Source organism: Alosa pseudoharengus, unplaced genomic scaffold (genome assembly GCF_046254945.1).
Source record: "Alosa pseudoharengus isolate Yale_2024_CS ecotype anadromous, Long Island Sound unplaced genomic scaffold, YU_APseudo_1.1 YU_APseudo_1.1_scf_14, whole genome shotgun sequence".
Lineage (NCBI taxonomy): Eukaryota > Metazoa > Chordata > Actinopteri > Clupeiformes > Clupeidae > Alosa > Alosa pseudoharengus.
The window spans coordinates 4835161-4906552 of NW_027468609.1; the positions used below are offsets into that span (position 1 = coordinate 4835161).

General features: G+C 42.5%; 5 protein-coding genes across 5 annotated transcripts in view; 2 read left to right on the forward strand and 3 right to left on the reverse strand.

Moving 5' to 3' along the window:
- Positions 1–13029, reverse strand: part of wdr7 (WD repeat domain 7) — a 68598-nt gene extending 55569 nt beyond the window's left edge. The window contains exons 1-9 of the mRNA XM_076284951.1: positions 12698–13029; positions 9385–9556; positions 9162–9268; positions 8565–8643; positions 8260–8434; positions 7598–7674; positions 7067–7186; positions 1917–2062; positions 1187–1289 (exon numbers count right to left, since the gene is read on the reverse strand). Coding sequence (XP_076141066.1) covers positions 1187–1289; positions 1917–2062; positions 7067–7186; positions 7598–7674; positions 8260–8434; positions 8565–8643; positions 9162–9268; positions 9385–9556; positions 12698–12729 — 1011 coding nt within the window. The 5' untranslated portion in view covers positions 12730–13029. The remainder of the gene's footprint in view (positions 1–1186; positions 1290–1916; positions 2063–7066; positions 7187–7597; positions 7675–8259; positions 8435–8564; positions 8644–9161; positions 9269–9384; positions 9557–12697) is intronic.
- A 6790-nt stretch (positions 13030–19819) lies between these two features.
- On the reverse strand, positions 19820–41581 carry atp8b1 (ATPase phospholipid transporting 8B1). Its single transcript, XM_076283512.1, has 28 exons — positions 41404–41581; positions 33024–33194; positions 32809–32906; positions 31651–31764; positions 31398–31496; positions 31123–31184; positions 30389–30461; positions 30120–30190; positions 29310–29392; positions 28712–28870; positions 27839–27927; positions 27419–27609; positions 27089–27297; positions 26819–26862; positions 26498–26654; positions 26028–26216; positions 25794–25906; positions 25069–25233; positions 23992–24103; positions 23722–23797; positions 23476–23599; positions 23004–23289; positions 22585–22808; positions 22315–22398; positions 21951–22196; positions 21587–21725; positions 21348–21478; positions 19820–21069 (listed from the first exon to the last, which is right to left on the reverse strand). Exons 2-28 carry the CDS (start codon positions 33172–33174, stop codon positions 20839–20841), a joined length of 3720 nt encoding a protein of 1239 aa, XP_076139627.1. The 5' UTR covers positions 33175–33194; positions 41404–41581; the 3' UTR covers positions 19820–20838.
- A 9614-nt stretch (positions 41582–51195) lies between these two features.
- On the forward strand, positions 51196–62595 carry taf1c (TATA-box binding protein associated factor, RNA polymerase I subunit C). The gene is made up of 15 exons (XM_076283513.1): positions 51196–51586; positions 52331–52436; positions 52528–52586; positions 52683–52778; positions 52893–52948; positions 53315–53562; positions 53907–54035; positions 54163–54280; positions 56720–56791; positions 57498–57633; positions 57749–57877; positions 58123–58300; positions 58558–58695; positions 58839–60219; positions 62487–62595. The coding sequence occupies exons 1-14, from the start codon at positions 51440–51442 to the stop codon at positions 60191–60193; spliced, it is 2967 nt and encodes a 988-aa protein (XP_076139628.1). The 5' UTR covers positions 51196–51439; the 3' UTR covers positions 60194–60219; positions 62487–62595.
- Positions 60935–65459, reverse strand: ccng2 (cyclin G2). Its single transcript, XM_076283514.1, has 8 exons — positions 65379–65459; positions 64384–64527; positions 64146–64283; positions 63630–63880; positions 63268–63346; positions 63080–63178; positions 62469–62671; positions 60935–61871 (listed from the first exon to the last, which is right to left on the reverse strand). The coding sequence occupies exons 2-8, from the start codon at positions 64486–64488 to the stop codon at positions 61745–61747; spliced, it is 1002 nt and encodes a 333-aa protein (XP_076139629.1). The 5' UTR covers positions 64489–64527; positions 65379–65459; the 3' UTR covers positions 60935–61744.
- Positions 65460–66531: 1072 nt separating this feature from the next.
- ccni (cyclin I) overlaps positions 66532–71392 on the forward strand; it is a 7716-nt gene continuing 2855 nt past the window's right edge. Inside the window, exons 1-4 of the mRNA XM_076283515.1 lie at positions 66532–66769; positions 67698–67854; positions 68661–68795; positions 69546–69620. Of these exons, the coding sequence (XP_076139630.1) occupies positions 67741–67854; positions 68661–68795; positions 69546–69620 (324 nt within the window). The 5' untranslated portion in view covers positions 66532–66769; positions 67698–67740. The remainder of the gene's footprint in view (positions 66770–67697; positions 67855–68660; positions 68796–69545; positions 69621–71392) is intronic.

Sequence of the window (71392 nt, forward strand, 5' to 3'; positions counted from 1 at the left end):
CACAGAAAACAGGTACACACAGCAAATTAACACACATGTACACAAAGCCTGCACACTACACTCGGTGAAGTCATATATAGAGAACACACAGCAGCAAAACAAGACTAAAACACAAAATCACAGACAACAGAAGCCACTTGGGAGACTCTGCAGAACTGACACACTCACACAGATCTGAGCAAAACAGTTGCTGTGACAGAGGATCAGCTATTGGGATTGCTCATGTTACACTGATCATGTTAATAATGTTAAAAAAACTGTACTGAAATGACAAATTAATAGGCCTTTAAACATAAGTTCTCATTTAAAGGTGCAGTCAGGGATCGTACGCAGCGATCATCTCCTCACAACCTGCTAGCTGCCCATTGCCTGAGTGCACTGGAAAAAAATTTAAATAAAAAATAACTGGTCTCTGTTGGAGGCCAAGACTCCAAAAACTGGAAACAAGCAAAGTGGGGGCAGCATGTCCCCCAAACAAAAATAAAACCCTATGTGGAGTTTCTCCTGGAATACTGAAGGGAGGGGTGAGCTAACTCCCTGGTGTGTTTCGTTTGGTTCTTGGTTTTGAAAATATCATCTAATAATTAATTTAAATATAAATATAAATCTAAACAAATATGACTTCCTGCACAATCGCTGACTGCACCTTTAAACATATGGACTCAAGGTGTTAAGTAGTAATGTCAGTGATAAGAGCATTGTGGAGATTGAGGAGGAGGAGCTGCTGCTGTTAAGTTGGGAGGAGAGGAGTTGAGAAGTGATGAGGGGAGGGGAGAGGAGAGGAGAGGAGAAGTGATGAGGGGAAAAGAGAGGAGAGGAGGGGAGAGGAGGGGAAAAGAGAGGAGAGGAGAGGAGAAGTGATGAGGGGAGGGGAGGGGAGAGGAGAGGAGGGGAGAGGAGGGGAAAAGAGAGGAGAGGAGAAGAGGGGAAAAGAGAGGAGAGGAGAAGAGAAGTGATGAGGGGAGGGGAGGGGAGAGGAGAGGAGGGGAGAGGAGGGGAAAAGAGAGGAGAGGAGAGGAGAAGTGATGAGGGGAAAAGAGAGGAGAGGAGGGGAGAGGAGAGGAGAGGAGAGCAGAGGAGGGGAGAACAGAGAAGAGGAGAGGAGATAAGAACAGAGGAGAGGAGAGGAGAGAGAGGAGAACAGAGGAGAGGAGAACAGCAGAGTGGAGAACAGAGGAGGAGGGACCTGTTTGTCGGCGCGATCTGCAATGCTGTAGACCAGAGGGGGAATGGAGCCCTCTGCTGTCTTTCCTACGTCACTGCGGAAATGCTCGCTGGCGGGCAGGCAGCTGGAGAAAACAACAACACACACACACACACACACACACACACACACACACACAGAAAAAAACACCACAAGACAAAACATCCATACAGAAAAATAAAAGGAACAATAGGAATCCACACAAAGAGAAAGAAAACACACAGGTAGACAGACACACATGTAGACACAAACACATATGTAGACACAAACACACATGTAGACACAAACACATGTAGACACAAACACACAAGTAGACAGCAGACAGGAGACACACACACACACACAGCAGTCACACAGATCACACACACACACACACACACATACAGCAGTCACACAGATCACACACACACACACAGTCACACAGATCACCCACACACACACACACAGCAGTCACACAGAGCAGACAGGAGACACACACACACACAGCAGTCACACAGAGCAGACAGGAGACACAAGGATACACACACAGAGAGGGGGACAGAGGCAAAGACATGAGACTTTACAAGTTGCACAGCTTTGGTGTTACTTACTAAGGTTTGGTTTACTTCCTAATGTCTTACATTTATGAGAAAATATTCAATTAGTACCGATAATGCATTTTCAGAACATTTAACACGCACACACACACACACGCACACACACACACACATACCTGGCAGGCAGCTTGTAAATGTAGCTGCAGCCGTCCTCAGACCAGATGATGACTTTATCAGCAGCGATGAAGTCTCCTCCAGTCCAGGCTTGGTCATTCTCACTGGGCACGGAGCACAGCAGAGAGTAGTCTCCCGCATCAAACACCTGACACACAAGTCACACACCTCAGCAAACACATACTGCATACATTTCTCATACACACCACAATATCAACGTCAAGTTGTTATCTCTCCCTACATAATATCAGTCCAGACTCAAGACAGCCAGCAAATGTGACTATACGTGTCTGATAACATGGGAAGGGTGCCTACAGAGACACGCCAGTGTCTGTTTACCTCAAAAACTGTAAAGAAACTGTAGAAAAGAAACTATTTCTACAGACAATTTCTAAAGACAGAGAGAGAAAGTAAAACTGAAACTACTAAGGCTGTTGAAAAGGGGAATTTTGTGAAGATGACTAAGCGTAAACAGAGACTTTCTAATGTGGAGACACAGCACTCAAAAAATCCTCCATAGAAATGCATGGGGCTAGTTTGTAACGCCAATATGGCCGTTGTCTACACATATCACACCCCTTCCTCGGCAAAATGTCGACATGTGAATACATTGAGCCAATCATGTGATGTGATGTGAATACATTGAGCCAATCGTATGGTGTGTTGTGAAGACAACACCAATCATGTGTTGTGATCTCGCCTCTAGAGCAAGATTGGTGTCGTGAAGCCTTGCGCACACGCATTTCTGCCGAAATGGATGCCCGACGAGTGCCCAAAAAGCGGACTTGCCTAAAAGGACTTTGGCGTAAACCAGTGGTTCTCAAAGTGTGAGGCGACCCCCACTACCTGTCATGTCTCTGGAGAATAGAGACATGGCAGGTGGGGTGCGAGAAACAGGAGGAAATGTGTGTTTTTGTGCCTATCTTTAATAATGCCTTTTTTGACAAAGAAATAATAGATTCAAAACAAAATAGCTACACACAAACATAAGAGTCATAAACAGACCGACACTAACTAAACTAAAACTAAAATAAAAGAACTAAAATAACATCTGATTCAGCGGACCGAGACGGGAAATGTAACGTGGTCAGGTGGAGCCTCAGTGGAAGCACTGGTGTGAAGTGATGAGGGCACTGGTGTGAAGTGATGAGGGCACTGGTGTGAAGTGATGAGGGCACTGGTGTGAAGTGATGAGGGCACTGGTGTGAATTGATGAGGGCACTGGTGTGAAGTGATGAGGGCACTGGTGTGAAGGCACTGGTGTGAATTGACCAGGGCACTGGTGTGAAGTGATGAGGGCACTGGTGTGAAGTGATGAGGGCACTGGTGTGAAGTGATGAGGGCACTGGTGTGAAGGCACTGGTGTGAAGTGGTGAGGGCACTGGTGTGAAGTGGTGAGGGCACTGGTGTGAAGTGATGAGGGCACTGGTGTGAAGTGATGAGGGCACTGGTGTGAAGTGATGAGGGCACTGGTGTGAAGTCATGAGGGCACTGGTGTGAAGGCACTGGTGTGAATTGATGAGGGCACTGGTGTGAAGTGATGAGGGCACTGGTGTGAAGTGATGAGGGCACTGGTGTGAAGTGATGAGGGTGAAGTGATGAGGGCACTGGTGTGAAGTGATGAGGGTGAAGTGATGAGGGCACTGGTGTGAAGTGGTGAGGGTAAGTGATGAGGGTGAAGTGATGAGGGCACTGGTGTGAAGTGATGAGGGCACTGGTGTGAAGTGATGAGGGCACTGGTGTGAAGGCACTGGTGTGAAGTGATGAGGGCACTGGTGTGAAGTGGTGTGAAGTGATGAGGGCACTGGTGTGAAGTGATGAGGGCACTGGTGTGAAGTCATGAGGGCACTGGTGTGAAGTGATGAGGGCACTGGTGTGAAGTGGTGTGAAGTGATGAGGGCACTGGTGTGAAGTGATGAGGGCACTGGTGTGAAGTGATGAGGGCACTGGTGTGAAGTGGTGAGGGTAAGTGATGAGGGTGAAGTGGTGAGGGTGAAGTGATGAGGGCACTGGTGTGAAGTGATGAGGGCACTGGTGTGAAGTGGTGTGAAGTGATGAGGGCACTGGTGTGAAGTGATGAGGGCACTGGTGTGAAGTCATGAGGGCACTGGTGTGAAGTGATGAGGGCACTGGTGTGAAGTGGTGTGAAGTGATGAGGGCACTGGTGTGAAGTGATGAGGGCACTGGTGTGAAGTGATGAGGGCACTGGTGTGAAGTGGTGAGGGTAAGTGATGAGGGTGAAGTGGTGAGGGTGAAGTGATGAGGGCACTGGTGTGAAGTGATGAGGGCACTGGTGTGAAGTGATGAGGGCACTGGTGTGAAGTGGTGAGGGCACTGGTGTGAAGTGATGAGGGCACTGGTGTGAAGTGGTGAGGGTGAAGTGATGAGGGTGAAGTGGTGAGGGTGAAGTGATGAGGGCACTGGTGTGAAGTGGTGAGGGTGAAGTGATGAGGGTGAAGTGGTGAGGGTGAAGTGGTGAGGGTGAAGTGATGAGGGCACTGGTGTGAAGTGGTGAGGGTGAAGTGATGAGGGTGAAGTGGTGAGGGTGAAGTGATGAGGGCACTGGTGTGAAGTGGTGAGGGTGAAGTGATGAGGGTGAAGTGGTGAGGGTGAAGTGATGAGGGCACTGGTGTGAAGTCATGAGGGCACTGGTGTGAAGTGATGAGGGCACTGGTGTGAAGTGGTGTGAAGTGATGAGGGCACTGGTGTGAAGTGATGAGGGCACTGGTGTGAAGTGGTGTGAAGTGATGAGGGCACTGGTGTGAAGTGATGAGGGCACTGGTGTGAAGTGATGAGGGCACTGGTGTGAAGTGGTGTGAAGTGATGAGGGCACTGGTGTGAAGTGATGAGGGCACTGGTGTGAAGTGGTGTGAAGTGATGAGGGCACTGGTGTGAAGGCACTGGTGTGAAGTGATGAGGGCACTGGTGTGAAGTCATGAGGGCACTGGTGTGAAGTGATGAGGGCACTGGTGTGAAGTGATGAGGGTGAAGTGATGAGGGCACTGGTGTGAAGTGATGAGGGCACTGGTGTGAAGTGGTGTGAAGTGATGAGGGCACTGGTGTGAAGTGATGAGGGCACTGGTGTGAAGTGATGAGGGCACTGGTGTGAAGGCACTGGTGTGAAGTGATGAGGGCACTGGTGTGAAGTGATGAGGGCACTGGTGTGAAGTGATGAGGGCACTGGTGTGAAGTGATGAGGGCACTGGTGTGAAGGCACTGGTGTGAAGTGATGAGGGCACTGGTGTGAAGTGGTGAGGGCACTGGTGTGAAGGCACTGGTGTGAAGTGATGAGGGCACTGGTGTGAAGTGGTGAGGGCACTGGTGTGAAGGCACTGGTGTGAAGTGATGAGGGCACTGGTGTGAAGTGATGAGGGCACTGGTGTGAAGTGATGAGGGCACTGGTGTGAAGGCACTGGTGTGAAGTGATGAGGGCACTGGTGTGAAGTGATGTGGGCACTGGTGTGAAGTGATGAGGACACTGGTGTGAAGTGATGAGGGTGAAGTGATGAGGGCACTGGTGTGAAGTGATGAGGGTGAAGTGATGAGGGCACTGGTGTGAAGTGATGAGGGCACTGGTGTGAAGTGGTGAGGGTAAGTGATGAGGGTGAAGTGATGAGGGCACTGGTGTGAAGTGATGAGGGCACTGGTGTGAAGTGATGAGGGCACTGGTGTGAAGGCACTGGTGTGAAGTGATGAGGGCACTGGTGTGAAGGCACTGGTGTGAAGTGATGAGGGCACTGGTGTGAAGGCACTGGTGTGAAGTGATGAGGGCACTGGTGTGAAGTGATGAGGGCACTGGTGTGAAGTGATGAGGGTGAAGTGATGAGGGCACTGGTGTGAAGTGATGAGGGTGAAGTGATGAGGGCACTGGTGTGAAGTGATGAGGGCACTGGTGTGAAGTGATGAGGGCACTGGTGTGAAGTGGTGAGGGTGAAGTGATGAGGGTGAAGTGGTGAGGGTGAAGTGATGAGGGCACTGGTGTGAAGTGATGAGGGCACTGGTGTGAAGTGATGAGGGCACTGGTGTGAAGGTACTGGTGTGAAGTGATGAGGGCACTGGTGTGAAGGCACTGGTGTGAAGTGGTGAGGGCACTGGTGTGAAGTGATGAGGGCACTTGTGTGAAGTGATGAGGGCACTGGTGTGAAGTGATGAGGGCACTGGTGTGAAGGCACTGGTGTGAAGTGATGAGGGCACTGGTGTGAAGTGATGAGGGCACTGGTGTGAAGTGATGAGGGTGAAGTGATGAGGGCACTGGTGTGAAGTGATGAGGGTGAAGTGATGAGGGCACTGGTGTGAAGTGGTGAGGGTAAGTGATGAGGGTGAAGTGATGAGGGCACTGGTGTGAAGTGATGAGGGCACTGGTGTGAAGTGATGAGGGCACTGGTGTGAAGGCACTGGTGTGAAGTGATGAGGGCACTGGTGTGAAGTGGTGTGAAGTGATGAGGGCACTGGTGTGAAGTGATGAGGGCACTGGTGTGAAGTCATGAGGGCACTGGTGTGAAGTGATGAGGGCACTGGTGTGAAGTGGTGTGAAGTGATGAGGGCACTGGTGTGAAGTGATGAGGGCACTGGTGTGAAGTGATGAGGGCACTGGTGTGAAGTGGTGAGGGTAAGTGATGAGGGTGAAGTGGTGAGGGTGAAGTGATGAGGGCACTGGTGTGAAGTGATGAGGGCACTGGTGTGAAGTGATGAGGGCACTGGTGTGAAGTGGTGAGGGCACTGGTGTGAAGTGATGAGGGCACTGGTGTGAAGTGGTGAGGGTGAAGTGATGAGGGTGAAGTGGTGAGGGTGAAGTGATGAGGGCACTGGTGTGAAGTGGTGAGGGTGAAGTGATGAGGGTGAAGTGGTGAGGGTGAAGTGGTGAGGGTGAAGTGATGAGGGCACTGGTGTGAAGTGGTGAGGGTGAAGTGATGAGGGTGAAGTGGTGAGGGTGAAGTGATGAGGGCACTGGTGTGAAGTGGTGAGGGTGAAGTGATGAGGGTGAAGTGGTGAGGGTGAAGTGATGAGGGCACTGGTGTGAAGTGGTGAGGGTGAAGTGATGAGGGTGAAGTGGTGAGGGTGAAGTGATGAGGGCACTGGTGTGAAGTGGTGAGGGTGAAGTGATGAGGGTGAAGTGGTGAGGGTGAAGTGATGAGGGCCAGGTCGTACTCACCCTCCAGTACTTGGAACAGACCACCAGCAGAGAGAGCTGGGTGAACGCGCAGAAGGAGATGCTCTGGCAGCTCTGGCAGTAGATGGGCTTGGACTCCTCCTCAAACACTGGGTCCAGATCCTGCACAGCACACCACACAGACACAGACACAGGCAAAGGGACGGTGAGGACAGGGAAACGTAGCCAGGGCAACAACAACAACAACAAGAACACGTTACATTTATATATATATCGCTTTTCTCATGGAAGCCACCAGTGTGTAGCACCCGCCTGGGTGATGCACGGCAGCCATTATGCGCCAGAACGCTCACCACACACCAGCTTGAGGTGGAGAGTGAGGGAGTGAATGAGCCAATTACAGTGGGGGATGATTAGGGGGCCAGATTGAATGAACCAGGTTGGAAATTTAGCCAGGACACCCGGGAATCCCCTACTCTGTGATAAGTGCCAGGGGTTCAGGCCTTAGGGAGAAGTTAGGTGGGCGGAGGAGGGTGTGAGGGGGCAGGAGTGTTGGGGATCATGCTGCCATACCTGCATCCTGCTCACGTCGGCCGTTATGATCCACACCTTCAGTATGCCAGTAACAGACACAGCTACCACTGTGTCCTCTGTAAGTAGAAACGACAGATTATAAGAAGGAAGAAACAGAAAGACAAGCACACAGAGTCAACAGACACAGATGTGGGTAGACGTAGCACAGATATACAGGAGAGAGGAACAAAAAGATCCGCAGTTTGGTGCTCAGAAATCCAACACTGATCAGAATCGCATATAATGTTATATACTGTATACAAGAGTAGTATAGATGAATATGCATGTAGAAAAGCATACTGTATGACTGTATTGATATTGTTGACAATGGTTTCGTGCTAAGAATGAATACTATGTCTGTCAGATACAAATTAGTATACTGTAGGTGATTATTTTTTCATAATAATCATCAAAACGTAAAAGGAAAATACAGTGTGAGACATGTATAAAAAAATGAGTTTGCATATTGGGCATGTGTTGTGCATAAGGAAGTCATGCACAAAGATGCATCTGCTATAACGTGCGGATAAGCAGGGCGCTGGGGAGCGCTAGCTGCTGTGTGTGCAGTGACCCGTCTCAGGCAGCCCTACGAGATCAGACCGTAAGGGGCTTATCCCATCTGGCCTGGCGGGCCGCCGGCCGCAGCTGCCGGCGTGGCTGACCTTGTGTGCGGTGCGAGCGGATGATGCTCATGGAGCTAATCCAGTCGGGCGAGATCTTGGACACCAGCGAGTAGAGCACCTCCAGACTGGTGGCGTCCACCACCAGGATCTCAGGGTAGTGGCCGTGGCACAGCAGACGGGCCTCGCGCTGGGTGCCGATGGTGAACTGGTAGAACTGGACAGGGACAAGACAGAGGCTCTTTAATGCCCTGAGAGAACTGAGAACCTCTCCATGATAATCTATCTGACTGTTCTGATTCTGGAACACTTCAAGTTCATTGTGATAGTGAAGCTTGGGCTCCTACCTGGATGCCAGTGTGAGCACAGGCCAGCTTGGTGAACTCAATGCAGCGGCCATCATTGACATCCCACAGGCACATCTCACTGCACAGACAAACATAGGTCATCAGTCAAGGACTAATCCAGTGGCATTTAGCTGATACGGATGCTGATACTGGGTGGAAGTACACCTTTAACCTCTCTCTGTCTCTCTCTGTCTTCCCAGACTTCTCTCTGTCTCTCTGGGAATCACAGAGTAACTCACAATGCTTTCCCCACACTAACGATAATATCACGGTTCAGCAAGTCTGCAATACTACGATACATTGCAAAAGACAAATCTTCGATACATCACAATATCTGTTTACATAAAGAAGAAAAAAAGGCCAAAAATCACTTTATTTCACAACAGATTTGAAACAGTATACAAATGCACATTTCAGTGTTTATGCTTCTGTTTATGCATGAATTTAATATCTTTCTAAAATATTGATATTTGGCTGCAGTATACTGATAATGTAATGCAAAAGGAAGTTATACAATTTATTGCCGTATTGGTATTTTGTCCCTCCCCTAATCTTCCCTAACAAACACACACACACACACACACACACTATACTCACCCACTCTCCGATGCGCTGACTAGGTACTGCTTGTCGCTGGCAACGCTGGCTTTAGACAAACAGGTGATGGAAGCAGTGTGTCCAAACAAGAGGGCACGTGGACTTATCTAAGAGAGATAAAGAAAGAGGAAGAGATCAATAAAGAACACAGTTTATGGTCTTCATCTACAACTACAGCAGCATTTACAGTTGGCAACATAGACTGCAGGTGGCGGAGACTTACCTCCAGCTCAGGTGTCATATCCCAGATGCAGATTTGTCCATCGTGGCAGCCCGTGATGATGGTGGCAAAATCATCCATCACCAGCAGACTGGAGATGCAGTGTGTGGGTGCGCGGCGGCCCCATAGCACTATGGGTAATACCAGGCTGTTTCCTGCCATGTTCTCTTGTGAACTAGAAGAGTGAAGAGAAAAACATAACAACTCAACAACGCCAAAAATAACTCTGACTTTAAGTTATCCTAATGATTCATCCTTCCATCAGAAGTACTGAAACAGCATAAAATGTCCATCTTGTGAAGTATTTTTTGTGCCTTTTAGATTTACACATATAGACAATTACAGTCAGAACTCTTATAATGAGGGAGTCCAGCAGAAGAAGAAAAAACATTAAAAGGTATGTATGATTAAAGGTACACTACACAAGATTTTTACCTTAATATAACCTCTACAAAGCCAATTTGGCAGGGAAACGAACTTGTAATAGGGGAAATGTAAGCAATGCAACTTCAAGAATCTTTGACCCAAAGACATCTCGCGACAATCGAGAAACATTACCTTTTCAGTAGATATGCCTATAGCTAGAAGGAGCTCTAGAGTCGCCAAAAATACTGGAAACTGCATAGTATACCTTTAAAGAGTAACTTCGAGGTGCCGGCAGCGATTCTGCATGACATCACATTCACTGATATTTCAACCAAACACCAACAAAACACCCGAGAGCAAACTCACAAATCCCTCCCCAAACTCCCCTTCCATTTACCCAAACTCCCATCCGCCCCTTTCAGTTGGACAGTTTTATGTTTGGGGGACAGGCTTGCTCCACTTAGTTTTCTTCCAGTTCATGGAGCCATGGCTATGTACTAAGATCCGTTTTTTTTACAGTGTACTCACAAAATGGAGCGCTAGAATATCATGAGGAGATATTCGCTTAATGTGGCAGAAAATGTTACAGGTTACAAATCCCTTAGAAACGCTGACAGTAACTTTAAAGAGAATCCTAAAGGCCACCTGATGCTGCAAGTTTTCATTAAAGCTTCAAAAGCTTTCACTACAGTGTCAGTAGTACAGTGAGAAGTGCCTAATTAAAGCCCTTTACAGTTTATCGATGACTTCCAGATATCCCTTTACTGGCCAGTGAGATAACCTACCCATATCAGAAAATAGACTTGTCATTTCGAACGAAAGAGGAACAACTGTTGAATTACGGCACAACTAGGCAAAGCTCAGATCAATCGCCACACAGCTACCAGGACAATCTCTTCTAATGCCCTCTAAAACTGGGAGAGTGAGTGATCAATAGCATGGAATAACACTCCTGTCCAATCAGAATATAGCTAAATGGATGGCTATGGTGTGAAACAGAACCAATAGCCTATCCCATACAAGACTAGAGACCTATTCATAAGACTAAATTGAAGTATGGTGGACACAAACATATTCCCTATGCCTTATGAAGTCTCGGACCACAGAATGTTTTATCATTAGGAACAGATATTGAGAGAAGGGTCACACGTTTCTGGAGAATTTCTAAAAAAAAGATTCAGACTACAACTAGAACTACGACTGAGACAACAGAAAGAAATGCTAGAAAGCTTTCACTTCCAGCCCACAAGAGCGATACACTCACAGCCCATACATTTAACAGATTAAAGCCATCCAACTCTATGCATTATATAATAGTCTATGGCAATTGATTACATTGTTGAAAAGAATGGTGCATTAGTCATATTGAGCTGTTTCCAGGGGCAATATTCCAATAAAATCAGAAACTACATTTTGCATGGCAGTGGAGTCCGTTTATATTTCAGAGAAATGCTACAAATATGACCTGGATTCTTCTAAACAGGCCTATAACCTAACCAGTGAATGTAGCTTGCAAGACTTGTGAAAGACTTTAGAACTGATAAACCAATCTATTCACCTGACCTACAATGTTCTTCTAAAAAGGGCTAAACAAACAAACAAAAAAAAACTAAATAAAAATAATGGTGTCTTCACACATAGACTATATTACTATATATACACTAATATATGACTATCCTATCCGAGCTAAAAGCTTACAAAAACACCAAAGACAGTCGTAAGAGAAGACAGAGTAAGGAAATGTTGGCAATGCATGTAGCTTACAACACCTCCTCACAACAAGCCTTCTCAACAGAAGGCGAAACATTATGACTCACATTCAGCATGACTGACTTCTCCAAACAGAAAAAACACAGCAAAACTTCCAATTGCTTTGGAATCCCACTTTGTAAGAGGAAGCATCTTCATGATGTTTACCCGCAATGTGATCATAACCCTTCAATATCCTACCTGACTGCCTTGTGCCTTTTCACAGAAAACTGCAACCTGCGAAACATCGCCTTCATCTTCACAACGTGTACAAGCCTCATCACAAAAATTGCTTTACACACCAAATCCAAGACTGAAAGACTGAAATAAATGCTTAACGTTCAGACTGTAGGATTCCTCACAGCCGTTTACTATGGCACGACTGCACTACACTGCCAACAAGCAAAGTGGCAGACCCATCGTATTGATCATCTTTTCAGGAAAATCAATCAGCACACTTCTACAGGCAGGGTAAACAGGGGCATAAGAGAAAATAACAATAACATACCCTGTGATGGTTGAAACTGTAAATGGTCATCACTTCAGTTAGCCTATGTTGTTTTATGGACGACTAGTCCATGATAGACACTGATGTGGCAAATCAGCCAGACACAGAACAGTCATGATGAACAATCTGCTTTTGAATTGCAATCCAACCGGGGTCAGGATCTTGATTGCCACAACATCAATGGGAAGGTATTGCACCAGACTGGCAAATGCAGGCTACAACTCACTTCCAGTCAGGACAAAAAAATGGACATGAAGAGAAGTTGAAAGGTTCAACTCGTGACAGCTAATAGCACAAGTGGTGTGATCATAGACAGGATCAGAGGCTTATCTTTAGGGCTCTGGACAGGGTGTGATGTGGATAGTCAATCATATGAATAATGAAATCATAGTTATTCTAGACTGGAGCTGAGAGTGCATCAGTGACAGGAAGGTGACTGTTACAATGAAGGTACAATAGTCGGATCTAAAACCTACCCTCCACACACCCAAGGGTTTACAGATCTCACTGTGCGCACTCCTGTCGAATATCGGCGGTTGACTATTCAATTGCACAGGTAGCACACGTCTAAGTTACAGTCGTAACAGTAGGCTATTTGTTTAGCCTACTAGCTATCAATATAGGTGGATATCTAACCTAATGTCACTCCCAAACAGTTAAGTAAGATTCCTACTGCTCCTGTGTTCATTTTACCTGGGTCTCGTGAGGAGCGTGATAACTGTCATGCAGTTATCATGTCATTGTTGAAACGTAAACGTGTAGTTTATGGACATAATTTTCCCTTGCTCGTAGACAATTACCTAGCATTGATAATAAACATTTGCGCTAAACTAGCTGCATGACATATCAATATAGGTGGATATCTAACCTAATGTCACTCCCAAACAGTTAAGTAAGATTCCTACTGCTCCTGTGTTCATTTTACCTGGGTCTCGTGAGGAGCGTGATAACTGTCATGCAGTTATCATGTCATTGTTGAAACGTAAACGTGTAGTTTATGGACATCATTTTCCCTTGCTCGTAGACAATTAGACTACCTAGCATTGATAATAAACATTTACGCTAAACTAGCTTGCTACCTGACACCGAAACCTGAAAGCAGCTTTCTACACCTGCCTGCCTACAAGCAAGAGAGAAATAGCAGAAAGGCTCACTGTTAGCTGTTCTGATAACGCTCTGGCTTAACAACATGCGGTCAGACACATGAGTATAAAACGTATGGGGTGCAAACGAGCCGTTACATTAATAGCGAGGCATATCATTTCACTGTTAACGTTAGCTATCTATCTACACTTAGCTAAGTGCAGCTATCTGGATTGGTAGCTTTCACTGTATGCTCTTACCTTAGCTACCTTCAAAATAATGCGATGTCGCAGCTTCCGGGTTAGTCATTTATTCAATCAAAATACATGCAAAGACATATGTAACTTACCAGCGACTACTTCTAATTGAACATTTCCTAGATGTACCAGTCTTTTAGGAAAATATCGATAGCCTGAAAGGCGTAACAATTCTATTTTCTTATGTTAATTGCCCTCTGCAGCCTCCACGGTCAGCTGATCAGAGGACGGCTTTGCGAGGTGACGTAGCAGTCTGTGACACAGCACGTAAACGTCAAATGACGTTTCCCTATACATGTTTATGTAGCCTACATATGTTTCATGAAATCTGGCTCGTCAGGCTATGTTTTTTTGTCTTTATGGCCTAATGTTGAATCTATCATGGTACCATCGTGATTTTTAACTTGTACTAAGTTTGTTGATGTACCCATCCGGTAACACACTAATTATTCTAAAATTAAGTAAAATAAAAAGGCAAATATTTATCCTTCAAAAAAATTACGTATTTCTGGGGTGATCAATTTGATGCATGAGTGCATTTTGTTAGTGTAAATGAGTTTTCTACAGAAAGTCCTGAAAAGTCTTGTGGGATATAGGCATAAAAGGGATATGCCTTTAACCCTTAGAACCCGATTGACGCAAAGTGCGTCAAAAAACACACCCTTTCTTCTCTGTTACATTGCTCCGGAACGGTTCATCGCAGCGAGATGAAACCTTTATTGCACGACAGAGCAGAAGTGGGGCTTTCCAACGAGACTAAACACTTGTCTGTACGATCAAGTATAAAATTTAAAAAAATCATGAAATTAAATCAAATTGCATCATATTTACAGTCTATACTTCTCTGCGTTCACCTGCACACACATTACTCTAGTTTGAATTACTCGCGAACCCGTGATCGCATCGATATGGCAAGCATATCAGATGAAAGAGGGGGCACAGGGCTATCCATTGGTACCATGTTTATCGATCCTTCTGGCTTATAAAACCAGACGAAGTGACTGCAAAATAATACCGTCATGTACACAAACCAACGCTGCACACTCATTACTCTCGTTTGAATTACTCGCGGACCCGTGATCGCATAGATATGCCACGCATGTCAAATGAAAGAGGAGACTCGGAGCTATCATTTGATACCAAGTACATCCTTCTGGGTTATAAAACAGACGAAGTGACAGCAAAATAATAACTTCATATAGCTGGACTTACCCCACGTTTTTGTCTGTTCTTGTAGCAAAGCATGTTTATAATCCAATGCTATCATGTGTTTCTCTATGGCAAAGCATGTTCATATTCCGGTTTTGAGATCCTAGCAAATTCCTGCATGGCATCCAATTCAAGGCTCACATTGCATCCCAATTTGTTCAACAAATAAACACCTTTTTTGCCTTTACTTTGTTCATGGCAATGCAGTAAAGAGTTGAGAATTATTATGACTGCATACACACAGGCATGCAGGCTAACACGCAACCTCGGGTCAAGTCAGGTCAGATCAGTTCGTGTCACAGATATGGAGCGCAGAAAGGTCATTTTTCATCACTAAATAAAAAATGGCATTTATTTCCATAAATCACACAGCAAATATTTCTGTAAATTGCTTAGCCCCAGAGTATCCCTCCAACATGGCAATTATATTGCCCGATTCAGGACAGTCTGCCCTACACACACATGAAATGCATGTAGAGCTGTGAGCTTGCTGTGGTGAGATACATGTCGAAATATAAGATTTTTTTCTAGTATTAATACATGAAATGATGGCAGATCTGAATAGCCTAGACTCTCCTGAAAAAAACAATATATAATATATGTGTGTGGCACTTACAATGACCAGAATAAATCCTTATGAATAAAGGTAGTGAAAATGCCCTAAAAACAGCTTAGGGTTCTAAGGGTTAATTTAAAAAGCCAGTTGCCGATTTTCTCCTACAGGCTTTTTTTGTTTAAGCATATGCATAATTGAGGTGTTTTGTATTCTCATAAAACTATTAAATAAGCTACACAATTGGGAAAATTAAATGTGGAGAGATAGCCTAATATACAATGATTGAACATAGGCTATTAAAGTGGAATGCAGATAAAGATACCTGAAAAAAGTAATATGTTGGAGGAAAATGTAATCTCTTACATAATGTACATTTTTCAACAATTTCACAACAAATGTAGTGGGTTTTTTTATGACTGATTTCCAGAAAGCAGCAATAAAACTGGATGCTAGGCCCCTGTGTTTTGCTGTGATGATGTTATTATTATCGATAGAAATCAAATGTGAATGAACTGTCTCCACATGGTGGCTCTGATTTCTCACCAATAATGTTATTGTTGAGGTTGGCTTGCTATATGTAAAATCACTCATCCACGATCACTAAACCATAAGAGAGGTTGGTTTTAGTGAGACCCTTAAAGTCTTTGAGACATATTTGATTCAGTGTGCAGTCAGGTCAGGAAGCTCTGAGAGGGAATTTACAGGTGCATCTCAAAATTAGAATATCATGAAAAGTAATTTTTTTCCTGTAATTTATTTCAAGAAGTGAAACTTTCATATAATCTTGATTCATTACACATTTAGTGAAATATTTCAAGCTTTTTTGTTTGTTTTGATCTTTCTAATATTATTCTAATCTTGATATATTAAAGTTTACGGCTCATGGAGATCAAAAACCCAGAATCTCAAAATATTTTAATATAGAATTTATGACACAGAAATGGCGACCTGAGATGAGCTCTAATCAGTTAATAAAGTCAAAACACCAGCAATGGTATGTTATCTTTCAGTCTGTCCAGGGCAATGAGATTTTATGTTTTTGCAAGTAAAGGTCAGAGCGATGGAGAGTACAAATTTAAGCTGAACTGGGAAAATAAGCTATATGTTTTCCATGATACAGACCATGACAGCTTGTCAATAACTTTGGCAAACTTTGGCAAATCAGACAGACAGACACAGAGAAGATCAGTCATGATGAGCAATCTCCTTTGAATTGTAACCAATCCAACCATCTTTAGGATCTATAGAGAGATGAACAGGGGTGGCACAACAATCAATGGGAAGGTATTGCAACAGACTGGCAAGTGTAGGATACAACTCAACCTGTCAGGGCAAAAATGACGGGTCATGAAGGGAACTAAAAGGTTTATCTCATGACAGCTAATACAGTAGCATAGCATGAGTGGTGTGCTGTGAGTCAATGACATTGCAGTTTTTCTATTGTCACTGGTCAATAACTTTAAACAGGTTCCTGTTTTTGGGCCTTCATTGTCAAGTGAAGTCAAGTCCAGTTTATTTATATAGCGCATTTCATACACGGAGGTCATTCAATGTGCTTTGCATAAACAAAAGCAAACAGGAATTGCTAGGCTAAATAAGGCATTAAAGGGAAATAGTCAAAGAATAGTTTAAAAAGTAAGCTGCTCAGTCCTGCACATTCTCGCCGCAAAAAAAAAAAAATCACACTTGTCAATTTGTCTCCCTGTCCTACTCCATCCCCTAGTCTTTAACTTTTGTGTGTAAATGGGTGTGTGCATAGTGTGTGTTCGTTTTTGTGTACATGTGTGCTTCTCTGTGTGTGTGTTTGTGTTCGCTTGTGAGTGTGTATGTGGGGGTATGTGTTTATGTGCGTGAGTGTGTTTATGTGTGTGTTTTTTATTTCTGTGTGTGTGTGCCTGCTTGCCTGCATGTGTGTGTGTTTTTATGTGTATGTGTATGTGTGTGCGTGTTCGTGTGGAAGAAAAAAAAACTCTGACTAAACCTATGAGCGCGGCGGTCATAATAAAACCAGCATATTGACTTGATGTGGAAATCTAAAGTAGGCATGAAGTGGCACAAGTAGGTTCATTATACTTACATGGTGGATTAAAATACAATGCACTTCTATGCCTGCATTTCACTACTCTAGTAATAGACCACTAGTTTTCAATTAAGAACCTGTTTTCAGCATTATTGCTTTTTTAAAAATGTACCGTGGCAGCATTGCAAATTTTATGATTTGCTCCAAAAATGGTTATCACCATTAAAGGACCCATATGTAAGATTGTGGCCAAAACTGGTACTGCAATCACTTTCAAATTACAGTAGAGCGATGTATCCCCTCCCCCTCCCCCCTGACTCGAGGTTGCCAACCCAGATGCCGAAACACTACTGACTTTGTGATTAGTAGATAGGTGGAGGGTGGCGCATCAGGGCAAAACACATGACATGACAAAACACAACATCAACATCAGTTAAGGGCTGCAACTTCACTTTTTAAATGACAATATCCTGGCCAGACTACTGTTGTCAGTGATATAAGTATTTGAAATGAACATGATTACTTAATGTCTAGTGACATATCAGGGTCATTTTATGATTAATTGAAATACATTTCTTACATACGGTTCCTTTAACTTATTTCCAGGACTGACCCAGTTATGTAGGTGAACATTTAATGATGTCCTGTGATAAGTTGCTGTGTTGAGTTCTGATATGATATAATAAACATTATCTGCTCATCCCTCCCTGCCTCCTTCGACCCCCTCAAATTTGCTTACAGAGCCAACAGATCTACAGAGGATGCCATCTCAAACCTCATGCACACCACCTTAACTCACCTGGAGGAGGGGAATGGGAATTATGTGAGGATTCTGTTCATTGACTTTAGTTCAGCTAGACCTTGGTCACAAAGATGGAGGCCTTAGGACTGTACACCACCCTGTGTCACTGGATATTTGACTTTCTCACCAACCATTCACAAGTGGTTAGAGTGGGGGGTCTGACATCTGACACATTAACCATCAGCACTGGTGCTCCCCAAGGCTGTGTTTTGAGTCCACTGCTGTACAACATCTACACACATGACTGCAAAGCCAACAGTAGTCATACCTCCATCATCAAGTTTGCAGATGACACAGTGATCTTGGGCCTGATTAGTAACAACAATGAACAGCTCTACTTGGATCAGGTTGATTAGGTGGCACAGTGGTGTCAATCTAACAGCTTGACACTGAATGTCAATAAAACCAAGGAAATGGTAGTGGATTACAGAAGGCAGCAGCAGAACTACAGTTACACCCCACTAATGATCAGTGGGCAACCTGTAGAGAGAGTCACAAGTTTTAAATACCTTGGTGTCCACATTACTAAAGACTTAACATGGACTGTTAACACTCAATATGTTTTGAAGAAGTCCAGACAACGACTCTACTTCCTTCGTCAGCTAAGGAAATTCAAAGTTTCTACATCCATCATGAAGGCCTTCTACACTTCAGCGGTTGAGAGTGTTCTAACTGGTAGCATCATCACCTGGTATGGGAACTCCACAGTTAGAAATTGTAGTACTCTGCAGAGAGTAGTGCGCTAAGCTGAACGTACTATAAGAACTCAACTCCCTGCTCTACAAGATATCTATTCCAGAAGAGTACTCCTAAGAGCCCAAAAGATTCTGAAGGACTCTTCTCATCCTAACAATGGATTATTCCTACTGCTGAAATCAAGAAGACGCCTATGTAGTCACAAAGCCAGGACTGAGAGACTCAAGAGAAGTTTTTATCCCCAGGCCATCCAAACTCTGAACTCACACTATACTGACTTTTCACACATTCACTACTCAGCACTCTCAAACATTTCCCAACCCTGAACTCACACTATACTGACTTTGCACTCATTCACTCCTCAGCACCCATGACCCCCCCCGCCCCCACACACACACACACACACACCTACATGCCTTTTAGCACTTTTACATCCCTCTCCCTACGCTACAGACCTTTTATTTATTTTCTTATTTCATCACACGTCAAAACACACACACACACACACACACACAAATATCTGACTTTCTCCAACTTTTGCACATCTCCATAGAACTTTTTATTTATTATTTTTGATTTCTCCTCCATCTATCTACCCATGTCCTTGATTGCCTAGCCTTTCTGCCCCCCCCCACCCCCATCCCCAACACACACACAGAAAACATACACACAGAAAACACACACACTTACATCATCACTGTCATCACCTCACATACATACAGCACACTGCTTGCTACAGTAAGCCTGCTTGCTACAGTAAGCCTCCTCTACATACTTGCTGCACACTGCCCCCCGCCCCCCTACATACACACACACACACACAGTCACTGCTCCACTCCCCTCCCGCCCACACACACATCTTCACTGTCATCACTCACATACATCATACATACAGTACTCTGCTTGCAATAGTAAGTCCCTTCACCATACTTGCAGTACACTGCCCCCCCCCCTCCCCTACATACACAGCACATTATTTCACCAGGAAGCTTCTCCAACACACATCCCCAACATACTTACAGCACACTGCCCGCCCCCCCAAATCCTCCCCCACCCTTCTTATGCAGCCCTTGCCACTTAATCTACTAAACCCCTCTTCTACTGCACTTTTTACCCCCTTAAGTTGCAGTCTTGGAGCAGTTCCTTGATGTTCTTTGTTCAGAAGACATTGAAGTTGCACAGAAATCACAAATCAGTTTATATCATTAGATATATCTTTATTCATGGTATTTTACAAATTATTTCACATAAAAATGCATCAAGCACATTTGTAAAATGCAGCTTGTCCGAATATAAGGCATTCCGATTTAAGGCCTCTTTGATATCATATTAAAATATAGTTGTAATTTTTGCAAACTGACAGTTGTGGTACAAAAGATGTACAGACACAATGGATACACACATTCAAAAATGTAACAGTAACGATATTGATATAATTTGAGGCATCTCACTGATGTGTAACCCATCACTGTGTCAGTATCTGTAATTTCAGAGTGGACATTATCCATGCTAAAAAGGTATGGCATGGAATGATCCTATATTTCTATCTCAGATTTGAATGAGGTCAATATATACACATGATGATCAGTAGGTGCAAAATGCATATCATGATCCAAAAATCATGAATTTTGGCTCAAGAGAGGAAATAGAAACACACAGTTAGACTTGTGGAATTCACTTGGAAAGACTGTAAACATCTGTTTTCCACGCTGAAGAGGAGACGACTACAGTTCAGTGGAATCCCCTCCTGTTCACAGATCATTAGTTTTCACCCTTTCAAATAAGACTGTGAAGGAAACCAATAAAAGTTTCATTAAGATCCAGCATTTGAACACAAATGCTGAAATTCTTGCGTTAATGTATGGGAGGCTCCTTTTTAAAAACATTTCCATTTAATTCAACACATGCTGTATAGGCTATATATATATATGAACAGGAGGGGAACACAAAAGCTTGAATTACACTTGCCAAATGCCAACACTCAACACTGATACCGAAAGAAGGAAAAAGATAAGACAAGATAGAGCATCAGTCAGGTTTACCAGAAGAGCACTAGGAGCATAGTGGTCCTGACAAGAAGATATTTAAAATAACAACTTAAAATCCTGAGATATACATTTTGTCATACTAATGTACAACATTAAAACCAGTGGCGGTCCTCGGTGAGCTTCAGAGAGTGAGTCTTTTAGTGCAGTGGCGCCAGGCCGGCCCTTAGATGTTCTCGGCCTGAGGGACCTCGTGGATGCTGTCCTGTGGGCTGCGCCGGGCCCCGGGCCTCTGGCGGAAGCTGCGTCCGGAGGCGATGAGGTCCGCGTAGCCCCGTGAGTGGGAGAAGGCGTATGCGGAGCGCCGGGAGCGCCGGCCACGCTGGAACGCAGTGGGCTTCTTCTTCCGCTCCTCCTCCTCCTCCTCAGCCTCGTACTTCCTCCTGTTTCTCTGGACCTGTAGGCACATTCACACGTGGAAGCTTACAAACACTACAAATGGTATGAACAGGTCTCCCATTTTCTGAAAAACTCAATTTTTTTTACGATGAACCCCCTCGCAAACAGCCATCCTAAGTACAAAATTATATTTATAATATAAATAAAAGAGTGAAAGGGAAAACGTGAAAAAAACAACAGAAATGGTATTGGCTACAGCAGCTTGAAAAACATTTATACAAAACTTCAAAATGGATTTGAGCTTTGAGATTTGTTTGGTGTAAGCCAGTGCTGTACCTTATCTCCAACACCGGGCCATATGGTTTTGCAGAGGAACTGGATGCAGATGACTGGGAGCAGGCTGATGCCCACCGTCAGAATGATCGTCAGCCACAGGTAGGGCTGCCTCAGAGCGTTAGAGGCCACACCTGCCAGGCAATACAACAGCCTACTGGTTAGACCATTACAAACACTGACTAACAGGTTTAACAAAAAAAATACTATGCTAATGGCAGAGTGGTTACATGTGGACTAACCAGTGAATGTAAATGCTGAAGGGAAGAGGACATGTATTCCTGCACTGTGAATGTCAAACATGATGCCGAAGTAGATTGCAATACTGCCCAAAACAGCAAAGCAGTTCACAAACGTCCAGTAGGAAGTGTCAAGGGATATCTGTGAGAAAATATACAGCATTATTACTACTTCTACTACTATTCCAACAATCATGATGATCATCATCCATCATCACTATTATTATTATTATCAATTATTATTGTTATTACATATTTACTTAATAAACACTATTAGACAAATGTTCCTGTTCATTGAAATGAGAAACGGAGGAAGGAGGTGATTAAACCTCATGAGAATGGTGGTGGGCTGACTTGTCTCATGTACCTGTAGGTTAACGGTGAATATGAGCGAGGAGGCGGTGACAACAGCAAATGATTGGTAGTCCGAGGGCGCCTCCCCGTCCTGACCCATGGTCTGCAGGAAAGCTCCGTACGGAATGAAGAAGATGATGAGGGAGGTGAAGATGCCATGGAACAGACTGATGAAGAAGGTCTTGTAGTTGAAGAGGATGCCTTGCTGGCCCGGTGTATAAAGCTTTGGGAACTTCAAACTCAGTTTGTCACTGACATCCTTTGAGAAACAAAAAGATTGCAAAATCACATCAATATAAAGGCAAAGTTTTTTTAAGTGCAATGTGCCGTTTTTGAGAAGACTCAATTATCTGGGAAACTGCGTAAAATAATAGTACCTGATCAAGCAGACCCACTAGGAGAACAGGCAAACTGCTGTAGGCCACATTGTAAAGAGTAATGAACCAGTCCTCATAGGCAACCTGTGGGAACACAAGAATATTTACTTAATCATGATTTATGTTTATCAATGTAAATACATCCGGCAGTACGGCAGTCATTTAAATCCAGTGTAAGGACTAGGTTCATTTATTTGAGAAGGGGACAGCTTTGCTCCTCATTATTTAAAAAGCTGTTTCCTAAGGCAGGAGGCCTATTTTGCCACTCACCTGTGACGAGTATCCACTAAAAAAGGAGTACCAGAAATGGACCAGGGTGAAGGCAAAGTTCTTGTAGAAGAAGTAGCGCAGGAACTTGCACATACGGATGTAGGACCAGCGGCCATGCACCAGCAGGAGACGCTCAAGGTAACAGAACTGGGCGAAGGCATAGTCACTGGACATGACGGCCTGCATGCCCTCCTGCCCACTGATGCCAACACCGATGTCTGCCGCTGCAAGAGCAATGATCATGATTTTGTGGAACAGAGGAATGCCACTACCTTATAACCTCTTTTAAAAAGAACATTTTAGTTTCTCTTTGAACTTTGATTTCATCATTGATATATGACCAAAAATGGATCATAATTACTGAAACATTTACTGTGAACAGACAAATTAAATATGATCAGTCTTAGAAAAAGACTTACTCTTGATCATGTTGACGTCATTAGCTCCGTCGCCGATGGACAGAGTGACCGCCTTTTTGTACCTCTTCACCAGGCTCACCACGTTGGCCTTCTGCTTGGGCGTGACGCGGCAGCAGATGACAGCGCTGCACTCGCACGCCATGTCCACAAAGTCCTCCTGGCGCATCTCCTTCTCGATGTCGTCCTGCGGCTGGTTGTCCTGGGGGCTGCTGGGAGATGGCCTCTTCCCCAGCCTCCTAAGGCGCAGGCGACGGCGCTTCTTCTTCTTCTCATACAGAATCTCGTTCTAAGGGGGGGGGGGGGGGGGGTGGAGACATTGGGTTCCATCACAAACATGCAAACCATGAAATGGGCTGTATTTTCATTGGACGATTAAGTGCGTAGCCAAAGTGCGGACTAAGACAATATTTCTGAGTTGTTCTTTTTTCCATTTTGTTGCTTTTTTGTTTGGTTGTGTTGATTTAGAACATACCAGCCATCCACCAGTGATGATGAGCGCATTTTTCTCGTTGCCAGAAAAGAAAGGTTCTTTGGTCTTTTTGGCCTTGGCAATGGGGTTATTTCTCCTGTTTGCCTGTCGAATTGTCAGCTTTTCACTGTTAGAAACACGCAAAATAAACACAGAAAGTATGAGATAAGTCTGGAATTATAGGAAATTATTAGTAAATACAAGGTTAGTGAGGCTTAAGAGTTTGATTGGCTGTTACTAAAAACATACTTCACATCTTCACCATAATGGATCTGCATGTCGTCCGTAAGCAGCTCACATGAGTAGCCAATGTTCTCCGCCGTTTCTGCAGATAAACCCGGAATTGTACAAGATGATGCAAAAACAGATACTACTAAACAGATACTACTAAACAGATACTACTAAAAAACTGCAATACATCCCAACTACATACAACAATTAGCACCTCTCCCCTCAAAGAAAAATAGGTTTTCATTGTCAAAATCTATTGTTGACTGTTTACTGACACTTCAGATTTACCTTTCTTATCTCCAGTCAGGACCCAGATTTTGATGTCAGCCTTGGCAAGTTTAGCAATCGTCTGTGGAACCCCCTCCTGGAGCTTATCTTCTATTGCTGTTGCACCAATGAGCTGCAAACACACAACTCATTTAAAACACCATCTCCTCCAAATCTCTTTGGAAAAAGCTGTCAGCTTCATTCTCAGCTCATGCTCTGAAAGTGATCCCCAACAATATCGTTCGTCCTATCGTTACAGTTATAATTTATGTGTGGACATGGTCATTCATATTAGCTAGAGCGATACTTTTTTGCCGTTAACATTCTTGGTGTGAATGGCCCTTTATTCCTCAGAGGTGCAGCAAAACTAACAAATAATTATGTATATTACTGTGAAAACTTAAATAGACTTAAAATTAAAGGTGCAGTCAGCGATTGTTTGCTAATGTTTATGATTATATTTACATTTATTAGCAGACATTTTTTTTTTTTCACGTAACACATATGATGTTTTAACCAAGGACCAAAGGAAACATACCAGAGAGGTAGCTCACTCTTTCACTATCCCCTGAGAAACCCCACACAGGGTTTCCATTTTCCAGTTTTCCTATCCTAGGCTGTCTACAGAGACCGTTGTTTTCCCTTTTTCAGTGTACTCATGGAATAGGCAGCTAGTGGATTGTGAGAGGATGCTTGCTGAATGTAACGAAAAATCTTATGGGCTTGAAATCAGGTACAATCACTGACTGCATCTTTAAATCATGTGTATTCTTTAATGCACCTTTTCTTATAACTGCTGCTTTCTTAGGTCATATAATTAACCCTGATGAATTATAAATAACTGGTTCATTTTGATGTCCTTTGCCAACAAACTGACTTGGTAACAAAAACACATCAAGACTACAGGTATATAGCTGCTTTTCAGATTCATCCATTTCTACTCATTAAAGATGCTTCAGGAGCGTGCTTAAGGAAAGAATGAAAAATGTGTGAAAAATGTATCAATGATGAAATCAAAGTTCAAAGAGAAACTAAAATGTTCGTCTACACTAATGCAGTGTGATTAAAAACACTGTGATGATGCTGATATTTTCTCACCATCATGTCCTTCTCCAGCAGTTCGTACACCCGGTCCAAGGCCTCCTCTCGGTTTGACGTTGCTACACTGGCCTCCTTGTGTTTCCGAGACCAGGCCTGAAAGTCTGCCTGACTGATGTCCTTGTAGCACAAGCACAAGGTCCGCAGTGTCTCATTGGCAAAGATCTAAAGGTGGAAAACACCAGGACTTGTTATTTACTAGTAGTTAGGCTACTAGTGCGATGAGGACATTACAGTTGTTTCATGTTTTCCCACAGTTTACACAAATCGTTTCACACTTGGTTCATTCAGGTCAACAACGCTTTCAAAAAAGCAGTAGTGGTCTTTTCAATATAAATGTAAATCGTAAATCAGGTTTCTCGGCCAAGTATACTTGCGTATACAAGGAATTTGGTCTCTGCATTTATCCCATCCGTGAATTAGTGAACACACAGAGCACACAGTGAACACACAGTGAGGTGAAGCACACACTAACCCGGAGCAGTGAGCTGCCTTGCTACAGTGGCGCTCGGGGAGCAGTGAGGGGTTAGGTGCCTTGCTCAAGGGCACTTCAGCCGTTCCTACTGGTCGGGGATTGAACCGGCAACCCTTCGGTTACAAGCCACAAGCCCGAAGCCCTAACCAGTAGGCCACGACTGCCCCAAAGACTATGCAACTGTGTTTCATGAAGCTGAGGCAGGATATAAAGGCACACACTGGGGTACACTGAAAGGTGTGCATCTTACATCCAGGGCCTCCTGAGTGGTCTCCTTGTGCCGTGATTGTGGGCTTAGGCGCTCGTAGATGACTGTGTCTGCCCCTTTGCAGTACAGGCGAATCCGCCCATCGGGAAACTTCACTGTAAACCCAACACATGAGCACTTCTCAGATGACTGCAAGATGATGCAAACAAACACATGCTCACAGAGTTATAAACACAATTTGCTAAATATTTGCATCATAAACCAAAAGTCACTCACAAAGAATGGACATGCGCTTGCGATCGCTGTTGAAGTCCAGCAAAGCCAGCATCTCGTAGGTGGCCTCTGTGCCCATCTCGCTGATGGTGATGGTGTCCTGGGTCCGAGACAGGAAGACAAAACCAAAGTTCCGGGCAGCAGTCACAAGGGCACCTTCATCAGGAGAAGCAGCCTGATAGACCAGCTCACCTGAAAGTGAAAGGCAGAAAAGTTAGTTGATACGTAGGGCTTAACCAAGAGAATGGCCAAACAACTAAGGAAAAACTCTGGAAAAATTGTTACAGTATAGCCCATTTTAACAGATATAGATAGATAGATACTTTATTGATCCCCAGGGGAAATTCAAGAATTATCTATACAGTACCATTCCTACAGTTATTTATGTTTCCTGTGAGCAATAATGCTACATTAAGAAACTTTTAGGCTTGTTTACATATTTTCATATTGGATCTTGGACTTCATTTCCTCACCTTCCTTTTCCTCCACCATGACAGTGTGACAGAGGGACAACAGCTTGAAGAACTCCAGAATATCCTTGTCCTTTTTTGACTGGATACAGGTAACGAGGTAATGGTCAAAGAACTGGAACGTCCTGTCAGCGTAAGGGAACTTGCTGAAGTCCACTGGCTGCAAAACAATAAGAGAAAAAAAAAAATCCATTAGCAACCGAGATTGTACTTACTGTAATGTATTTATTCAGTCCACTGAAATATGCTTGCAGTGGACTCAAAAATGGATTCATAATTATGCATTTTTGCATAATAAGTAAAATCTCAAAAAGGAATTATTACCCGTCCACGGTCTAAAGTCACTCCCTCCGCACTTGTGGGATCCCCTAAAATAGAAGAGAGAGACCAAGTTCATTATCAAGCAAACAACTTGGTCAAAGACTATGGTATTGGAATTTCCTCAATTTTAACATTCTGGAAAACAAGAAATGTATTCTCTACTCTCGTGAAACATGTTATGCATTGATATAGTCCACTACAGTGTGCTAGACAGAAAATGGCTGGAAGATGTAGTGACCAGGTCAATGGGTAAAATGTGATCATGAGGCTAACCATAGCTACGCCCAGAAATGGTGCACTTCTTGAAGGCCATGATGTTCTGGGTGAGAGTGCCAGTCTTGTCGGAGAAGATGTACTCAATCTGGCCCAGTTGCTCATTGAGGGTGGTGGTGCGGGCCTTGGCTGGGGTGTCCTTCTCTTGGTAGTACATTTGTAGGTCCCAGTTGATAAACTTACTCTGACCCAGACGAATGACCTCCACGCTGCATGGCCAGGAGACAAAAACACATCACATTTCTGGCGAGCGTTTTCTTGCTCCCCTCTTCCATTTTCCATTTCCCAGAGAGGGTGTTTGGCAGAGGAGGGATAGAAACTTGTCCTTACCTGACATAGAGAGAGATGGGCACCATGGTGTTGAGGACAATGATGTAGCCCCAGAAACTGAGGAAGCCCCTGTAGGAGGCAGTCTGGTCTTTGCCATCAAAGAGGTACCAGGCCTTGCTGCCAATGTCCTCATACCAGTATGTATGACCGATAGCCAGGCCAGCACACACCAAAATCAACACAACAAAGATCTACAGCGAGACAGAGAGAGCGAGAGAGAGAGAGAGAGAAAGGGAGGGAGAGGGAGAGAGAGAGAGAGAGAGAGAGAGAGAGAGAGAGAGAGAGAGAGAGAGAGAGAGAGAGAGAGAGAGAGAGAATGCACTATTATAACAATAATGATTTTAATAAATTGAGATAACCAATTTTAATAAATTATATATTTGAATCATACAGTCCCTAATGATCAATGCAGAGCCTTACAGTGTAAACCATGTAATTCATCAACTGATCAATTTTTGTCCTCTTGAACCGCGTCTTGCCTCCATTCCTCATGATTTTGGTGTCAAATCCTGAAAGTCGACACGGTAAACGTAAACAGATGATGACAGATAAATGCATTAGGCAAGAGCAAAACTGCAAGATTTTCTTCAAGAAAAAGGTAAAAAAGAGAGGGTGTGTTTCCTAGTCAATGACTCCATGGTGTTGTAGGTAGACTGCTGCGATTTTTTTATATGAAAACATGAAAGTATGTGATAGGTGGAGAAAGAGAATAGTACAACACTGCCTTCCTCTCTTGTAGTGCCCCAAATGTTATTAACAAACTGACATTTCACTATATTTTCTTTCTCCTAGGGTTTATACATTTTAAAAAGCTGCACCTGCTTAAATTATAAGGTGCTGAGATCCTCTTGTCTATTTGGCAAAGAACATTAAAGGTACTCTGTGATTTTCTGTGTGTCCCTGCCTGTGTCCAGTATATAGACAGGCGCATCTCAAAAAAATAGATCATGGAACAGTTATTCCTGTCATTTATTTCAGTTAACTGAAACTTTCATATATTTTTTTATGACAATTTCTGTTTTAATCCACCTTAATTATTCTAATCTTGATGATTAGAGTTAACAGCTCATGGAAATCAAAATTCCAGTTTCCAGAAAAATATTATAATAAAGAATTTATAATACAGAAATGTTGACCTGAGAAGAGCTCTAAACAGCTAATTAAGTCAAAATACCGGCAATGGTTTCCTGAGCCTTTAATCTCTGTCTGGGCAGGGCCTTGGGCTTTTCCATGGTTTTCACATTTTTTGAGATGCACCTGTATGTTTGCCAATCAGCAAGCAGCTTCTCTGACCTGCGTAAATGACCAGGCCGTGGCTCAGTTCTGTGTTGCGCACTCTGCAGCCCCTGAGCAGCAAGTTGTCCAAATCGAGGGGGAAGCGGTCATTTTTCCAGTGCATGGTCCCTGTGAACTTGTCCAGCCGGTTGTTTGGCTCCTCACAAACAACTGTAGCTGTAGGACAGACAAACGACATTTGTAACATTTTTAGACTTTTAGACAGATTTTGTTTTTCATTTTCATATAGTTACAATTGTCTTCGATGCATTAAAAGTTGCATTTAAAAATGGCATTTTCTTGTGGCATCTTTTCCCTTTTCATCTAAACTTGCCTAAGCCAATGAACAGTTTTGAAGAACTGACAACCGTCAAAAATTAGTCTGTTCCAAGTCAGTTTACCATTTACAATTCTATATGCTCTGAAAAGGGGCTCTTTTTTCTATGATGGGATCTTACTACTAAGGCACTTGCTAATGTCTTCATAAAGGAGGCATTTTAACAGTTAAGTCAACTTTGTTGAGAAACTTGTGTGAAAGAGTTTGATGACATGGGGTTCTTAGTTGTTTTCCAACTGAAAGATAAGTGACGAGGATAATTGGGAACCAGTTTAATACCATTAAAACGAGCCATCTGATTTTCGTCCTGTAGATGTTCATCTGTCACTTTCAGCCCCATCTTGAACTTCAGGTTTGTCTCCCTGAAAGAGACACAGACAAGATGATTTATAATACAACCTTCCAAATTAATCTGAAGGGTCATGTTCTGTGGGACAGATAGGTAGGCATTGACAGGTCATATATATGGAGCATGGAAAGTGGAAGCAAAAAGAAAAGTGAATAATACTGTTCATTACCAGGATCAATTAATTGCTAGCTTTTGTATGTTTGACTAAGAGGCGTTCCCAATCCTATTAAAAATGTCCAGGTGACCAAACAATGCAAGAGTGTTGCACTACAGCATGCCAGTAAGACTGCTTTGTAATGGATGTTTAATGGTGCTCTCTTTAGCAAATATTGACACATTGATTAGGAAACCGTACAGTACAGTACAGTACAGAACATGGAGATACACAATGACTCAACATATACAACTATGTTCATTTTTTTATAGTCAGGGAGCCAGGCAGTGAAACACAGCAGGTTTTAAGTTAACCTATGTTGCATGTCAGGTCGTAAATAACATACATATAGGTAATTAATCTATGTACATGTATCGAAATGCACAAAGATCTTAACCCAGCTACACACCACTAAAAGATAGCTCACAAAGATGACCAGTTGAATGATTCAGCTAATGTCATATTAACGACCAATTCAGTCCATAAACCATATTTCAGTTTGAACTTTACTCAGTTTTGGAGGATAAAGCAAATATCGTCAGGATAAAACCAAAGCAGGGGAAATTCACACTCAGTTACATCTCACCCATCAAGCTCAGCTGTCTCCACATAACAAAGACTGTTAGGATTTGAACTGGACAGCAACAGAAGATCGGCCTGAATGAAATCAGATGTTGCAAGTGGAAAATGATGTGCATTAGAATCAGGTGTAAATAAAAGAAAAAACAATTGTCCCTGTTGCCTATTTATACATAGTCAGGTAAAATCACAGAGAAATGATCTAATGCAGTGGGTGGAAAACAACACAAAACCATATCTTACATGAGAACTTGTTATAATATATTTTTAACTTACAGGAATGAAATCATTCTTCTTCAATCGAACCACATCACCAACTTGAATAAATCTCCACTTGGATTCCTGGAACCTTTAGAGGATACACATAATGTCAGACCACTGTAAAATTAATATTATTTTCATTTCATTTACCAAAGGACCATTAGTTTGCATGTCTTAAGAAGTTGAGTCATATACTCTGAAGTGGAAGTACTACTGCAGACAGTGAACAGCAAACAAGTGTTTAAGTTTAGTATTTTTCAAAAGTGGGCATGAAAAAAAAAACCGTGTAATCAGTTTTATTACTTCTAGTATTATTTCTCATGTTTATTTAATTCAAAATATCATAATGCTTTGTAAAATATTGTACAAACATTTGATAAAATATTGTAAATGATAAAAATATAGATGTCACTTTATTATAATATTATAAAACTTCAAAAATTAAGAAAGAGCAATGACATGTCAGCACTTATATGTGAATAAGAGTGCTTTTGAAGGTAAGCAGATTCTGCTCTTACCAAAGAGCAAATCCCAGATATGAAAACATTGGTGAAGGTCAGAATTTAGGGGGGGTTTTGGCTTTTAAGAACAAATCTAAATGTTTGATGAATGAGGACAATTAGGTCTACTTTTATCAATTCGCAATCACGCCAATTTAAAAGGCAAAATGAATTCATATCACATGATATCTGTGAATCTCAGTGAGAGTAAGTGAGTGGCTTGGCGATGTCCATGTGTACTGATCTTACCTGCCATCCTGCAGCACCTCACACTTCCTGTTGTTGATCTCTTTATCCATCCTGTGCCGGGCCTAACAGAGCAGAAACCAGACCCAGAGCAATGGTCAGACCTGCTCATGGTGGCTTCATCCTTCCTAAATCATCCTCTTTGCATTTTGTGTACTGGTCATATTTTAATTAGAACCTCGGCCAGTGGGCCTGCTTACCAAGCTTATGGATCACATCAAATGTATTTGACAACCTACTAAAGTCATTCAGTGTCTGTATAGCTTCGTATAACTCACCAAGTCGTCCACGAGGTCTTTGATGGCAGTGATGCCCAGCACTAAGACTAAAGGCACCAGGGTCGTGTACCAAGGCAGCGTGGAGATTTCAGGAATGATCTAATCAAGGCGAAAACAGGGCGTCAATTTTCATTTCAGATTTGCCAAAACGGTCAAGCCATTTTATGAGGCTTTGTTAGTGCTACATCCAGGTGGTACAATTAAGATGTGTGTTGTGTTTACCAATTGTGAAACCTGAGAAGCGGAGATGTACCTGTAAGATTAGCAGCGCCAGGAAGTAGAGGTTTGCTACTCGCTTAAACTGCTCATACAGATTCATGGGAATGAATGTGAGCACATTGTATTTGTACGTACGGATGGCATTTCCCTAGAAGAAAAGGAAGGATGATTACTTATTAAGATTAACATCTTGTACAGCTATTTCACCCATCCTACTTGTGACACTGTTTCAATGCAATTTCACCCATTTGTATTAAGAAACAAGCAGAAGCCACATGACAAGATCAAATAACATGACACCTTTGTTGCAGAGTACATGACATCTGTTTTTCCTGGATGATTTGGTGTACATGGGTTATTGAGGCATGGGTACAGAAATACTTCCCTGCTTCACTGATTTCCATATATGCAAACAGAAAAAAACTTTCTGCACTTTCTACTCCTACTCCATACAGAGAGGCAGTACCAAGGTGCACACATGTTCAGATATTCCAACAGCACAATTCAAGACTTAGCCAACAGGTTTTTCCTTTTTAAACAAAACAGGAAATATCACTGTTTATTCAGAGGGCACATGGCAACAAATGCCTGAGTAACAAAAGACCAGCGTCATTCTGAACTTTGTACCAAGTTATTACAGATTCTAGGTTCCATGCCGTCAGAAGTCTACTGGACCAACTAAACAAAACCATCAAGGCACATCTCATTGAGGAAACCACCCAATGGAAAAGCAGGGGGAAGTGAGAGACGTTAAAGTAAAGCTAAATCTAAATCATGTCATTTCAAATTAATCACACATATCAGAAGACACATATCTGATGGTAAAACTAGCAGGCTAAACACATTGGGATTCCATCAATAACCTGAAATGGATGTAATCTGTTGTTAATCACATTGATCTTGGTCATATAAAGAGAATCATTTCCAAACCTAAACATATTGGGATTCCATCATTAACAACACAGATCTCATCTGTTCAAGGCTAATCACATAGGTCAGAGGTCATAGGTCAGAGGTCTGGGCAAGTCTACCAACAAGGAAGTCTATATCTGCTCTCTCAGGCGCTGTGTTTCTCTAAAGCACTATGGTGTTTCAATGGCAAATATTTACCCTACTGGGTCTTTTCCATCTGTGCCAACAGAAACTTGACATTGTGGTATCAACAAATAAAAAACACAGACAAAGCACTTACTGAGTACTTGCTCTTCTTCATACAGAGAAAGGACTTCCGCTGAAACTCAGGCCGTTTACAGTAATCTCGGTCATTTGCTTTGACACTCCAGCTCGATTCTGGATGAGAAAGCAGAGCAGACATGAGACCAGAATGAAACTAAGACTATTCCAGTACAGTAATATCCTCCATGCAAGCACGCAATGCATTACCAGGCCAGAACCAGCCTGACTCACCACTGCTCTGGATGTCAGGCCCAGGGGCCGCTGGACCGCCATCCTCGTCCATGCTTGGGTCCAACTCATCGTCCGTCTCATCGTCACTGTAGGGCACCACTTCATCGTCTGGCCCCAGGGAACCCTGGGAGTCTACTCGCCCTCGACTCATCCTGGTGTCTCAGGCAAGTCCTAAAGAGGAGAGATGGGACAAGGAAGACACGAGGGAAGCAGAAATTCAGTGCCCTCCACAATTATTGGCACCCCTGGTAAAGTTGACTAAAAATAGGTATAAAAATAATCTTTTGATGATGTATTGTAATCTTACAATGAAAACAAATCTCCAGCATTAAAGGGAAGCAAATTTATTCTGAGAAAAGGGAAAATCTCAAAGAAATAAATATTTTTGACAAAAACATGTCGCCCACAATTATTGGCACTCCTATTACTTAAGTTAAATAGAGTGTCTGTAAACTTTCAGAAGTAGTTCATGACTTTCTTTTTTATTAAGGTATGAAAATAAAGTGACACAGAGGCTAAATCCCCTACTCATTTTTCAATATGAGAATAAGACAAGAGAATATGCTAAAATTAAACCTGGGAACCTTATTAAGGTGCATGATATTATCAACCCCAAGAAAAACCTGAACATTTTCGATGGAAATCTGTCAATCTCTGCCAAGACACTAAAAGTGGGTCATGATTGGATCATTCATCAGGTCAATGAATCAAAAACATCCAGATCAAAACAAAAATGGTTTAGTGACCACAACATCTGCCAATGCTGCCATTGCCATCTCAGACCCCTAGGGCCTGTACTACGAAGGGAGCTTAACCTACCCAGATGTAACCCAGGGTTACTTTGTTAAACCGGGGTTGACAAAACCTGGTTATCTTTAGTGGTGTTAATCGGTACTACGACGCTGATTATGAAGTTGATTTGTTGAGCCGGGGTTAACCTCATTGGAGTTTGTGCGCGTTCACATAAAAGGGGCGGGTTGCAGCGCTTTCGGTGATGACGCGTTCACCTTATTTTACGGATGAGGAATGCACAATTATTATGACAATTTATGAGGAATTAAAACCCACTCTACGACAAAAATCAAATAGCCTACGTCGGCAGTGAACAAAGCAAGGCAAGGCTGTTGGCAACGTATTGCAGATCGGGTAGCTTAAATGCCTGAAAGTAAAGTTTTATTTCCACATGTTCTTCAAATACGGAGGATTAATAGCTTGCGGAATGTATTTAATGATTTTAAATAATTAAATTGCTTATTTTGAGTTCATAGAAATGCCTACAGATGCAACACAATTTAGAAGTGGGCATATAGATTACAGTAATAAGGATAATTGAATGTTTAATTAGCCCCATTGACTGATTTAGTGTATGCCTAATCCTGTGAACATTTCAGATGCAACACCATTGCCAAACGCACATGGCAGCAGGTGAAAATGAAACACAAACACATTATTCAGAATAGTGGTTTATATAGTCATAGCTTGCATTAATATTTCTTAATTATGAAAACATGTAGGCCTATGCTTATAGCCTTCACTTGGCCTCTGTTTTACAGCGAACAAGAAAAAGGTGTCTTTGAACACTACTGTAAGGCACCAGAGTGTTTTACAGTAGCAGAGGAGTTGGCCATCGCAAATAATAGTGGAAGGCCGATTATGGAGGGGGTTGAGGGAGGCATTCGGTCGGATTCTGGTGCTGTGGAAATGTGTAGCCTTTATGTGCAGGGTACAGTAATATGACATTCAATTCAATACGTTTGTTAAAATGGTGATTTTAATTTATTAGGCCTACTATATGTCCGATTTATTCTTGCTCAGATGTTCAGCATACTGTAGGCCTATGTCCGATTTATTTTCGGACATACAGTAGGCTATTCTTGCTCAGATGTTCAGCATCACCGATGGAAAACATGAATGTCCACGTACGGGCATTGCTATGAGACGTCTTCCTAGATCATCTGACAAAGATAACGAATTCCCTCAGCTGACAATCTATATCTTCATAGAGAATATCGTCCGGGTAGGCTATATATATTTTCTGGCGGTCTCTAAAACCCCTCGCCCTGCGAAGAGAGTCCCTCACGATTTGCGCTCCAATGTCGTATGGATCATCCAGGTACGCCGACATGTCTCGGGAGAAATTGTTAGTGGAGGGGTGGTACCAAAGATTCTAGAACAGAGCTCTGTTCTAGAATCTTTGGGTGGTACTTATAAAGGGTGTGGTTAACGGAAACCTCGGGTTAACCAAAAACATAACCTGCTCGGAGCAGGTTTGAGATGCAGCGTAAATTGCCATGGCAGCATACCTCGGTTAAAACCTAACCACCTTTCGCAGTACGGGTTAATCGGGAAGTTACGCCACACGTGATCAAGTTACTCTTACCTAGATAAGCCAGTAACCCCGCTTCGTAGTACAGGCCCCTGTTCTAAACTCCATAGACAAACAGTGGGGTGAGTCAAAGAGGAGAATGCACAAGTGTGGACCTAGGAATCTGGATGATCTGGGGAGATTTTGTACAGACGAATGGTCTTAAATCCCTTGCTTTGAATTCTCCAGCTTTATGGGGTGTCATAGGACAATATTATGAGCTGTTTTATTGGCAAAGGGAGGCTTAAGAAGGTATTACAAGCAGGGGTATATTGTGGGTGATGTGTTTTTGTTAAAAATATAAGAGTTTGGTTCCAAAATGCTACATCTCCATTTTTAGAGACATTAAAAAGTCTGGTTATTTAATTGTGTATTTAAGGCAATATCAATCAAATTGCAGTTGTGTTGTTTTGATTGAGTAAAGATAAATCAAATAACAATTCCAAATTACAGTTCTACTGAAATTACTTGGAAAACAAAAATGGGGAAAAAATGATTTATGAAAATTCATTAAAATGGTGAATATAGCATTTTGGAACCAAACTCTTTATTTTTGTATGAGATTTTCCTTTTTCTCAGAATAAATTTGCTTCCCTTCAAGGTTGGATTTTTCCTCATTCTTTTCATTGTGAGATTACAATAAATGACCAAAAGATGATATCTGATGTGTCAATTATTCTGGAGGATGTTAAAGGGTCTGTTCGACACATTCTCGTTGCATTTCCCCTCCTGGTGCTCCTGTCTGTTCCATGTGTGGGCCTACTCAATATAATCCCAACAAACTAAAACAAACTAAAACTGGGATAAACTCAGCAGCTCCCTGCCATACCCCACTCTAGCCAATTAACACATTACTTCACAATGTTGAGGGCATGGCAGAACAGCGGGAGTGTTTGTTGTCTGAGAAACTAACGGCCTAGAAACCTGAACACCATTTGGGATAAAAGGTTCTGCTAAATCCCCACTCACTTTACTTCCTGGAGCACAGAGGAAAGGAAAGAATACAATTACTCGCTCCAGAAGTTGCATAAGTCAATTTCTATATTGGTGTAACGGATGCCAGCTAGCTTAGCTGTGCTTGTGGAATGTTGGTAAACCTCACTCCCTGACGCCTCAAGAGTGCTGCTGGCATGCGATTGTTAGCGCGCTCGCCTCCCGATCCGAGGTGCTGCTGTTCGCGGGTTCGAGTCGGGGCGTGTGCAGGGCTGAATCGCGCAGGTTCAACACAACGCAGGTTACATTGGCACATCTAAATTGAACTCAAACCAACTGAACCAAAGATCACATTGTTCACAAAGATCAGATCATAAGTCAGTTCACGTTGTCTCTCCACCACGCAGTGTCTACAAATCCCTTACCCTGTTCAATACAGGCATCAATACAGGTAATGCAAAAAGGTTTACTTTAGTGCCAGTACATGTTTTCCATCATCACTAGGAACACGGAAACAAGTGTTTAGTTTGCATTGGGGTGAATCAGGCCGGGGTTCGGAAAGAATGTGTTAAGGAAACAACAATGGAGTGTTTAGGCATATCCATTTTTGCCAGCTCATTCTACCTGGCCCCAACCAGTTTCCCAAGGTTAGAGTAGGGTGAGTTATGCAAAAACAACCAGGATGAGCACATGACACCATCTGTCCACACATTTACAAGAACACTTGGTTTAAGAAAAGATTAATTTTACATGTTAGTTACTTCCTGCAAATAATCCATCTGGGTCTAAAGCACACAGAAGACATGAATGGAATGCCGTACCCGCCCACACATTATGTGAGATTCTAATCAAGCGAGGCACCAACTCCTCAGTTTACAAAATCTCAGAAAAGAAAACATTTTCATAGTTCAGAGAAGAACAATGATATTCTTCTAGGAATACTTCAATGAGCACTGACCCACAACCAAAACTATAGCTTCAATGAAAGTCCAGTCCCCTACTGATGAATGTACATACATGATCCCATACACAAGAAACCATTAACACAAAGCATTTTATAACCATCAACACAAAGCATGTTATACTTATCATACTAGGCTTTACAAACAAGGCTGCAGCTTAGACTATTTTAATCTTAAAGGAGTGAAAAAGGGTGTGACTCATATGTTCAACACACCCATGTTTACTTCAACATCATTTAGCAGTGATGCAACATGGGATGATGGTATCACTGGTCTTTAAGTAAAGACTCAATCCAGCCCCTGCCCCTACCCACGCTGAAAGCCTACTATATATCCTTGCTGGTTGCACATCTGATTGAGCTAATGAAGAGAGCCACTGCAGAGTGCAGTCAGGTATGCAGGGAAGTGGAAGGGGGGAGGGGCAGGAGGAGGAATGATAATGCCTGGTCTGACGAACAGAGGTGAACCCTGCAGCTCCACCCACTGAACCAACAAAAATAAAAAGACGGAAGCCGATGGCTATCTGACTGGACACATACACATCTTCCATGAACTCAGGGAGTTAACGTCATCATCTGAGTACATCTCAATAGTGCCTGAGCAGTAGACCCATCAATTGAAGTCACATTGTCCTGGATGGGTGGAGACCATCATAAGGAAGACAAGACCCCATTAAAATTTATTTTAGGTGCCAGATCTCATATAACATAAAATAACGTAAAATAATATGGAACACACAGCAATCTCTTCACCACATATCAGTCAGGAATACAGACAATGATTATGGCAACATGGTGTTTCCATAATGGGGACAGAGGCAGAGGTGTGTGTGTGTGTGTGTGTGTGTGTGTGTGTGTGTGTGGAAAGAGAGGAAGAAAGAAGGAAGGGGAAAGAGAGCTCCACAACACTGCTATAGCAACACACTAGAGCGGCTCGAGGGCAACAGTGAGACGGCGCTTTGAGAGGGACGACAGCAGGCATACCTACGGGCTGAAACCTGATCCCACGGATTCACAGAGCCTCACAGCCCCTTTCAGTCCACATCTCAACCTTCCATTCAGACGTCTCCGCGTAAGCAGTGTGTGTGGAATAAACGCATTCGCCTACACAAATATCAATACAAAATTCCCACACACACACACATGCCTGCCTCCCAAACAGGTTTCATACACAGTCTCACAGCAGGGAACCCAGCAGGTGAGAAAACATAATGACACAGCAGCACCATCAAAGCAGCAATGGGATCATATCTAACACAGCAGCTCATGTAACTTTCTTTATTGTGTTAAATGGTGGGAATGATGAAACAACTGATGAGGCAAAGACAATACCCCCTGCCCCTGTACTTGAAAACACACAAGATGGATATTGAAACAGGCCTTAAACTGAAAAGTGTTACAGACTACATTTTTATAAACAGGCATAGCTTATAGACATAGCTTAGCAGAGTACCAAAAGACCATCTGAGGCGACCTGAACTACACAAAGAAGAGTTTAGAAAGCCAATGAATTTGTATTAACATTTGCAACTATTTGCTTCAAATCCAAAAACAATTCAAATCCAGAGCTGTTCTGCCATTCAGTAGTGTAATAGCCATTTGCCTGTACAGCTCATGGAAACCAAGATTTTACTAATGACTGGAATGATGGGGTTTTGTATGGTAACTCAGCTTTTACTTAGTTGAAGGAGAGAGATGCCGCACACTCCGAGTTATACGCTAATTACTTTATCGCCTCAATAAAGGAATTAGCGTATAACTCGGAGTGTGAGGCATCTCTCTCCTTCAACTAAGTTTTATTCCTAGTTGCCCGCACCTCGATTTTGGTGTGTGTTTGCACCTCTCCTTCCAACTCCGCTTTCACTGTAATAGACTGTCCAGCTCCAGAACTAGACCATTGCTGACTTTCTACTAGCCTGATCACCCACCCCACCCCTCCCCTTCAGACACAAAACAGAAAAGGGTCAACTAGCTTTGTAAGTGTGTGAGGTTACTAAAGAAATTGGGTGTGGTAACAACAGTATCAATGGGGTCTGAATAGAAACCCACCTTTTACATTTGAGTCTCAACACACTTCCTTAAAGACCACTTTACATTTAAAAGCAAGTGACATGTACTGCCTGAATGCAGGCATTGCTGGACAGTGTGGATTTCAATGACATGGCATGAACTGTCATCAGACCTGTGATGTAAGTCCCAGAAGAACACCAAAAGAGCACAAAAAACTTCATAACATGTTCAAATCTGACATCACAGCATATTTCCAAATTTACTCAACACACATAAAGTGTATTCTATTCAAAGACATTGGCAAATTCAAAACACAAAAACTGGAAAAGATTTCTTTGATTACCAAAGCACAACTGAACTAACATCTAAAAACATTTTTTTTCCACATGATTTAGCCTATTAGCATCCTCCACCCTGCCTTCCACAGAAGCCTCACAAGCTCAGCACACCATATGGCCAAGATATAGAGAAATATAGCCATGTAGCAGTTGTGCATGTGTCACTACCTGCCATCAAGCAAAGGAGCCGGTTTGAAAACGACTGTAGGGACCACAAACTAAGGATGCTGCACGGAACGCCACACCTTGAACATCAAATCTGTTCAGAAAAGATCAAGTTACAGACAGATTCCTTGACATTACACCATGAGGGTACTGAGGTGCATGGTTTGGGCATCAGAGCACTTGAACTAGCTTTGCTCACATGAATGCCAACACATCAATATGGCTATAAGAGCCATATTCACCAAATCACTGAATTAGACCAAAATAGACAGAAAGAGTGTATCAGAGGCACCTTCAAGGTCAAGCACCATGCCATTTGGGCACCAAGGAGTATCACTGTTCACATGTACTCTGTAAGCGTTCTACACGTGTGCAAGTGTGGATGTGTGGCAGTTAGCCTCAAGGAGTGTTATACTTCATTAAAGATTGAAAGTTACTGGATACTGTCGACCCACAGAGGAGGTGTTGAAATGAGATGAGAACTTAATGGTTGTGTACACACACTGTAAATTAACTAAATACACAGAGAGACACAAAGGGAGACCCAAAAGAAGGAGTCCATAGCCCTACAAAAGCCATATGAAATCTTAATGGGTATGGAATCAACCAGGTGAACTCAAGAACCCAAGAACCTGTGCACGTTGGGAAACCCTCTGACTTAAATACCATTACCCACACACACCTTTTATCTTCACCCTTCACATGCCCTCTGGCCTGGAAATCCAAGGCCTTGGTTAATACAGCAGAGTAAAGGCAATGCAAGCATTGTCTGCCCACTCCCTGTGGCTCCAAAAAGTCAACAACAATGCAAAAGAGGGCACTGAAGGATCCAGTTACAGGTAGAAGCCATCTTGGCCCAAACGTTTAATAGGCTAAAAGTGAAATAAGATATTAATACCATGAAGCCACTTCTATTAGGAATATTTTGAGAATACTCTTAAGTAGGCTCCTTCATCATTCTTCAGTATTTCAATGACATGGGAGTTTCATATGAGGTCTAAGTAGACCATTTAACAGCCCTAAAAGAACACTGCAAACAGTCATGAATAGAGATCACATAGTCATGAATAGAGATCACATGTGGATCTCTAATCATGTTAGTTGAAAATATTAGCCGAGCAAAGAATAGTCATTTCTGGTGTGCTGTGTATCTGGTAAAAAAAAAAATAGTTTTTGAATGGGGTTTAATCAACTTTAAATCTGACTACAGCAACAACAGCAAAAACGTTAAATATAATTTCAGGGGCGACTTCTTACACTTTTAGTTTTAGCAAGTAATTTGTTGCAGGTAGCCTACGTGGGGAAATCGAGAATAACTACTTTTCGCCACCCTCAACTATGAGCAACAACATAGGCCAACGTAAGAAACGTTTTGACAGCACATCCCTTCCGACTTCTTGTTGTTGATCAACAATTGTGTATTTAATTAATTGAATTAATTGAATGATTCAAGCTATTGAAGCTGCTTGTAAATTATTAGGTAGACTACATTAAACAGTCCAAAACAACATTATGTGGCTAAATTGTCTTCTGTCTGACACCTTAACAGCGTGGTGCTGCATCTTTCACCGTGCGTAGCCCAACAGCAAACTGGTGTAAATAACTTACCCGTTTTCTCTTTTCTTCAACAGATCGTGCTCCTAATCAATGATGACTTATCTATTAATTTATCGAGCTATAGCTCCATGTTTCTTCGCTTCTATCTCAGTCAGCCGCTGGGTTTGGTCAACACCCTTTACCTGAGAAATGGCCACCTTTGCCTTAGCCAAACTTGCTAAACTCGTCTGACGAGGTGAGTTTACAGGTAGGTAGGCAGGCAGGCAATCTCCACCTTACTGTTGGAAAATGGAGGGCTTGGCCATTGCCAGAGGATGCCGCGAGATAAAAGACATTGTGTGCGACTGATTTAATGAGAACACGTGACCCAACAGGTAGGCTCAGGTAGATCACAGTTTTGTGTGTTGGATATTTAATCAATTTTGACCTAATTTAATTTTGACATAATTTTGATCAAACAATTTTCAGTGGTTTTATGAGAACCATAAGGAAAACATACAAGTATCCCGATCTGCGTCTTATTTTACGCAGAAGATGTAGGCTATGGCACCTACTCGTGTTTAGGCTATCGTATTCAGGTTCTGCTTCTTTATCATCCTCGGAACTAGACCTATTTGATGATACCGCTGGGTTTCACTGAGATGACTGTAATCTTACTACTCAGAGACTGCGCGTTGGTGAGACTTTTGGTTACCTGCAGTGCAGAGTGATTTGCCTCCCTCTACTGGTAAAAGGCAATCGACCGATGAATTCCTTCGCCTGACAGTGTTTTAATCGGGTCTTTCTCTCTCTCAGTGTGTGGGTGTGCCTGACTCTGTGCCTGTGTGCTCACATACTTGGTGCCAATTTACTTCTCATTTCCATACAAGATATATGAGGTCACCATGTCTCGGTCCTCATGATTAGGATCTCAATGAAGAGGTTTTTTTCTTTCTTTTTTAACTCTCTGTGCTGGTAAAAAAACAGAACATTCTAGACACAAAGTCAAAGTCAAAGTCAAAGTCTGCTTTATTGTCAATTTCTTCACATGTCAAGACATACAAAGAGATCAAAATTACGTTTCCTACTACCCACGGTGGAGACAAGACATATTTTACCAATTAAGTCCACAGACAAACATAACATTCAAGTAAACAATATAAAAAGTAAAAATAAGAAGGCACATACAATGAAGAAAATAAGAGCAGCAAAATTTGAGTTGAAATTGTGCAATTGTGCATACAGTAGACAGTCAATATAATAGTGCAAAAGTCAGGCAAATAAATGGCTGAGGTAGTTCTGTTTGACCTAAGTATGCAAGTGGCATAGTGGTGCAAGTTATGTAAGAGCAGCAGAAGTGTGTTCAGAAGTGTTTTCAGGACAACAGGACAACAACAACAAGTTGCAAAGTGTGCAAGTGTACAAGTGGAGTAGTGCAAGTGGAGTAGTGCAAGGCAGCCATTGTGGGTCCAAAGTCCAGGATGTTATGTAGCTGAGGGTCAGAAATCAGTGATCAGTTAATTGACATTTCTTTATTTAGGCCAACATTCGATGAATGCCTTTAAATCCCTTACAAAGCACTTTTATCAGACTTGTTTTAATCAAAGAGTTATCAAAATTATAATAGTTGTAAAAAGGTGAGAAATATGTTGTTGATGTGTGTGAGAGTGTGTGTGTGTGTGTGTGTGTGTGTGTGTGTGTGTGTGTGTGATGAAAAAGAAAAAGACTTTTGATTTGAAAAACAAAAGATTATTTCAGATATCAAGTGTTATGAAAAAGTGCTTTGTTGTAAACACACTTTTTTGAATAACATCCAATGCTGTTTCATGACATTAAAAAAATACAAAAATGAACATAATGTATTGTGTCTTTTGCTATTTTGGTTAAAAGTTTAAAAATCACTCACTTGAGATTAACTTTAGATAATTGGCCATATTTCAAATAGATTTTAAGTTTTATAAACTTACTAAAACGTTCATGCTTTAAGGCAACCGGTTTCCTCCATTTTAAAGTAAATTTAACTTACCCAGGTTTAGTGACATTAAATCTGACCCAGCATGTTCAATGAATATACAGTGATTGGATGTACCTAGTGTTGTCATTCCAAGTTATCTATATGGTTGAATACAACAATATGATGCATGGTTATTGATTTATCCTCTCCCCATCTAACCCAAGATTTTACCTCTTGAGTTTACAATAGATGAAAACAGGCACGGCTGAAGTGCCCTTGAGCAAGGCACCTAACCCCTAACTGCTCCCCGAGCGCCGCTGTTGTTGCAGGCAGCTCACTGCACCACTGTGTGTTCACTGTGTGCTGAGTGTGTTTCACTAATTCACGGATTGGGATAAATGCAGAGACCAAATTTCCCTCACGGGATCAAAAGAGTATATAAAGCAGACAAGACAAGAATAGAATCAAAGTTAATCAAGAAGGCTGGTTCCATAATTGGCTCTAAACAGGACACGATTCAGCAGGTGACGGAGGGGAGAATGCTTTCAAAACTAAACTCAATTCTTGACAATCACACCCACCCACTACAAGTCCTGATGATGTTCCGACAGAGCACATTCAGTCACAGGCTGATCCATAGTTGTAGGACTGAATGCTGCAGGAAAGTCTTTCCTGCCAACAGCTATCAGACTATTCAATGTGCAATAATGTGCAGTACTTGTATTCTACAGTACATGCATGTCATCAATCAATCAATCAATCAATCAACCAAACAATCAATATAACCCAAATATTATCACAATATAGGTAATTTCCTATCCCAATATCAATGCATAACAGTATTTAATTGTCTGATGATAACTGACGATAACTATTCTTGAATTTCCCCTTGCGGATCAATAAAGTATCGATCTATCTATCTATCTATCTATCTATCTATCTATCTATCTATCTATCTTTCTATCTAATGTTATAGCCTGAATAGTTCATATAGCCTAACTAATCATATGAAAAGGCCATTTCTTCACTAAATGTGACAAAAAAATGGGCTTGAGGTATATTTCTATTTCATTATTTAAGATGTAGGTATTTTATGAAGGAGTCATTAGTACAGTTGTTTCGCAGTAACTTTGGCACATTTCTCCGATCAGAAATTCTCAAAAAAAACATCAATCATCTTATCACTTGTGCACATCATTAATGCACTTTTTCCCCATCTTGAACAAACATCAATGGTTTTGTACATCCATGCAACTGATTTTGTACAAATATCTGCTGTTTTTTTTACATTTTGCATGTTGGTCACAATGTACTATACTGGTTTCATGCTGAATAGTCCTATAAAACAAATTGGCCTTATTTCATTGCTTGAGTCATTTCATGCAAACATTTTGAAATAGCTGTCTAGTTGTCTGTCTAGCATACATATGACCTGACAGACAGAAACGTCAGGATGTATAGAAAGATGTACAGTGGTGCACAGCTCTGACCAAGGGGTGTTTTACTGTATATTGGTCATTTTTCATTTGATGCTGAAAAAGCCTTTGCTCTCTTTATAATGTCACAATGTCTGTCAAAAGTAAACTTTAAAACATAATCCACTGTCTTGCAAGCAACCCCCTCCACACACAATAATGTGTAATTTTGCAGTTTGAAATAGCTATGCCACACTGAAAATAGCGCTGCCTTGTGCATTGTTCATTAGAAAAAGTTTTTTACAACAAGACAAAGCAGTTTGATTATCTTGACATAAACAATGGCACTGACAGTTTCATTGACATAAATACTTGCTTTTGAGGAAGATGCTTGCGCATTATGTAGATAGATAGATAGATAGATAGATACTTTATTGATCCCCAGGGGAAATTCAAGGTCTCAGCAGCATACATACAACACAAACACATTCTTTAACTGCAGAAAGAGTAATTAAAGTATATATTATAAAAACACAACTAAGCAGTAAGGACAGTAGAAGATAAAGAATATGCTAAATATACTAAAATACAAATTATACTAACACTTAATACAATATATAGAAATATACTAAAATACAATTACAAAATACAAATTATACTAACACTTAATCTAAATCAATTCTAAAAACAGTATCCACATAGTGGTGATTAATAAATCAGAGGCGCTTGCAATGACTGAGGCAGGGACTGAGCCTGTGATTCTCTGTGCATAGTAAGGTATGGTAAGGTGCTCTAAGGTGCTCTGTGTGAATGAGTGTCATGGTGGTAGTGCAATGGTGATAGTGGTCATGGTGATAGTGCAAATGAGTAAGTCAACAGTGCAACAATGCAGAAATAAAGTAAAGTAAAGTCTATATATCTATATATTTAACTAAGAAAATGTGTAAGTGTGGCCACAGTTTGCTGTGGCATGGAGGGGGGGGGTTATGCATATGTGCTAATGTGCTAATATAGCACGCAAACAGTGAGGCATAAAGACAGTGGTACAAGTGGCTAGTGGACAGACAGTACCAAACATTAAGGGGTGAAGAGGCAGGCAGACTATGCAGAGAAGTCTATTTCTCCTCTTCCCTTAAGTGAGGCATTGAACAGTTCAATGGCCCTGGGGACAAATGACTTTCTCAGTCTGTCAGTTGTGCAAGGCAGTGAGCGAAGTCTCCAGCTGATCAGGCTCTTCTGCTTAACAATAGTGCTGAGGAGTGGGTGACACTCATTGTCCAAGATGTTGATCAGTTTGTTCAGGGTCCTTTTGTCAGATAGTGAAGTGATGCACTCCAGTTCAGCTCCCACTACAGAGCCAGCTTTCCTTACCAGCCTGTCAATTCGCCCCACATCCTTCTTCCTTGTGCTTCCTCCCCAGCATACCACTGCATAGAAGAGGATGCTGGCAACAACAGACTGGTAGAACATCCTGAGGAGCTTACTGCACACATTGAAGGACCGCAGCCTCCTCAGGAAGTACAGCCTGCTCTGCCCTTTCTTGTAGAGTGCATCAGTGTTGGCTGACCAGTCCAGTTTATTGTCCAGGTGGAGACCCAGATACTTGTAGGTGCTAACCACCTCCACATTGACCCCATCAATGTGGACTGGTAGCAGAGTGGGCTTAGACCTGCGGAAATCCACCACCATCTCCTTGGTCTTTGAAGTGTTAAGTTGAAGATGATTGAGTTTGCACCATTGCACAAAGTCCTCCACCAGGCTCCTGTACTCCTCCTCCTGCCCGTTCCTGATACACCCCACAATTGCAGTATCATCAGAAAACTTCTGCATGTGGCATGACTCGGTGTTGTAGCAGAAGTCAGATGTGTACAGGGTGAACAGGACTGGAGAGAGCACAGTTCCCTGTGGTGCTCCGGTGCTGCAGATCACAGTGTCAGAGAGACAGTTCTTCAGTCTGACGAACTGTGGTCGCTCAGTCAGGTAATCTGTAATCCAGGTTACCAGGTGAGCGTCCACACCCATCTGCAAGAGCTTGTCTCCCAATCTGAGGTGCTGGATGGTGTTAAAAGCACTTGAGAAATCAAAGAACATGATTCTCACAGCACTTTTCCCCTTGTCCAGGTGGGAATGTGTCCTGTGTAGAAGATAAGTGATGGCATCGTCCACGCCCACTTTCTCCTGGTAAGCAAACTGTAACGGGTCTAGTGCATGGCGTACCTGGGGTCTGAGCATGCCTAAGACCAATCGCTCCATTGTCTTCATCACATGTGATGTAAGAGCGACAGGTCTGTAGTCTCACTAGGGTGTGGCTTCTTAGGGACAGGGGTGAGACATGATGTCTTCCACAGTGTTGGAACTTGTCCAAGGCGTAGGCTCAAATTGAAGATGTGCTTAAGTGGCTCCCCCAGTTCAGCAGCACAGGCCTTGAGTAGCCTTGGGCACAGTCTGTCAGGCCCACCTGCTTTATTGCTGCGCAATTTCTTAAGTTGGACTGTCACTTGATCTTTTGTAATGGTGAGGGATGTAAGGGGAGGGGAGGGGGAGGGGTGCATCTGGGATCTGTGTGTCTGATGGCTGTTGACTGAGGTCGTTGTCACCTCATTGTTCGTGATCGCCATGTGGGGAAGGGGTGCAAAATCCAGTGATGGTGGGGGTACGATAGCCTGTGATGATGGAGGTGAGTGTTGCGCTGGTATTGAGGGGGTGTGAGGGTGGGGGCTGGGGGATGGTGGACAGACCACCGCCATTGGAGCTGGAGCAGGGCAGTCAAACCTGTTGTAGAAGTGGTTCAACTGGTTCGCCCTATCCAGGTCCCCCTCCACAGAGCTGCTGTTCTTCTTCAGGCCAGTGATAACCTTCATGCAGTCCCATGTCTCCTTCAAGTTGTTTTCCTGCAGCTTCTGTTCCACCTTCTTACTGTAATCCTCCTTAGCTTCCTTCAGCTTGAATTTGAGTTCCCCTTGCACGCGCCTCAGCTCTGCCATGTCCCCCTCTCTGAACGCCATCTTTTTCCCAAGGGCGCGGGAAGGGGGGTGCTGAGGGTGCTGCAGCACCCCCTGCTGGCAGGAGATAGATTTTTATTTATAAATAATTACTAATTCGCTGTCTGACATTATTTATATTTTTGTATGTGAAATGATGAGTCAAATAGCAAAAACGGGTTATGGATAGGTTCGAATATAGGCTACTAAAAATGAACAGTTATAGAGATCAACGTGAACGTGAGTCAGTTAGTGTAAGAACCGTAGCGTGGTTTCAGCTATGTGATAGCGATCAAGTGTGTAGCCTAGGCCTACGGTTGATATAGACCTACATATACTATGCGATTTACACATTCAAAAAAAGCATGGATAAGCTGAAAGAAACTAATAAATGTATAGCTAGTGAAATCATTTCACTATCCTAGTCGCTAAGATAGAAATTATTAGGACACATACTTGCTGTGAAGACGACACACTTTAGGCTATTCAGAAATTATTTGCGAGATCATTGCAGCTTGATTATTAGCCTATATTTAAAGCTTATACCATGGTCTAGGTTGAAAAGGGTGTCATTTAAAAAGTGATATACTACACCTATAAAATTATTATGACGTTGCTTACAACACCTGAGTTAGTCCACTCAGCTGCGACTTATCAATTCCACAGCATTGCAAAAACAGCTGAAAAAACGAACGATTTTAACTCTAAAACTCATTTAGTATTAATAATTGATTTCATATTTATTTATTTCGTAGGCCTAAGTGACCATGGTATAAACGGGATAATGCCCTTCGATGCGTCCATTATCAGAAATAAATGGACTTCGCAGAAGCAACCGTCCTCCGCTTCGCGTCGGACAGTTCACGCCCCGCGTCGTTCATTTATTTCTGATAATGGATATCTCGTCGGGCATTATCCATCTCTGGTGTGGTTTTGACGATCAGAAAAGTAATTTTCTAGTAATTTTCCTTAGCTATATTGAAATAAGCTAATGATGTCAAGTGCACTTCTGTGGATTTAGGGTGGGCGCAGTGGACTCGGAGTGCTGTCGCGGAACATTGGAATTTGTGGCTGCCCAGGACTTTTCTAAAACTTCTCGCTATCACCCGCACACCGCAACAAAATGACGTACTGTAGGCTATTTAGCAGTCAAACTCCGAAACATGTCCGGGGGGGGGGGGGGGGGGGGGGGACATCCATTATTTTTGTTATTCAGCACCCCTGGTCAAAAATAGGTTCCCGCGCGCCTGCTTTTTCCTGTTGAGAAGGGTCTTGACATTGCTGGTTATCCAAGGCTTGTTGTTGGGAAAGCAGCGTACAGTTCTGGTGGGAACAACAATGTCCATGCAGAAGTTCAGGTAGTCAGTTGTGCACTGTGTGACCTCCTCCAAGTCCTCTCAATTCTGTAACACACTCCAGTCAGTACACTCGAAGCAGTCTCTCAGAGCCTCATCCACTTCGGGTGTCCACTTTTGAAACATTTGAGAAATGTGCCAATGCTACTGAGAAAAACTGTAAGAAAGCAAATGTGAATATTTACACAAAAAGATCCCACAATTTAAAATTGGGTGTACTCCTGAAATCTAACAGAATGAAAACTAGGCTAGGCTTACCAAAGTCTTTTGGGACCCACTGAGTATATTTCCTGATAATCTGATCCTGGACATTGAAGAAAAAGAGGCAGCCTACACATTTCAAGCCTGGCTACTAGGCCTACATGGATGAGCGTTTTTTTTTTTCAGATGTTGGCCTCAAGGGGCCATGTCAACCTATTCCATATCCACTAGGTATAGCACCGCTAGTTAAAAATGAAAAGGCAAAAACGAGGCATTATAATCGCAGGTATCTTTGGCTGACAGGTTAAAAATTGCACAGAATTTGAAGTGTAAGATCATTATGATTAACCTGACTCTCGCCAGATGAATTTCGTTCCGCTTAGCTCCGCCTAGCTTCACTAACATCCATCTGGGACCTCTTCCATTGTGATTTCTGCAACCGATTTTATGGTACAGCCAATCAGGACGCAGGGCGGGAGTTTCATAGATATGACATAGCCCTAGCGTAGAAGCGACTGTGATGGTGCATTCAGAGCACCTCGGAATGACAAGGACCGCCCCCATGGCTACTTTGTTTTTCCGACAGCAAGTGTTCAAGTGCTTTGCCATCGAATGTGTGACAAACACGGATGCCACAACAAAGGTTAAAACATACACTCACTAATCCTAAACAAACAACTGTATTTGCTTAAAATATAGTGTAAGATGCTCGTGAAAGAAAGATATGCAGCTTTTCAAGTGATAAAAAGGGCAAATTCCCAAGTTTACATTAAAACTGTTGGACATGAAAGGCCACATGGACTGCAAACGAACTACAACGTGACGACAAAAGTGATGACGAGCCCCTAACTGGGCAACTCTGTTAGCAAAATCTAGCCCCAGTTTCCGACCTCTGACTCACACATTAAGTGACGTAAATGACGCGGAATGAAGATGTTTTCACTCGGAGAAAGATTTTTCCGAAGCCCGTGAACGCTAGGTGAGACTGTTATCAGCGTCACGGGTTGGCTTCGATGTGAGTGGTTGAAGTAGCACGTCAATAGATGACAGACAAGTGGCTTATTCAATCATATGCAAGCATTTTTTGATTAGGCCCAGCCTTCTGAAGCAACAATCCAATGGATTGGTCCCAGATGGATGAGTGGAGCTAGGTGGAGCGAAATTCATCTGGCGAGAGTCAGGTTACATTATGATACCCTGAATGCACACACACACACACACACACGCATACATGCACACACACACACACACATAAACACACACATGCATGCACGTACACACACACACACACATAAACACACACACAACACACGTGTATGCTCACGCACACACATAAACACACACACACACACACATAAAAACACATATAGGCCTAGGGCCTACACAAAAACAAACACACAGTAGCCTATGCACACACTCATTTACTACACAAATGTAGGGGATGGAGTAGGAGATATTTTTGTGGAGAGAGTGTGCAGGACTGGGCAGCGGTCATATTTAGCCTACATCATATTTACATCTAGTTGGCTTGAGATATGGGCTAGCTGGCAAACTCAGTGGCAACCAGACATCTAGAATCACCTGTGGCTTTTCATTTTCCACCGAGACGAATGTCACCTAAATATATAGCTTGACCTGCATATAACAGTAAGTTCGGTATTCAGTTTCTTATTACTGTTTACTAATTATACTTAATAATAACGGCATAATCACAGCAGTGACATGGCAACAAAAAAACAGCTGGTGTTCTTGCTTTCAACTTGAGAGCAACGTTTTCTTCATCAGCTGTGTGCATGACGCCATGTTTGTATGAAGAATGTTGGTAAAATGTGCTGACCTGATTGGACAGACTACTTTGAAATATGTGACGTAAGTCATTTTCCGCCAATGATACGCGCTACTTAGTTGACAGATGCGGAACTCTTGTGTATGCCCCACCCTGTCTTGTGTGTTGTCGCGGTAAATTTACAGGAGCCACGCGGTTAGAAAGGATGCGTTAACCACATGAATTTCTGCCTTTGAGAGTAGTTAGTTGCAGTCGATAGAGTTATGGCTAATTACCATATGAAGCGAATTAATTATAAACGATGCTTGTCAATAGTTTGACAAACAGACGGCAAATTTAGTCACGGTAATATCAACGTGTGGATACCAAAGAACGACATGTCCTGACTTGTCCCGCATGGTGGCTAGGCCAGTCAAATGAACTGCGTTTTTACACACATCAGCATGGATAACGTTATCGATTTCCCCTGCCAACTCTTCAGTTGTTTTTTCAACGACGGTCCTCCTGATGGTAAACGTGGTGGGAATGTTGGAGGCTGGAGATTTTACAACCATGTGATCGGAGTAAGTGGAATTCGCATGAACATTAACTTACGGTGCCTAGCTAGCATTAACGTCGACGTTCTGTCTGCAGACTGACAGTAGATCAGCCATAACAGCCCATATTCTAAATCAGGTTACTATTTACGAAGTAGTTATAGGCATATGTCTATGGTTATAGGCGTACTATATGCATGATGGCAGATCCGTCGCTGTTAACGTACGCACATTTTTGACAACGTTAGCGCAAATATTATGCCCTAAACCCTTGCACATGGTAATGTACGCTAACGCTTGTTTAATGTTAAGGAGTAATTGCAGAAAGTCCATCCCGGGAGCTTTGATTTGGACAAAAGTGTGGCAAGTGAAGTGGTTTTACAGATCAAGTTGAGTTATCGCAACATAACGTAAAAGTTTTATTTATGACACCCCAGGAGTTAACCTAAGTAGGTCGCCTCCTGAGGGGGACACGTTAACGTTAGTTGACGTTATTCCCACGCTCAAACGTCAGTGTGGGGGGGCAGGTGTGCGTTTTAAAAATGAGAAATTATAATTATTACAACTATTACGATTGTTTTCTGAAAGTATACAGTCATGCAAAATCAAGACTGGTGTGAACGAATCCTGTTCAGGATGCTCACTGTTCGGGATATTTAGGGGTCAAGATGGCATTTTCACTCTCAGGTTTAGTAACGTTAACATTATGTTGTACTTTTACGATATTGTGTAACGCAGTAGAGTAAGATGAAGCGATTTGTTTTTCCACAGCGTGAGGATCATCGGTCTGTACAATGGCAGGCGCAAAATGAAGTCAAGGGAGAGCGGTGGTTGGCCACACAACCGCTTGTATTGCCTCTGCTGCCACCTAACGAAGGTAAACGAAGTCGCGTTTTTGTTGCATTAAATGCAGTGTATTTGGACATGCACTAAAATGGATATTAAAACACACAATTTTCCTACTCCAGCTCATATCTACTCATCTGGCCTCCACGCCAAAACAGAGCCTATGGACTTCCTTAAACATGTAAATACAAAATTGATAGTCCTTGTTTTGGAGAGAAGAACTACGTGTTTCTATCATTTTATGTGGTGCTATCCAAGAATATTTTTTATTTTATAGATGCAGAATTTTTACCAGGATCATTCCACATATGCCTTTCAATCTATGAGCCACCTTCTTTTGGAGTCCTTTTATCCTGAAAAGAGACATAGACAGGTGAGACAGACTGATCTGATATGTGAGCTTGCACTACAGAGCTGTTTTTGTATCATTATTTGTTATGCCTTTCAGGGGGTGATAATGCATACTTTGTGTGTTTCCGTTGTGCAGACATATGAATTCCTGCGGTGGAGGAGGACCGTTTTGAGAGACCTCAAGTATACTGCGTAAGATCCCTCTGTATTTCTATTGTTTTAAGGAAATGCAGATGCTTTAGAATTCAGTAAAAGACTATTTGAATAGTTAAGTCACTGCAGTGTGGTTAATGCTCAGAGGTAGGCTTTATTGGTATGGGCCATATGTGCAAATGCAGATGCTTTAGAATTCAGTAAAAGACTATTTGAATAGTTAAGTCACTGCAGTGTGGTTAATGCTCAGAGGTAGGCTTTATTGGTATGGGCCATATGTGCCGTGTGTCATCCTGGGCAGACACTGTTCTTCTGTTCTAAGGTTTAGTACACACTTGCAGGCTCATGTCATACTCACCGCAACCCAAAAAATTTGTAGGTTACAAACTTATTGATTTCTTGTAGATGCCCTGTGTCAACTACACGGATGAGGACTCAGTGTTATGACAATGTTTTTGGGCATGACCTCCATGACATTCCTCCTCCTCTCCTGGCTGAGCTGCTTCATGAGGAGTTGGTGTATCAGGGAGAGCAGGAGGAGCTTCAAGAGGTGGCCACCGGGGGCGCTTTGAGCTGCATTTCCTTGTCAGATTCAAACGACCCTCAAGAGGTCTGTCTCATCTATCCCAGTAATCCAGGCCTCCAAACACTCAGTATCCTTTCTTTTGTGGAACAGAATTAATATGGTTTCAGGGGTTTACTTTGTTTCGGAGTTACAGTTTTGGAGTTATATATATTATTTCAAGAAGTCTTATTTATTTGTAGGTTATGAATTGGTAAACATCAAATTAATGAAGCTATGAGTTTGGAAGTTCTCATGACTCGCCTAAATGTTGTGTGAAACTGGCTATATTTTGAGAGAAATGTTCCTATTTTCAGTAGGTCATGTGTCACCTAATTTAACTATTGTTATTGTTGCTTCCCTATCAGGCTGGGGGTTTGACAGAGTATATATATATTTTTTTAAAAACAAAATCCTTAACTACATTTTGGAAAGACTTCCACAAGGTGGAGCTGAAGTCAAGCAGGGCTGAATCGCCACAGCTACAGCTAAGAGGTCAGCCCATTGCCTTTGACCTGAATGGCCCCATCAGGCAAGTGAGCACAGGGACCCTGCAGGAAGCTGGTGAGAGAGGTCTCATGTCCTTGTCTGGCTGCTGTATTGATTACCAAGTAATCTTATAGAATCTGCACAAAGAGAGCGTATTTATCTTTTTCTGCTGTGTGAATGTGGCTGCATATGTGTCTCCCAGTTTATGTAGGGGTGCGTTCAGACCACTTCTGTGGTGCTTGGCTAGTAGGTGATTCTACGAAACCACGAGCCCTGGAGGTTATTCAGACGAAGGAGCCAGCTACATGCCTGGTTGTTAGGTGCGTTGGTATCTGTGTTCGTGTAATGTTTGACTGCATGGTGAAATTGGGGGTTTGAATGCAATGACACACCAAACATACCAACTATAATTGTGTTGTGTGTGTGTCTTATAATGTTGCAGAGCATGGGAAATTCTCAATAGTACATAATCTTAGATTGTGTCAGTTGAATGTTGAAAACCCAAAATCCTGTTAACATAAATGTCCAGATGCTTCTTGTTGGTTATATAACTATAGGATCAGCAATCCATTTAGATCGAAATTACTGAGCTTCCAAAGCACCGTAAATCTTCTTGAATTCTATCCCAGGGGGGGGGGGATGTGTAAATCTTTAGGGATGTAACTGTTACCGATGTAATGGTTACCGGTGTAACGGTAAACCACAATAACATTCTCGACGATAACAATTACCCTTTTGATTTTAATCATCTCAATTAGCGTGGTGGATTACGATGGTGTGAAAAACGTGTGTGTGGAATTCTTTCCAGCATCATCCGAGTCCCCGAAATTAGCCGCACAGGCGCAGCATGCGACGTGGGTTTGTTATGTGTTTGAAATCAAGTCCCACTGCTACGCATATTTCATGATGACTGCAAACACAAATAAACCTAGCTTGATCTGTGGATCTATAGGGCATTTTTCCCAGTAAAAAAGGGAGTCTTTCTATTAAAGAAGCCACACCATTTTTATGATTAGATACAATGCTATTCTGTTGGCTCAGTTTTGTTGCTCTATTGTGCATGCAGGACTGGCCAATTATCATCATTGGTGGTAAGCTTAGAAACATGTTTCTGCACATTTCAAAAATACCGCAATAATACCGATAACCATAATAATTTTGGTCACTATAATCGCCATGTTAAATCGTCGTACCGTTACATCTCTCTAAATGTTTCAAGTTCTTCTATTTAAACTGATGACGGAAAGGAGGAACAACAAGGCAGTTCCTACAAACATTCGCCTGTGTGTCAGACTTGAACACACCTTTAGCTAAAGAGCATACCACTAATAGTATAACCTTCAGGTATGTGCACCTAGAAACTTGCCTTACAGGTCTACAGAAATGTCTCTGAACCTCCCAACATTTTTACAATATAAGTAACCTATTTGTTTGCTCACATGCTTTACTAATGAAGAAAGTAGTTGAAAGATTGCTAACTTGGCCAGAAACACTAAAGAAATTTCACCAAGCGGGAATCGAACCCGGGTCGCCGGCGCACGGTGCAGGTGCCCCAGCCAGTTGCGCCACAGCTGGGGCCTAAATCACGATTTCCTATTGCAAATTGTTAAAATATGTATTAATGATTTAACGATAGAAAGTTTCTTGGTCAATAATCGCCTATAGAGGGCTGCTCAGACAATGGCGGAAGTGCTGTTTGTCATGTTATGAGGTTATGTACCATCAAAATGATTTTGGAAACATTATGTTAGGGTAAAAAAAACTCTTAAAGAGTTGTGGATTAGATAGTAGATTGCACAGAGAAATAAATTGTAAGGGATGGTAAAGTATAAAAAATGATATGGTTTATTCTTTAGAGAGCAGGTTGATTTGGTGTTTGGCCAGACTCCAATGAAGGAAAGAGTGTCTCCCTTTAGAGATCATCTTTGGTCATTACTGATCATGTGTTGAGTCTTAATCTGAACCTAAAGAAAATACATACAAGAGTGTCCGATCTTGTAAAACAGCCTACTGTTTTTCATATGTGTGCAGATATGTAAAGTCAGTCATAAAATACTCTGGGAGAAGTCGAGTGAAAGCAGATCTTACAGAAGATGTGTACTACGTACAGTGCAACCGGAAAGTATTCAGACCCTTTCAAGTTTTCCACATATCTTGAAATGGATTCAATTCAGTTTTTCTCAATTTATAAATTTACAAAACACTCCAAACACCTGCTTTTTTTTGTGGAGTGTTTGAGTATTGTGTGTAGATTGATGAGAAAAAACCTGAATTGAATCCATTTCATGATGAGTCTGAAATATAACAAAATGTGGAAAACTTGAAAGGGTCTGAATACTTTCCGGTTGCACTGTATAATATATGTCTTATGAGAGAGGAGCTGTGGTGTTGAGTGCAGCTGGAACATGTTCAGTTTGGCCCTGTTGGGCCCTGTCCCTAGGGAGGGGAAGCATGCCTCTGTGGTATGCTGGACTAACTAGAACCAGCATTTCAGGCCTCTGAGCAGGTCAGTGTGCAACTGGGCCAGACTTCAGCCTAAAATGTAGGGCATGAAGACTACAGTTACTCAGGAATGGCAGCGTGAGGAGTAGCTGAAAGCACAGCACTTTTTTTGCTTTTCTGGATTAGAAGGTTGCTGACCAGTTTTGATGTTTCAGCTGATGCGTCAGGACTTGGTTCTGGTTTTCCTGCATTTGCTGTGTGATTGTTGTATGAGTGAATAATAAAAAAAAAAAAAAAAACGATTGCCCTTTTTTCAGCCCCCATGTATCAAAAGAGCTGCTTGTGGCCAGTGAGAGTGGAGCAGTGCATCTCTGGACTGTGGGGAAAGGGTGAGACACAACAGCTTTCAGCACTATGTGTACAGTTGGACTGCTTCTTGTCACAGAAAGTTCTGTCCTGTTCATTAATTGATATGCCTGTGTTACCACCGCAGGTCTCATTGCAATCATTGTTGACCTTTGCAATGGAGGTGTAGATATGTAATTACAAACAACATGCACAAAAAACTTGTACAAAAAAAAGTGTCAATAGAAAAATATGGCTGGTTGGACATGTTAGACATTTGAATCCTTAAAATGAATCCTTAAAATCCCATTTCAACAGATCTGTAGCTATAGCCTGTGTGAAATGACGTGTGGTGTTTTTTCACTCCCCTGTAACCATCACTTTGGCTGTGATAAGGGATGTTGAACATTGTCAAGGTTAAAAAACACTCTTGAGTAACTTGGACAAGTTGGAACCCACTCTATCTGTTGTTCAGAAGTGTACGTAATGTTTTGAGAAGCTGTGTGAGCGATGCCTGCAAAAACATCTGTCAGTGTGTTCATACTCAAGCAACACGGAGTAAGCTATCTGAATAGGTCCACTATACTGGTACTCCGAGCCAATTCATTTCTTTACTTTAATCATGTCTTCATCACACAAATAGTGCCCAGACCTGAGGAAGACTTGATATAGTTGAGTGTATCGGCAAAATTTAGTTAGGTTTCGTTTGGCTTGGTGAACAATTCAGTGCTTTGTTTATCTTCTCAACAGACTGACCAAAGTCAGAGAGGAGGACTCTAATCTCTACTTCAATGCAAAGTCCGCATGGCGGTGGTGTGAGTTCTCTGCTCACCCTAGAGTCATGGTCTACACTGACCGAACGGGAGCTGACCTTACAGACTTCAGGGTGAGCCTCAACAAGTTAATTGGTCTGAAGTCCAAATACTCGGTCCTCAATCAAATGATCTTCTAATCTGACCCATCTCTGAAATGCTAATAAATCCTGCTCTTTTTCTTTTCAGACCAGTGAAAATCAAAGTTACACCTTATTTCGCATTGGCAAGGCCTCTGAGGCCAAGCGAGGGGAGAGAGTAATCATGTCACGGTATCTCAGTGAGGTACATGCCTACCACCATCTTGTTACCACTCAGGTGAATTCCACAGTTCCTTAATGCTTTTATGATGAATAAAGCTCTCCCACAATTCTCTGTACAGCAGGGACATTTCTCAAATGTATATAGTAGTGTGCTATTAGTTTCAAGTGTCCTGGATGAAATCTATAATCCTGATCAGATATTCAGTTTACTGAAGTAACGTCTGAATGGAAGTCCTGGTAGTTGTTTTTTAGATAATCATAAAAACATGACTGATTTAGTTATTTGTATTCCTCTGATAGTATTCAGCTTACATCATGGATGAGCGTATGCCATCTGTGCCCATGCTGAAATGGGACCACTTCATGGAGAGCCCTCCCATGTTCGCTCATGTCTTGGCTGGAACTTCACCTCGGAGGAATAACCAGCTGCTGTTGGGCTCTCAGAAGACCCAGGAGTTAATGATGTTGCAGTACTCAGGTCAGTATCTATCAATTGCTACAGTTACCCATTTGGCTGATTGCTGTCTTTGGGTAGAGGGAGACGAGTTGTTGGAATAACATATGTGGTAACATTGTCTACTTTCAGTTCAATGGTTGAGTGTCCTAAATTAACATCTTGTTCACTTTTGTCTATCTGTCGATAATCTTTATTTACTGTGAACAGTGAAACACTTCCTGGTTTTTTAGTGACTTCCTGCCAGTGTGTGGACATACTGAATTTGAATATGGTTTTAGGTGGCCGTGAAGAAGCCTGCGTAGCCCGAGGTCCCCATCACAAACTACTCAGCCCTAGTGAGACTCTGCCCCACCTGCCTGTCAGATTACCTCACAAAAACCAGACCGCTCAGGAGAGGCTGTCTCTGCCAGCTGCTGGTGAGAACTGTGGATCATTGAAAGGACACCCTTTACTGCCCTAATGCAATTATAGTGAAGAGAATGCATAAATGCACGTTTTCTATTGCCATTGTGCCTCTTTCTCCACACTTTGATGTCTGACTGCTGTATCTTTCTCACAGGCCTGACGGCCATCCAGAGCAGCCAGCATCTCTGTGTGTTGCAGCTCACTGCAGCCGGAGACGTGTTCTACCAGACCCTCGGGCTGTGCTCCGAAGGCCCTGCAGAGGATTCCTCTCGGTCCTCTGAAAGGCAGGAGGCGCAGGAGGGTGGAGACAGATGCCAACCTCCTGTATCTAGTGATTGTTCAGATGAAGATTCCGAACCCAGCCAGAGGAGATCTCCTGGTGGTTTTGAGCTGGTAGCCAATGTCAGCGCAGAGCATCTTTCCACTTCAGATTTGGAGAATGAATGTGGTCAGCAACTTACCCAATCTTTAGGCTCGTCTGTCCAGCCCCCTGTTATGGCCGCCAGTCTCCCAAGCACCCGGTTGCAGCTCAACAAGGAAGTACTTCGCCAGTGGAATGAGTGGCTTTCCGGTCTAGATAGTTTGCCGGCCCCGAGGTCACACTTCTCACATTGTACAAAACACACCAGGGACATGGGCGTCTACGTTGATCTTCAGAGCGACCCACTTAAGGAGCCCAGATGCCAGAGTGTGCAGCAGGACCTGAGGAGGAGCATGAGCAGGGGGGAGATTCTTGTCCACTCATCCACCCACTTGCCTCCCCTCACCATCACCACTGTCCCTGGAGTGCTGGAGCCCTCGGAGTGGACCGACGACCTGAGCCAGAGACTGAGCGAGGCGTGGCAGGGCCGGTGGAGGCAGTGGTGGGAGGACAAGCTGGGCCTGAACCAGGAGCAGAAGCGGGAGGCCCTGCGCCAGAAGCGTCGGCAGGAGAAGGCCAAGGGACGCCGCCGCGTGTCACTCGCCAGGAGTTTCACCTCCTCCGTCAGCTACCAGTCTGACTCGGAACTTTCTGGAATTTCCAGCCAAAACCTGGGCTCGGATTGGGACGAAGACGTAACGAGCCGTCCTGGTTCCAGTAAAAGCGGAGCGCTCTCACCAGAGCTCACAATCACCTCAAATCTGAGTTTAGGGAAACCTCTTTTCCAGAGCACACAGTCATCAGAGCCGCAGCCGGTCAACACCCCTCACCTTTCCGCTGCAGCGCAGGAGTCTGCCCTTGTGGAGTCGTCTGAATTCCCTCTGCTCCTCCTGTCCGCTGAACCCAGCCGGCCTTCCATGCTGGGCTCGGCCCAGAAGAGACCCAAACGGACAGAGCAGGATATTTTGCAGTCTCTGTTTAGCTCTCAGGAGGCCAGTCAGGCTCTGCTGGAGGAGAGCTCCCTCTCTATGATGGCCCCGTCCTCACAGCTTTCCAGCTTCTCCTCCTCCCAACGACCCCCTCAGATCCGGGCGTCCCTCTCACAAGCCTCCCTGCCTAAGAAAAAGAAGACTCGCATGGGCTTCTAATGAGAACGACAGTGCGTTTTGAAATGGTGAGTGAAGTTCCTTTCTCAGCCTTTGTGTGAAATGGCAGTGGTTCTTAAAAAAAAAAATGGTTGTGAAGGAAGCATTTGGGCCGTTCAGTAGTCTACACGGCTGTGTGGATGCTGTTGTAAATGCAAGGCTCAGACGCATATATCAGGGCCCAGACTGTGTGGATGCTGTTGTAAATGCAAGGCTCAGACGCATATATCAGGGCCCAGACTGTGCAAGCTACACTTACAAAAAAAAAAAAAAGGTGTGATGCCACTTCTGTCTACATTAGATAAATTGTGATGAAACATTTCAACATTTCGCTAAGCAACTATGCTTTGTATCACTGCATTTCCATCTGAGTAGCTTATGAAATGGCCCTAGGGGGTGTGCACTGACTGACTACTAGGCTGTTTTTTTGTTTTATCTTTTAGCGTTTGTTTTTGGTATGAATTTCTTTATAAAGTGTTGTGAATGTTGTGTGATTTGAATCACTATGTTGGACTGCACAACATGTGTCAAGTAAATACGTAGGTCTAGTTCAGTTGAGTGCTCTAGTCAGTAAATGTTTAGTGTTTGTTGTATTTCCCTCCTATTTGGTCATTTAAGGTTGTAACAGGAAGAAATATTGATACCATTGTTATTTTAGGTAGTGAAGTGATTTAGAGGTTCATGGGATTGCCGAGTTTAAAATGAAATCCTTCCACCACCCCTATGAGGAATCAAAATCAGACATTTGACTTTCAAAATAGTATTTTATATGAATTTTCATGAAACCAACAAAACAAATAATAAATAAGTTAATATCTACAACATACTATACATTTTTTTTTAACATTATACAAATTTACAGCTTTTTTTACATTTTACAGTTTTAAAGTTTTTTTTGTGTGACATCATGTCATCATACATTATTTTTCACATACAGTTCCAGAGTAGGGCTAATGAAGACCTAAACTAACTTGGCAAATAATGGCTAACAAAAATGCACCCATCCACACAAACACGCAGACTCTCTTACACACATGTACACAAAACAAACTGTCACCATGCATACAGTTAGAAATCTCTGCACTGATATAACCCATGGGAGACTCAGTTCTCCAGGCACCCTAAACTCCCCTTGTTACTCGTAGATAACAATCATTTTAGGTAACTGTGCAAAGTACACACTGAGCTGGGAAACCACCCAGAACTCAGAACAGTCCTTGTTCTAGAACAGTCTATTGTACCTTGGGATGTGTACAGTTGAAACCGCCAGGAATGTGACTAATTTGCACCAATTTGCACCAACATGCATCAAATACTTTTGAACAAAAAGATGTAGCTACATGAAAGTATTGAACATCCTTGACGGAGTTATGTTAGCTGCCAGACTTGTGCGATTTAGAGCACCTGCACATTTTCAGTTTATAAAAATAACACACAAAACAAAAAATATTAAACTGTTGGTGGATTTGTCACAGGTAGATGCCCTTGAGAAAAAGATGTGAAATCACAATAATTATTTTTCAGGTGGAAGGCAGGCACTGTGTGTAGAGCGATTTAGAAGGTAGGGGTTTTTCGGCTTTGGCAGCGGTAGTGCATGGGGAAGTAAGGCCCCTCGGCGTCGCTCCCCAACGAGCTGCTCAGACTTTCCTCTCCAGAGCTCACGTCTTCATACCAGTCCTCACTGCAAAACACAGAAAACAAAACATGAATTCCATGGCAATCACCTCTCCCTGTTTTTTCCCATCTTTTCTTTGCGTCACTGACACTCCCTTACACAGGTAGACAGTGTCTACTGTAAATACTGGCACTCTGAGTCACATGGGCTGGTCCTCAGTCATCAGTAGATGGTATGAGTGCCTTTCCTTAGCCAGTCATCATGACTGTATTACATAAGGTCTAGACTCCAGTTGATAGACGTGACTAGTCTCTCGTAAGCATTGCTGTGGTGTTGGGAAACACGAGAGCAACAGATGGGGCTTGGCTAACTCTGACGTAAGATGGCCAACTAAGGAAATTTTTGGGTTGATCAAGCACCGTTTAGCAACAGGCTGAACCGTAAGCAAAACTGAAAGGAGTTGCCCGTGCATGTTTTGGGGAGTGACTAAAAGTCCCTCACAGGGAAAATTTCCTTTGAACCTTTGCTGTGATCAGGGGTTTACCAATAAGTTCTTCCTTCCTTGTAATAGATGTTCAATTTCCAGTTCCTCCAGTTTTCATGTTTTTTTGATTATGTCTGTCAGATTTTGCATGGAAGCTTATGTGTCTGTTTTGTGTTTACCTCTCACTCTCATCCCAGCCCCCCTCCGGGATAGTTGGAAGCTCTGGGACACTGTAGTAGCTGCTGTGCAGGTTCTGCGCAGTGCGTCGGGAGACGATCCACACCAGCTTCTTGTGATCGGGCTTGCTGCATTCCGGTGAGGAGTATTCTGATATGCACTGGGCCACAAGTCCTCTCCAGTGCTGCAGCTCAGACTCTGAGATCTGGTGTGTGGGGGAGGGGGGGGGTACACAGCCAAGACGTCACAACACTGGACACCCACTTACATAAGACTAAACCCTTCCAGCCGTCAATCAGCAGATATGTAAGTGGATAGCTGGCTGGCTGGGCCGAGCAGGAAACTATGTTGAGCCTTAAAAGACTGAACTTTTCAGAGTTGGTTGGTTGTCATCAAAAAATCTCAAGAACTTCACATCAGGTTGTTGCTTTATTGGTTATTTCATGTTTAATTCTTTATGGGCTCTGTCAGTTGTAGAAATGGTGTGTACTGATATTGAATGTGTTGCTGTTATATGAAGTCACAGCTAAAACCCTCAGGTTAATTAGTGTGTTAAGGCACCAATGCTTGACCCAAATCCCTCAACTGTCCAAGGAAGTGTGTGTTTGCTGACCTTTAAGTGCCTCTGGATGCGCTGAGCAATCTCCAGCATGTCAACAGACTGCAAGGCCTCGATCTCCAGGGTGAGGAGCGAGAGGGCCAGCACGGATGGCTGAAACGAGATGGAGATTAATTAATTAATTAAGTTATTCTTTCTTAAGTGTGTCACAGGGCCACAAGTGATGTGATGAGGAATCTTACTTTAGCTTTGGAAAAGACAATGCGGCAAAGACAGGCTTTCAGCTGCGCCTCCAGCTTGTCTTGGTTCAGGACTTCCTTCCTATTTAAACAGAGAGGGAAAATGGCCTTCTGTGAACCTAATACAGCCAAGAGTAATACATATAGGCAGCTTTTTTTGACTCAAGACTGTCTGATGTAATAGTATGTTATCTTGCTAGTGGTACAGACATGACATGATAAAATATTTGTCCTTGTTTTTACAGCAGACTGACCCATATAAACACTTGATGGTTCAAAGTTCAAATCTTGTGTGCTATGATTATCCCTAGTGAACTATGCCCTGTTGCTATAACACTTTGGTCTGATCATTTGGCAGTTCTTACCTGTCTGAGGTATGTGAAAGTGTAATGGCGTGGTACAAGTGCAAAAAAGTTAAGGCTGTGATGGCTTTGAACTGGAAGTTGAGCTTCTCTGAGATGATCTTCTCCATACGGCTGAGGTCTGAGACTGTGAACTTGCTCTGGCTGATGCGGATAAGTTCATGAGCGGAAGAAATGTTGCACTCCTGCTCAACCACTTTGGCAGCAATATGAAGACAGCCTATGCTAATGCAGGCCAAATGTTTAGGCTGGACCTGGAAACAAAGATTACAATATTTTGTTAATTATGGAATATTATTCTGATAATGACAACAACTGAACATGAAGCTTCAGTTTCCTAATAACTGTCTAGGTGTGAGAATAGTGACATTTTGCATTTCAGTCATAAAATCATGGCTAAATGGTTTTGTAGCTGAATCACATATCTACATTACACTCAACACCCATCTACATTAAATAACATCTATTTTTCGTTATCTTTTATTGGTGTAATAATTAATGACATAAGTATTGGTTTACCCTCATAATGGCTAAAAATCTGTCTAGCAGATTAACTGCCAGGACGAAGGTCTGCGTGCTGTAACCAAAGAAACTGGTCAAGCTCCAGAGGTCCTCCGCTTTGGCATTACGGCATTTTGCTGAAATTCCTCTTCCATTCTGCACGAGGGAAACATATTATATTCTTTGTTTCACTTTACATGTATGTAAATACATTTTTATAATGCATTTCATAAGTGCAAGGCTGTTACAAGAATACCTCTTGAGTCGACTCGATCAGAGCTAGACCAGCTTCCTTCGGAAGGTATTTTATCTCCTGGTCGAAATTAGTCTTTAGCTCCTTCATTAGTCTAAAGGCCTCCATGTCCGCTTGATTTCAGATCCAAAATCCCCGATCTAAAAACTGCAAAACAAGAAAGTTGGTAAATGTTTATGAGTCCTAGAAACGCTAACCCAACCAACAGGGTCAAGGTTTGCCCAACCCCCTGCTCAGCTGGGATATGGTGTCAAATTTCGTCGGTTAACGCCTTCTTGACACAGTTACAGCAATAACAAATCTGATATAGGAAATTTAGCCGTCTAAACAAAATAAGAAAAAACATGAATAATCATTTTTAACAATTAAAATCCCGAGTAATAAAAATACAGTATTTTTACGATCAGTAGTTCAAACCGTCGACAACGGGGGAGGGGTTCGACTAGCTGCTATTCTCTACAGGAAAAAAATAGCTTATCGAATTCTTGGCTCGATTGTGTAACGGTTAACGTTAGAAATAGCAGCTAAAGTCTACAATAATTGGACATGTCCAACCTCAGAAATACAATAACTATTCATGTTCAACAACTGAAGTAACGTTAATGCTGTAGTGATGTTAGACTTCAACCAAAGCTACTATGCCTGTTATGCTGAAGGAAATACACAAGCCGATTTGAGCTGCCGTTCCGACAAGACTTCATATTTTTCGCGTACAGTCGACGTTATATAAAGTATAAAGATGCATCCAGAAAGTATGTAGAAAAATCGTCGAATGCTTAGTCTAACATTAGCTTAGTCTTAACGTTAGAGTATTTCCCTGGACGTTAACGTTACAGAGCCTTTTAAAGAGCCATCCATAGATCTACAGTAGCGTTAACGTTATTCATAACAATATGAAACTATAGCGAGCTAAAAAGCACATTTTAAAACTATATCGACCTCAATAATTAGTCAACAAAGCCATAGCCTCTACGAAAGAAGCTCAAAGGAAAAATTACCCGATATGTCAATATGACATTTTTCAGTCCGACCGTCTTCTGTTGTCTGTTTCCTTCTCTCTTTCTTTTTGTTGATGTTGTATCATGTCCACGCCCATAAGCTACGTCACTCCACTGACTAGTTGGGGGAAATGTTATCGATCTGACTAAATATGACAAATTCCTGTAAACATTGCTGCTGTTTTCTATGTAGGCATTGCACATCCTCTTTGGAAACGTATATTTAACACTTCTATATGAATATATTGTCTAATTTCGACATGAGGTAATGGGACTATGGCATATATAGTTCTAGTGATTGACAGCTACAGGAACGAATCGGCTAGCTCAGAAACTCGCCGTTCAAAAAGTCCGCCCAAATCCCTTATCTGTCATTGGTTGCACGTACTAAAATTTCGAAAAATCATTGGCCAAGAACGGCTCTTCTTCCGATTGGGCATTGCTCCCAGTTTGGGGCTTGGGATGTTTTAAAGCGTAGAAAACAAAACAAACAACCTATCTATAAATGTGACTTGACTATCTATAATGTTTGATAAACCTGTCAAGCCAAATGTTTAAACTCGATTAATCATCTATGTAATGCCACTGTAACTTTCCAAGTATAATACATACTTTTGGGGTTTCAAACCCTGAAATAGATGGATGCTGATACATTGTGTGTGTGGGTGGGGTGTGTGTGAAATGGATGGTCATTTGCAAAGCTGACATATTTTACACTTTTACAGTCTATGATTTTACATCAAGAGAAAATGTAACGTTATCTAAACACATCACATGCGAAAATGTGTAATGGATGTATACTTGTTTTAGTATTCTTTTGGAAAGACTTTCTACTGTCCTACCAGCACCATACAATTTTATTGTCCTGTGTAAAATGTTTGGCCTCGTTGTCGCGAGCTATCAACATTCGTAGTTCGCGTTATGTGGACGAGACACATTATTCATACGCCAAAGAAAGTAGTCCCCACAGCAGAACGATAAGTAAATAATAATACACACATCATTTTACATTGTTATTTCAGTTGGCTTAGCTATTTCACATGCCCTGCCAGATATCGGGGGAAATGTGTGTGGACTAAACGTATATTATTTCATGTATGTGCTCCAATCGCTTTGCAAATCACACGCAGTGCGAGGGTGGGCGGAGCAGTTTCTTTCCTTCTTCAGTCCCCTCCTCGGAAATAGACGCATCGGTCTTTTCCGTTCGTTTTATTTTTAATATCAATTTGGAAGGATCCCTTCTTTTCTTCCCTCCAAATAAGACGAAATGGAGACCAGGATGGACGAGTAAAATAGACATACCGGCCCGCAACACCCCTTTATTTTACTTCTGTTTAATGGACCGGATGATTTCCAAGTCGGACTGTGGATCTCACAGCTTTGCAGGGGAGGTAAGCCAAGTTAGCCATTTAATGCTAGCTAGAGAGCTCCCCCTTGTTCAAAGAAAATAAGATAGCTCATATGTACTCACTGGCTATGTGTGCGTGCTATTTCAATCTAGGGTTTCAACAGCATTGTACATGTTGGATTTCCTTCATTTGTTGATCTAAAGGTAGTGTCTAAAGAGGTAACGTCAACACTACGAGGTGACGAATGAACATGCTAGCCATTAACTAGCTAGCTGTGATGGTTAACGTACAACTAGTTCTAAGTCGGAGAATGAGGGAATAAGGACTAAGTGTTTCAGTTTCTGCACCTGCAGTTGGTTAAGTTAAACCGTAAACCAAAAAAAACAATTCCTCTCCCCGCACCCCGTGTATTTAAAATAAAACCTTACAAGCTCATAATAAGCTAGTAGTTGGGTCACTTGTGACAATTTTGTCTGTAACGTTAGCTATCGACAACTAACGTTAACGTCAGCTATTAATGCCACATAGTATAGAAAAACGATTAGAATGTCATTGTTTACCTCGCGGAAATAATATTATGTTCATGATTGTTAAAGTCTCACCGTGTTAGTTTTCATTGTCAGACATTGGTCCTTAGCTAGCTTGTACGCAAATGGGTATTTGCAGTCAGTCAAAATCAAATTAACAATGCTTTGATGCGACTATTATTGTATGTTCATTTAGTAATGTAGTAAGTTAACGTTGAGTTATCCAAACTAGACAGGCGAAGTGAAATGATAGGCTTCTTTTTTCAGGTATAAATAGGCTCACTTGCCCGTTCATAATTTCGTTATTGTATTTATTTTCGCCCTCCCATAATTCAGTCATGTCGTTGGAAACCAGCTGCTTCTGTATATGAACGAATTATTCTATTTGGCCCATAGTCTTTGTTTGACATGAATCCTTTATGGTGGCTTGGCTCCCCCCGCAGGTAGCTGTATCCAGTGTGGAGGTAGGCACATCCAAGGGTCGCGATGAAGTTTGCAGAACCCTTGGAGAGCCAGAGGCTGTCTTTTCTTCTGGAAAAGGCAGCTTCTAGGGAAGCCATAATGTGGAAGGCCCGTATGCCAAAGAAGCCCTCCACTCAGGTGAGTTAAAGTCAAGGTGTCACCACAAATGGTGGTCATTCACAGACTATGTACCTTTTCTCCCATTTGCCCTCCCTGTGCAGTTAATGTGTCCTCACACAAGTCTGTGCTCAAATAGTGCTCATCATATGAGTCACTGTTAGTAGGAGAGCCCTTGACCTCTGGCTCCCTTCAGGCTTTTAATCTGCTGTACGCGTGCAGTAGGTGGTGTGCACAAGCAAACAAGATTTGTTAAGTGATGCCTGGCACCTTCAAATTGGATTTCTGACTTTGCTCTTCTACACAGTTTTGTTTTATTGGCTTGACTCAGCATGTGCAGAAGAATTCTTGCTAAGCAATCCTGGAACGTTTTAATGTAAGGCCCAAGTCTTTATGTAAGGCCTACATCTTTTTTTTTTTTTTTGTTGTGTTTGAAATGTAAGCAAGGCTCCAAGTGCTTTGGTATTTTCCAAGTGCCTTCCTACCACACAAAGGAGGTGTTCCCTTACTTTTGTAATTTAATACAGTAACAGAATATTCCCAACAAGCTCTTAAATTTCATTGAGGATGGCAAATGATAAAGATGGGCATGCTTTATTTATGTGGTTGTGATGTAGGTCAGTGGTCTGAACCTGATTATTTGCTCCCACGTTGAAGGTTTACACCCCCCAAATGCTTGTAAATTACTGAGACTGAATCACTCATGACTGCATTGCAGCGCAACCAATGAATGGAATCACAGACAGCAGTTGTTCAAGTGGAGAACTTGTGCTGTGCATTGGCTATTTCAGTGACCTGACCTTTGGCATGTTGTGTCAATTTTGCAGGATACAGATATCTCTCCTGGCCAGCGAGATGAGGCGGTGCGCTGGCTCACTGACCTGCACAGCAAACTTAAGCTCTATCCAGAGACCCTCTGCCTGGCCATCAGTATACTGGACCGCTTTTTGGCAGCCATCAAGGTACCCTCAAGCTCACAAAGGTTATTTGTACTGGCGTGGAGCCCAGCTGAAATGTCTGCTCCCTGCTCTGGCTGTCTGTGGTGTTAATGTGTATAGTGTGTGTTTATATTTATATAACCATTTATTTATCTCTTAGCTAATTTGCCAGGAGAAAAACAAATAATTCTCCAGCTAATTTAATGAGTAACAGTTAAGAGACAAGCAATGTATGTTCTCTTTTTTTTTGAATATCACACCCATTGAGATTAGCATTACAATCTTAAAATCATATAGTTTGAGCGCTATTACAGCAATTTCCTGGGTTTTATGAGTGGATATGGTCATATATGGTTAATAATACAGTTGTAATAACTCATAATTGTTGCAGACATCCATGTTAAATACGAGGCCCAAGTAAGCTCATGTTGGCTTGTAAACAGGAAGCACCTGACCTTTCAAAGTGGTTGATGGTGGTCTCTCAGCCAGCTTAATCGGCTGAGCAGAATGTAGCAGTTTGCGCTCGCTGAAGTGCTGAATAGGCAAACAATGTTGTCATTTAACCTAGCCTTTGCTTTCCTATCATTACTCCAGCAACTCCAATAATACTCCTCAGTAATACTGTTTTCATTTCCTCTCATTGTATTTTGCTTACTTTCCTTTTTTTTCCTTCAGTCATGTGAGGTTCCTAGTGAATAATTAGGTTGAAGGGTGAAACAGGGTTTCTCTGTCTGATCACGCTGTCTTCATGTCTTGCTCCTTCTCCCCCCTCAGGCCCGCCCAAAGTACCTGCCTTGCATTGCCATCACTTGCTTCTTCCTGGCTGCAAAGACCAATGAAGAGGACGAGGTGAGTGTTAAACATAAAATAGAAAGTATGGGTTTTAAAAGAGGGTAGTGAGAGCATTGGGATGTCTGGTGTGAGTAGCCTGTTTTACACTGCGGGATTTCCCGCAAATGTCTAACCCTTTATCGCGGAGCGCCTCTCCTTTTTACACACATCGAGGCGGAACGGCGGGTCGAAGTGTCTCGCCAATTTTACCACCAGGCAGGGTAGACATAAAGGCAAAAAGATAAAAAAAAAAATCTGACTAATCAAAAGCAGCAATAGCAGGGACAGCACATTACGACAATCTTTAAATCCACAAAGCTTCCAGTCATTTAACATCTGCTAGAGTTGATTGTAGGTCGGAATGCATTCGGTTGCCATATAAGCTATCCTAAAATCCAGTGATAAAACAAAGCATGAACTCCTTGAGCGTCTGTCATAGCAAGCTTCACATTATAACTACTGTTAGCCTCATAACATCTAGAAGCTGGACATTAGCAAACGTAGCTTAATATCACTGTTTAACAAACAAACTAGCATGCTATGCAGCCAAACAAGCAAACACAGCTAAATGTAATGACATTTATGGTCTACAAGTTATCCACAGTTATCCATAGATAGTCTACTGTTATTTCCATCATGCATTCTTCTTGATATGAGCTAGTTAAAGATAGAGCTAGCTTGGCCATATTCTACTCACACAGGTCTGACTAAATTCAACGTTATCTCCAGAAACATTTCTGTAGCCTATAGGACCTCCCCTATGGACCTGGCCCAAAACTTGCGATAGCAGGCTTTACCCTTAAAAATGGTCATAGTACAGTATAATATGCAGTTTCTGGCATCCATCAGAAAAGCATTTATAGATGAATGGCCAACATGACCTTTAACTGTAGCCTATATCTCTCATCTTCAGGTTACAGCAATGTTACTAGCTCCTTCACTAAGTGACTTATTTTCATAGGCTACATACATTTGATTACAGGCTAGCCTACATGGTGATAAAAGCACATTGAAGAGGCTTTCTGTTCATTGTATCATATTTTATTTCAGTTGTCAAAGGTTATATGATGTTAGATGAAGACATGGGGCTGCTCTCAGAATTTTCCTTTGGACGGGTTGTGAAACCTGACATTATGGATTTGATGTACCGAACTTATATCAAACTATAATGTCCAAACTCCTGTATGAAACAAACCGTGACTTCTCTGTACTATTGAAGCCCTATTAACAACAGAAACTGCGAAACACAGAAGTCAACGTTCACTTCTTGTGAAGTGCCTGTAATCGTGACATGGTTTCCTGCCAACGTCATGTGTTCTCTGAAAGCGTGATGTCAGCTGAGAGCTTTGGGTGGCAGTGACCACAGTGTAGACCACAGATTCAGCTTGACTGACGGGTTGTTTGTCTCACTTGCTCTGAGGCATAACATGCCGATCTCAGTGCACACAAAGTAGATCTATATCAGGCCTGAGGTTTGATCTTAGTTCTTTTCACGGTGCGTGTAAAGCACGGCGGACTGATATGCATTCAGCCACAACAGTGTGAGCCTGTCCTTTTGTCTGTCGCAATAGCTAGCCTGTGGACAAGGGTTAGTCTTGTTTGTTTCCTAGCATTACATAACAGCCTTTTAAGTCTGTGTGTGAACACGTCTAACCTCTGCTGTGGCCCCCTGACTTATTTCTTGTTCACTGCCCTGTACTGTCCATTTTTCTCTACACATGTTTTCTAAGTATAAGTTAAATACTCTTTTGATTCCGTGAGGGAAATTTGGTCTCTGCATTTATCCCAAT

Bases quoted from the DNA above. Each gene is read 5' to 3' on its own strand.
- atp8b1 (XM_076283512.1), bottom strand. From the start codon at position 33,174: ATGAGTCGAGGGCGAGTAGACTCCCAGGGTTCCCTGGGGCCAGACGAT. The intron at 30,462-31,122 runs GTAAGATCAGTA...TATCCTCTAAAG, and splicing joins GAGGTGCTGCAGGATGGCAG to GTTCCAGGAATCCAAGTGGA. The intron at 26,863-27,088 runs GTTAGCCTCATG...CTTCTATTTTAG, and splicing joins CATTTCTGGGCGTAGCTATG to GGGATCCCACAAGTGCGGAG.
- ccng2 (XM_076283514.1), bottom strand. From the start codon at position 64,488: ATGGAGGCCTTTAGACTAATGAAGGAGCTAAAGACTAATTTCGACCAG. The intron at 64,284-64,383 runs GTATTCTTGTAA...TCCCTCGTGCAG, and splicing joins TGATCGAGTCGACTCAAGAG to AATGGAAGAGGAATTTCAGC. The intron at 63,179-63,267 runs GTAAGATTCCTC...ATCTCGTTTCAG, and splicing joins TTGTCTTTTCCAAAGCTAAA to CCATCCGTGCTGGCCCTCTC.
- taf1c (XM_076283513.1), top strand. From the start codon at position 51,440: ATGAACTGCGTTTTTACACACATCAGCATGGATAACGTTATCGATTTC. The intron at 52,949-53,314 runs GTAAGATCCCTC...GATTTCTTGTAG, and splicing joins AGAGACCTCAAGTATACTGC to ATGCCCTGTGTCAACTACAC. The intron at 58,696-58,838 runs GTGAGAACTGTG...TCTTTCTCACAG, and splicing joins GCTGTCTCTGCCAGCTGCTG to GCCTGACGGCCATCCAGAGC.